The 72,089-nt window shown below is 40.9% G+C and overlaps 1 protein-coding gene and 1 pseudogene across 1 annotated transcript; one reads left to right on the forward strand and one right to left on the reverse strand.

Annotated features, from left to right (window-relative positions):
• Positions 1 to 807: 807 nt before the first annotated feature.
• Positions 808 to 20,253, reverse strand: LOC100472095 (annotated as a pseudogene).
• A 1,034-nt stretch (positions 20,254 to 21,287) lies between these two features.
• Positions 21,288 to 57,151, forward strand: PNLIPRP3 (pancreatic lipase related protein 3). Its single transcript, XM_019797842.2, has 12 exons — positions 21,288 to 21,476; positions 31,454 to 31,608; positions 36,433 to 36,552; positions 37,210 to 37,341; positions 39,374 to 39,482; positions 43,598 to 43,717; positions 43,801 to 43,923; positions 47,275 to 47,393; positions 50,375 to 50,507; positions 52,615 to 52,726; positions 55,277 to 55,444; positions 55,719 to 57,151. Exons 1-12 carry the CDS (start codon positions 21,428 to 21,430, stop codon positions 55,780 to 55,782), a joined length of 1,404 nt encoding a protein of 467 aa, XP_019653401.1. The 5' UTR covers positions 21,288 to 21,427; the 3' UTR covers positions 55,783 to 57,151.
• Positions 57,152 to 72,089: the final 14,938 nt, after the last annotated feature.

Below are 72,089 nucleotides of genomic sequence, written 5' to 3' on the forward strand. Positions count from 1 at the left end.
GAACTCTTAAATCTCAACAGTAAGAAAACAACTCATTAAAAAATGGGTCAAAGATCTTTAAAGAAGAAGAATACCTAAAAGAAGGTATACAGGTGGCAAGTACATGCATCAAAAAGATGCTTCACAACACAGAAGAGTTAGTGTTTAAAGATTTATTTATTTGAGAGAGAGAAGCGAGCAAGCGGTGGGGAAGGGCAGAGGGAGAGGGAGAGAAAGTCTTAAGCAGACTCCACACTGAACGTGGAGCCTGACACAGGGCTCTATGTGGGGCTTGATCCCATGACCCTGAGATCAGGGCCCTGAGATCACAACCTGAGCGGAAACCAAGAGTTGGATGCTCAACTGACAGCATCACGCAAGCGCCCCTAGAGGAGTTAGCGTTTAATGGGTACAGGGTCTTATTTGGGGGATATTAAGTTCTTTGGATGGATGGGGGTGATGACTGCACAACAGTGTGAATGTATTTAATGCCACTGAACTGTACTTAAAAATGTTTAAAATGGTAAATCGTATGTTACTTATACTTCACCACAATTAAGAAAAAACTTATTGAATACCAAAGACCTATATATTTTACTGAATGTTAAATATACCTCAATTTATTCATATTTTTATTATAGTTAATTTTTTTTTGTTAAGGGCTCATGCTGCAAGCATTAAACCACGTGTAGCTTCAATTCTGTGAGCCCAGATTCACGTATTTAGGAAGAGAAAAGCAAACTGTGATCCATGTATATGGATGAGAAACTAAAGGCTCACAGTCAATCACACTGTAATTTTTAATTTCTACAGCCTAAAAGCCAAAAGTCACAGTTGTTTTTGGTCTTTCTGGATGTCCCACAAGGTAACTCCTGAGCTGAGCAACCTCATTACCCTTCAGTTTCTGGTTGAGAACACTGGTTAATCCCTGGGTGTTCAGGATACACAGAAGCCTTGGGAAAATTGTGTTCTCAATGCCATGCATTCCCTTCACCATTGTTGACACTGGATGAATCCTGTATAGATTTTTCAACAAGGATTCAGTGAGATCAGCCACACTTAATCCAATAGCCCAGTTGGTATATCCTTTTAGCTTGACGACTTCATAGGCACTTTCACCCGCCATCTTAGGCACTTCCTTTCAATTTTCACTGTCATTGTTCCCATTTCTGAATTCAGTTCTGGAGAGAAACGCCTGCCACATTCACTCCACTCCACACAGCCACAGTTGAGTTGCCATGTTTTCTCAAAATCCATCCATGGCAGCTGCTGGGATGAATGCCTAGTTTTTCAGCCATAAGATAGTGAAATCTAGCAGAATCCATATTACACCCACTTCCAATCACACAAAATATACCTCAATTTTAAATATTTTTAAAGAGAGAAAAAGTGCTGAATAAACAAAATGAATAAGCAAACCAAAACTAATGCCAAGATTTTAAATCTCTTGGAATAATTCAGCTAAACTGAATATGCAAGTAAGGCTGAGAAATACTTTAATGATTTTGGTATCATTTAGTTCTTTGGGGAAAACATTTTCCAGTTGGTCATTCCAGAGCTGTTGGCCCATAAGCACACTGTACTGTGTATTTCAAAGTCGGATTCCTCAATACCCATGGCAGAAAACAACTCTGGTAACCCCACAGTTCTCTACAAAGACCCACTTGTTTAAAAAAATGACTTGTTAAGAAATGAAATGTAGGTACGACAGGTAAAGCAGCCTTTAGGATTGTGTCGTGAATTCTCAGAGTTTACTCAGAGACAGCTGAAGCCAGGTGGGGACACCATCCCCTCGTCTTCATTGGACAGGCTCTGATTTTTAATATGGGACGCGCGATACGGAGTGAGTCTTAATGGCAATATTCTTCAGTGTGATAATCTTTGTTATCTACATCATCCTTTCCACCTGACCGTTCGCTGGGGGCAACCATGAGGGCAGTTCAAATAACCCCTTTGTTCATAGACTGCCTAATACCAACCAAGACAAACTGATTCATTCACTCAGACTCTGAGTCAGAAACTAACCCTATCTAGTGATCTGTCTATAGATGCAAGTAACTATAATTGTGGCATCAAGGTCTGTTTTGTTGCTAGTGGCTTTGAGCCAAAGATAATAATTTTATTTTTTCTACCTTTGGATTGCACTCCTCTATAGGCTGTTGTGTAAATTGGGGAAGTGTGGATGATGCTGACGTATTTCTGTCAGCTGAGTTTTTTCCACCCTTGTAAATCTCCAGTGCTGGGTTCTCATACAGCCTTCCTGGTATCCTTTCTATTTGGAAAAACAAACAAACAAAACCCCCAAAATCACTGGCCACTGTCCTGTCCACTAAGGGACATATCCCTGAGCCTGGGGTTCTCTTCTGGATACCTCCTCTCTGTCAAGGCACGGACACCTGACTCCATGTGAATAAGGCTGAGATTCTCCTTGCAATTCCTGTCAGAAAGTTCAAGTCCTGTTTGTCTAACCACTCGTTTCCTACTCCCACCAGGCTTCCTCCTTGTAGCCCAGAAAACAGCTTGTAATCAATGTAAATTATATAGACATAATTGCAGACATAATTCTAGAACTTCTTGACTCTGAGATAGGATCGAGGGCTTCCTTTATTTGGAGGACATTGTCCCTTAAGCATGCACATGTACTCCCTCTGCACTGTCTGATTTCTTAATGTGAAGCCAAAAAAATTGTGGTTTGTGTTTGTTTTGTTCTGGCACAAATTCAGAACTCGGTACCTGCTTGATATTCTGGAACGCATCTCTGTGCTGGTGAATTTAATATCATGGAACATTTTTCTAGTGGGCTGTAAAATAATTCTGCAGTAATTCACATTTATTGAACAAAAATATGGTAAAAACTGAGTGCCTTGTAAGCCCTAAATATGAGTGCTTAGGTTCTTATTCGATGGATCATTGGCGGCCTCTCAAAATGCTCCTGTGGCTTTAGGTTTGAAACCTTTTTGTAGGGACTTGGTAGAGCCTACTGGGGTTGTCTCACTAGTGTGATATCCCCCCTTTTTTTTCTTTAATTGTTTTTTGTTTTTCCCCTTTAAAACAAAAGATACACATTCTAGGTTGCTTTTTTTTTAAAGATTTTATTGATTTATTTGAGAGAAAGAGAGAACGCACTAGAGGGGAGAGGGGCAAAGGGAGAAGGAGAAGCAGACTCCCCGCTGAGCAGGGAGCCTAATGCGGGGTTTGATCCCAGGACCCTCAGATCATGACCTGAGCCAAAGGCAGGTGCTTAACCAACTGAGCCAGCCAGGCACCCCCCATATTTTAGTTTTTAAGTAAATTGGTGTAATGTCAGAATCCAGATAGAATTACAAAGTTTCTTTCTATAAACTCCCAGGTTATATTTTAGGAAATTAGTAATACTGAGGCCATATTATCAGTTTACTCTACCTGGATTTTTAATGGTGTGAGTCACTTCTTTTCCAAGACATTTTTGTAAGCCGTTCCCCTGTCTGGGTTGCTGTTGCCCTTCTCTGCACTGTCTCTAACTGTATCAGAAACAGTGCTCATCAGTGCAACAGACCATGTGAGGAACTATTCACTGTTGATTGACTCCCAAGAATTCCAGTGGACATCACCAAGTCATAGCCATTTCTAAGAGCTACTGTTAATGTTTCCCTGCCCTGAAGCCTAGGCCCTAGTGTTGACTCTGAGTAAGAACCTTTTATAGTTGAGAAGACATGAATATTCACATCCAGCTATAGACTTTATTATAAATTACAAGTCTTCATTAAGGTCAGGTTAACTGGAAGTTGGGCTTCCTGTGATGTACACACTCTATCCTTGAATTTGTCAGAAAAAGCTCTAGATACTATATAGTCAAAGCCAGATTTGGCTTGTCTCCTTGCATTCCGACACATGCATGCTGATGCACGTATTTCCTGAATTCTGCTGACTCTGTGGGCAACAGCTTTCTGCCTGGGTAATATGGACAACATTAGTATCAGGTTGTGTTACTTTACTTATTGTGGTGTTTGGTTATGTGGTCTCACTGGCTGGGGATTTTAATTGGGCTGAGTTCAGTCAGAAATTAACTTGGGAAGATTTTATTGGTAATTCCACATTAGATTTTTGTCCTATGTTGTTTAAGAGATGCAAAAATTTTTAATGGTGAAATAGATATACTGGTCTTTGCCATAAGCAACATAGTTCTTGATTCTTTTTTTGAAGGGATAATCTCTGAGCAATGTCAGATGCTGTGGCTGTAATAATCAGTGTTATTACTCTAAATGAAGCAGTAATGATGGAAGGCCTTATTCAAATACATGAGCAGATTCCATAAACTGCCCAGGGACATCTGTTTCTTTTATGCAAAGGAAAACCTTCAAGGAAATCTTGGGACATATACTGATCAATGTCAAACTCATCAGTATGTCCCAAAGTGTTCGTTTTAAAAACAAAAGATCTATTTGAGTAACAGGATAGAGACCAGGAATACTGAGAATGAGTTAGTTAATTTTGTTTTTTCTTATCCTATTTCTTTTCAACAGAATCTCACCTTTGTCTCCAGAAAATAGAAGATAAGCCAATTTTTCCATGTAGCTCTTTACTTGGTGAAAAGCAATTCTCACCCTGCCTCATTCTAAAATATTATCATAAGCAACACAGGAATTCAAAAGGAACAAAAATTCTAACAATTGATTAAAGTGGTCTTTGACATGCAAAATTTTTGTTAGTATCTAATCCAGTGGTATTTCTTTCATCCCTACTATCCTGTGATCAATCATAAACCAACCCAAACTTTCAGATCTCAACAGATGAATGCAAATTTTTGAGTGGCTTCCAATTATTTTCTATATTTAAAATAAGAACAATGACTACTCTTACTCTTTTGGGGGGCTACAGTTCTAGCTAATGAGATGTTGCCTTCATTTATCTTATGGAGGTGGCTACACATTGAATCTTAACCGTTGGCCTTTCACCCGTTCATTAATTCTTTCAGCACGCTTGCTAAATTCTTCCTACTTCTCTTGTGCCATGCATGCTAGGTGCTGGGGATAAAAAGATGAGCAAAACAGGATTCTGTCCTTGAAGAACTCACAGTGTAATGGGAAAGATAAACTTGTGCACAACTTTGGTTTTTACTAATTAGGAGTTATAAGTGAGAGGTGGTGAGAACACATTATCTTTTTTTGAAAATTGGCGGGACTTGGTTTAAATTCCCTGCCTTCCTCTACTGCCCTTTTCCCCATACCACCCCCACAAGGGGGGAAAAATGAGAATAAAATCTCTTTTGAAAAAGTCCCTCAATGGCAGCTGTGGAAAATGATATTATTTGCTTGAGTAATAGAGAAGTAGAAAGAATGTTCCATTCTAGGTCCACACTTGATTTTGTAGAGTTGGATATAACCAGTGAAAGCAATTATAATTCCATTTAGTGTTAAAACAACTGGATGTTTTTATCCTGTTCTTAAATGATGGTGTCACATTTGCTTAGAATTAGTTATTTTATATTTTACTCTCATATTTCATAAACAAATATAAGTGCAAAAATGGACAAATTAACTGGATGGTATGGACTAGAAACCCAAACTTTTCATTTGTGAGAATTGATGGTTTGAAAGATAATGTGAATATTTAAAACAATTTAAAATATAACCACTTCCATGTGTCATTCTTTATTTAAAACAAAGATATATCTGTGTAGATTTTTAGTTTTGTGTAGTTATGATAGCAGAAGTTAAGGTAAGATAAGAGGGCCCCATAAGCTATGTAAAATAATATTCTTTTTCAAGAAAAAGAAAAAAGAAAGAATCTTAGCAACAGTAGCTATGCAACACATTAAAGATGATTTTGAAGTGAAGAGACCTGTTCATTATTGCATGAGAGACTAAAAAATTTTAAATACTATCATATAAGATCTATATATTGATAATACACTGCTGTTTTATTCATTTGATACTTACTTTAACTAAAAGTCTAAGTTTATCCTCCAGGTTAATGAAAGAGAAAAGGATTCCACTAGAATAAAATATTTTAAAAGATGTTTAGAAATATCCACATTTCTCTAGAGCATAACAGCCTAATGGTGTAATTTTCATGTTTTCTTGAGATTAGGCTGGCTGAGTTTTTTTATTTTTTTATACAATTAAAATGCAGATGTTGTCATTTTTCATTTTCGTGTATTAATAGTTTGCAATCAGTTGAATACAAGATTCTCAGTTAAAAAAATACAGTATGAAAGTTATCCTGGTTGTAGTTGATATTTCTTCTTAGAAAGCCTATAAAGCCTAATTTTTTTTAAGATGAGAAATTTCATTACAACGATGGCCCCTTTAAAACAAATTTGCTTTGTTAAGCAGGCAGGATAACATTCCTCATAAACATTCATCATCATAAAAAGATCTAAAACCTTTACCAATAATGTGTTAAATTTTTTTTAGGAATTTTAAAAAACTTATGTATCCCATATGCTTACTAATTCATGTGGAACTTTCAAGAAAATGGAATTGGTTCTAAAGGTGATACTTGTTTCCATTTTATGTGTGGAAAAATATCAGCTTTTACATTGCCTGAGACCAATGACCTGTTGAGGATGTCACTAATAGAACTGGGCGGTTTGGTTCCCTGACCTGTAGGGTAGATACCTCTTTTCATTTGAATACTTTGATTGGTTTCAGTATGCAGGTTTGGGGATAGTAGTTGTAAAGAGAAGACATTGGTCTGCATAATAGAAGGAGGAAAAAGTTGGGGTTCTGAGACAATTCAGGAGGGATGGTGTAAAGAGATGAGAAGAAGGGGCAAAGAAGGGGCCAGAGAACTGGGAAGAAGCGGTGACATTCATTGGGTTCCTTCAATCTTTAATAATTTCTACTAAGTTTCCAAAATGCTTAGTGTTACTGTTTTTTGTGAAAACTGAATTTTCCACAATCTTGATCTTCCTTGAGTATTCATTTACTCATATTCAATATTTAGGGATATGTTGCTGCTTGCGAGCACTGCCCCTTAGTGCTGGGGACACGATGATGAGGCTCCCTCCTTGCCCTTATGGAGGTTATGATCTACTACAGGGTTAACAATCCATAGCCTGCAGGCCAAATATGGCTCACAAGCTAAGAATGATTTTTAAGTGATTGAAAAGAACCAAAAAAAACCCACATTCATGACATGTGAAAATTATATGAAATTCACATTTCAGTGCCATTAATAAAGTTTTATTGTAACATAACCAGGCTCATTTGTTTATGGACAACTTATGGCTGATTTTGCACAAAAAGACAGTGTTAAGTTACTTGTGACAGAGTACATTTGACTCAAAATGTTTAACATATTTACTATCTTGCCCTTCACAGATAACATTTTTCAAATCTGGTACGTAAAACTGATGTTAAATAAGAGATTACGAGTAAGTATAGTATTTTATAGTGGAGAATATTTAGCATTATATGGACCATATAGCTTGCCAAACAACTCAGACATAATGAGTAATATTGCATATCTGTACTAGTCAGACGGAATCAGGTCTATTTGCTTATTACAGAACCCACCCTAAACCAGCCTCTGCCAAAAAGAAAATACACTGGTTCATGTAACTAGGAAGACCAAGGAAAATTCTGGCTTTAGAAATGGCTGGCTTCAGCAGTTCAAATGATATTATGACCAATTTATGTATCTCTTTTCTTCATGTTTTTGGCTCTGATCTCTTTCTCCATGTTAGCATCATTTGGAGGTAGACATCACGTGACATCCTCTCAATGATGGTGGACGCAGGGGATGCAGGCCCATCTGATCGACATCCCTACCAGTAGAAAGAACCTGCTGGGATAAAAAAAAATAAGAGATTCACACTATGAGCTGACATTTATAAATTTTTTGTGTGTGCATGTTTGAGTTGTTGGGGAATATATAACATTCCAATCACAGTGGTGAATATAATCTCAGGAAAGTAAAATTCTATGACAATATCTTAATACTTTATTACAGAAATTGCGTACTGATTGCCTATGGGACTGATTCAGCTTCAGACCTATTCTGTCTAGCCTACTGACCTGTAGTTTCTTTCCTTTTTTTTTTTAATTGAGCCAATCATTTGCAGCTTTTCCTTTTAAAAAAAGACAATTTTGGCAATAGTAGATCTGCATTCTTGCGTGAAGATAATTAGCTACCTTTTTTTATATGGAGCAGCAGCAACTATTCCCTTAGATGGAACATTTGATCTTTCATTAGCCACAATCACCATCACTCCCTATTGCTTCTCTAATGTTAAAAAGCTGATGTCAGTTGCCACTTGTGTTTGTTCCTTCTAGAATAAAGAATTGTTTCTCTATATGCCTCTCTCCACTAAATGTGGGGGAAAGATGCTTGATTCAGACTTAATGGAAAAGATCATCTTTCTTTGATGAAGTGAAGAATAGTCTTCCGTATATAACATGCAAATAAAAGATGTCCCTATTGAAAGAACCACAGCTTAAGAAGTTGTGAAATATGAAATAAATCATCTGAAACCATTATGAGACAAATCATAACATTTATGACTGGTATATGAAGAAGATGAAAAATGAAAAACTTAACCTGAGACTAGGATTGAAATGTCAATGATTGTTTTTGAATATGAATAAAATATCTGATGCTCTTGCAAATGAGGTTATATATTAAGTGAAAAAATTACCCAGACAGCAAAAGCTTTTATCAAGGATGGCAAGTTTGTAAAAGAGCATCATAGAGTACAGCAGAAATTATGTGTTCTGCACAGAGACAAGCATTTGTAAATTGAAGTCTTACTGGAAGTACTGTTGACCAGAATATTGAAGTTATGTCTTAGTCCTTGCAGAAAAGTTGTATAAAAAAAGTTAAATTGGTTGCAGCATTTTTTACTGCAGGTGATGAGAGCACAGATTTAAATAATGTCACATCATCAGCTACACTGAATTGGTGATATTGACAAGAATGCTTATGTGTCAGAAGATGACAGGCTGTGATTGGACTCAGCAAATGACTGATCTTTGTCTGTAAGAAAATTTGCAAAATGCAGGGCAGTTGGTCAAAATCAGTCAGTGTGATTCATCTCTTACAATGGACAGTGTTAATGTGAAAACTTAAATTTAGGAAGGGAACATTCCCCAAGACATAGAATTTAGGTCTCCTGATGACATCATTTTCTAGGAATTTCTTTGTGCCAAGGAATTTAAAATGCCGCGTACCATGAAGGTGACGTAATTAATCCTGCAAACTGGATAATGTTACATAGCATAAAATCCAGATATTCCAGGGGGGCTTTTTATAAATTAGATGGATACTATTGTAGCGTGTTGCAGTACATGAACTTACGTGGCCAAGTGCTAATATTTTTGGACGCTTTTATGTCACTTGCCACTAAATCTCTAACAATGAAAAGTGGATCAAAGTCTTGGCCTTTTGATGGCTAGAACCTATCAGTTTTGAATAGTTCTCTGCAAAGACATTCACCACATTCATCAGCTACACAAATGTATGATTCAATTTGCTCACTTGAAGTGAAATTGTCTTTAAGAAACTAATTTGGCAAGGAATAATCTGGCCCATTATCCTGCACTGAAATCACTTTCCTGAAATGAAAGTCATGGCTCAAACTACATTACCAAAGCTGTGGAGTTGAAAATGGAATTCCAAAAAGGTCCTCTGATTTTAAACTTTATGAAAATAAAGTAACTCTGAGACATTAGAAAGTTCACCTTTATATTTTGAGATTGATAATATGAAAAGAAGAGCTACAAACTGAAGCCATCGAACTGCAAAGCAGTAACTGAAAGTTAAGCACATGGTATGGGGATCCCAGAACTGAACAAACACCTCTCCAGACCCAAGCACTGTGTAATGACAGCCTATACATGTAAAGGAGCACCAATGTTTGTCAAGTCCATTTTTGCACATGAAACTGAGTAAATCAGATTATTGCACCCAATCGAAGGATTTGTGGTTTAGGTTGACATGCCCTGACAGTGATATCTTATGTTTCCATGATAAGTTCAGAAGTAACAAATTATGAAAGAGAACTTAAGTAAGGAAATAATTCTATTTTTCAATGTCTTTTATTTTAAAATCTCAAATGTCTCTAAAAATAGCATACATACCAGTTCATACTATATTCAGGAAAAATAAAGGAAATTTGATAATTTTCTGACACTTCTCTCATGTCTCATCAACCTCACTTGTTTCTGTGACTGGCTGGCCCCTGGAGGCATTTAAATGAACTCCCCCCATCCTCTGCCCCACCTTGGCCTAAGCCTCTATATGATGTTCACTCATCCTTTGATGGAAGGCTGTGTTAAAGAAAATAACCTTTATGGTATCTATAAACAGAGATCCCAAATAGCAAGAATTTGTCAGAGTGTGTCCAGCACTCTCTAGGGGAAAAATATCCCAACCAGGGGCCTCAAGGATATTGTTACTGTGGAGATAGACACACCGGTCTTTTCTAGATGGGTAACGGGAGCCATAAATATCATTCAACTACCTATCATTGATCAGATGTTGTGCCCACTAAGCAACAACATTATTGACCTGGCCTGCGGGAGATGGCGAGGCACCAAAGTTTCTTTTCTCTTCAAAAGTGAGTTTTTCTCCTACACATTAATAAATTTGCTTTCCAGTTTACATAGCAGCCTCTTGTCAGTCTGGGTAACTAAATTAGTTGCTAGAGCCTTATCACCCTTAGGCATAAGAACAGAGTATGTGTATCTTGACCTATAAACAACACACCAGATCCTGCTACTTAACTATTTATAACTCAGCGCTCTAAAAATAGTTGGACCATACCCATTACCATTCAACCGAACTTATGTACGAGTACTTAGGAACAGCAGTGAGAGTCTTCCTTACCACAATCATTTTGAAATCAAATTACTCTTTTACTAATGCTTTTTTTAAAAAAAAATTTACTTTGATCCAGATCCAGCGGCCCTACATTTTGAAAAATTTACCAGGCTAGTTGAATATGAATTTACTGTGAACAGAAGTCATGTTAAGGAAGAGAGTAGGCTGAGCCTGCAGGGCCCCTAACTGCAGCCTGTAACAGCTAGCGCTTCACTATGTAAGGCAAAGACAGAGTGGTTAATGGCCCTGATAGGCTTTTCCACAATAAATTAATTAATGTGGGTTTACATTCTTCTTAGAGGCAAATTGGCATTCTCTGACATGTACCCATTAATATAAGTTATGAGACAAAGTATTTTAATTATATATCACGCCACATAAGGCTTTATAACTTGTACCAAGTCTGTCAATATCGAAGTCAATAAAAGTTGAGTGACTGTGAAATAAGATTCTGTACAATTAATCTTAAAGCTAAAATAGTATGAAGAGTGAATGGAAATTATAAATGTATGTAAGATTATTATTTAAGCCCCATTTTTTTCTGGTTTGTATTATATAAAATAATTAAGTTTTCCTTTAAAAAAGTCCATCACGATTATATTGGAAAAAAATGTTTGTATTTGCCTTTTAGAAATAGTTTTAAATATGCTCTATTGACTTTTTCTAACTGATTGAATTCTCAGACATATTTTAAATAAATGAATTAAGAATGTTTGTTTTAAGAAATAAAGCTGGAAAAAGATACTATACAATAGAGATACATTTCTGTAAGAAAAACATCTGAGATGTGAGTGGAACAGAAAATGAGACAATCCTGTTTTTAAAAAAATCCTTACTATAGTGACAGTCTAATAAAACCACAAAGCATTTGTTGGATCTTGAAGGTCATGTAGTTTAACTTCCTACTGGATGTATAAATCTCTCTTACGTCATCCAAACAGTCATGCAGCCTCTCCTTGAATATTGCCACTGACATCGAATTTATTACTTTTCTACTCAGTTCATAAATTTTACCTTCTATCTGGTTTTAGGGTTTTTTATGTACATGTCATACGATTTCTACTAGACTATAGTCTCCTTGAGGGCAGATTCAATATTTAAATACCTAATATCCTGTTGATAACAAGTGCTTTCCCTGTAATAACTTTCTCAAATATATTATTGAAGTAATCAATTAAGGGATTCCTACTCGGGGACATTCTACTTATTAGAAAATTCCCCCTTAAATTGAGCTCTTCTGTTCTGTCAGCTGGCCGTCCTGTTTCATTCTTGGGAGACCCAGCCCAAGGGTGAGGCTTCATCCTTATTGTGGAGCTTAGAAGTATTCTGCTCCTGTTACTGCTTCCCTCATCCTCTTCCATAATGGGGGAAAAAATACTGATTTCAGTTCCTATTCTTTTAAAATAACAAAGTTGTTAATTTTCCTTATGCCCCTCCAAGGTCTCAGGTTTGACTGAACCTAAATCAATCCCTTTATTCATCAAGACATACTGAGTCTTTGGGGTTTTTTTTGGTTGAAATTCAAGTCACTCATTCTTCATTCTTAAAATTACTTAATGATATCCTGCCCCAAGAGCTCCTTTCTGGGTGGTGCCAAAAGTCACACCACCTGACGATGATAAATACTGAGTCAGCATGGATGGCAAGAAATGATCACACTTCAGGATGGTTTTATGGTCAAAGGATTACTGTGAGAGAGGAAGACAAATTTGTCAAGTTTTCTTTTTTTTTTTTCCTCACAAGACAAGCTTACTTGAGGATCTCTGAATGTGCTCCTTAAAATTCCAAGCTTAGGTTGCTTTAGAGATGCAAAAGACCTTAGATCACAAAGTTCATCTTCCTCATTTTATAAACAAGGGAATTAAACTCAGAAAGGTGTCTGTTGGTCTAGATCCTAGCTAGCTAGTGGCCATATCAGAAGTAGAGACCAGGACCCTTCACTTAATGCATATCCCTCTGTGTCCAGAGAGCCTTTTCATACAACTCTCTTCAGATGTCAAATTGAGTTGTCTTTTCTATATCGTGTAATGTCATGTAAAGCTTAAATATAAAGCTGCCAGAGGGAAATAAGTGCTTTGGTTAAAATGTGTTTTGTGATTTATCACATAAGGAGCTTAAGGATATGTATTCAATAAAACTCAAATAGCAGGATGCCATTCTGTCCATAATAGCCCAAATCCTGGGTCTCTTGTGAAAAGAGAAAACCCAATTGTCTTCAAGTTACCCCCAAGTCATCTTTTCCTCAGAAAATTTAAATTCATTAAGATAGCAACTAGACATTGTGGAAATATAGAAGCATAAATAAATAATATTGAGCAATTTAATGAAATAATCAAGATTTAACCCAATTACAGATAAATGATCATCGGCATCAAAGTTGAATTCTTGGAATTATTTGTCATGAGAATATATACATTTGTTGTATTAGGATATATCTACCTATTTTAGTGTATCAGAGAGAACAATACATATTAGTGATCCTTAGATTTCAGAGGATGGAAACCAGACCCGTAGTTGATTTTTTTTTTAAAGCCTACATGTACTAGAAAACATGAAGAATGGAATGTATAAATTCATAGAGTTGCTTCCTTTCCATAAGTTGTTGAAGGCTATAATAGAAATTTGGACCATCGACAAGAATCCTATTCTTTTGATATGTTTACCAAAATCAAGATGAGTCCATTCAATATTTAGTTAGACTACTTCTTTCCTCATTCTTTCACTCATTTATTTACTCAAGAATCTGTTTAGCAGTACTGAGTGTTCACCAAGTGGCAGGCCCCCTAGCTGGTACTGAGGAAGATGAAGATGACTATGAGGCATTGATTTCCTTAATTTCAAGGAGGGGTCAGGTGAGACAGTCCAACATGTCACGAATTATAATGTAATAGCATCAGAATTAGAGATGTGTCTAAAGTATGGGGGAGCCCAGAGTAAGTGAAAATGCCCAGTTTAAAGGTTGAGCATGATTTCACAGAGTCAGTAATACCCGAGGTGGATCTGGATGAAAGACTAGGATTTTACCCCGTAGAGGAGGGAAGGGAATAGTGATGCAAAAATAGCTTAAATGAAGGCACAGAGGCATAGCACAGAGAGCTTGTGGCAGTGCTGTAAGTGGTTCCGTAGAGTGAGGGGTGGTGGGAGAAGCCCAAGGGGGTGGTGTGAGGGAGGCCATGCATCACATGCTGATGAGTTCGGACTTTATTTCATAGACAAAGCCGAGGAATAAAATGATCAGATTTGTGTTTTAGGGAAAAAACTGTACTAATCGGGTATCATAACAAGCATACAAATATATATTCTTGGCCTTGAATGTAGTACATTACAGTGTAGCTCATTACAATTTAATACTGGGGATAAAAAAATAAATGAGATATTTTTAAGTTATAAGAGAGATAAAATAATTATTTGCATTTTTTGCAATAACCAAGATATGGAAACAACCTAAGTATGCATCAGTAGATAAATGAATAAAGAAATTGTGGTATATGCACCCATGCACACACGCCGTGGCGTATTATTTAGCCATAAAAAAGAATGAAACCTTGCCATTTGCACCAACACGGAAGGGCCTTGTGGGCATTATGCTTAAGTGAGATAAGTCAGAGAAAGACAAATACCATATGATCTCTTTAATATGGGGAATTAAGAAAAAAAGGAAAAAAATCAAGTTCATGGATACAGAGAACAGATGGGTGGTTACCAGAGTGGAGGGTGGGGGGTGGGAGAAATGGGTGAAGGGGGATCAAGGGAGAACAGACAAAAGAAAAAAATTAAAAATGGAGTAATAAAATTAAAAGCTGTAAGAAGAATAAAAATAATACAAGTTAAGTGGGTATTTAGAAACAAGAAATCTTATGTGACTGAGAGGAATCAGGAGAAATATTCAGGAAAGAGACTGTCCCACTTGAACTGGGCCTTGAAATAGGAGGAGTGTTTAGCATGTACAGAAGGGTGGGGGAGGGCCATCTAGGTGAAAGAACCAGCAGGAACCAAAACCTCAGCAAGTCGGTAAGGGCAATGGGTGTGGAGGGGTGTGGACTTGGAGGCTCAAAAGCTAAATTGAGGAGAGGACAAGGAGGTCCTTTATCCAAGTTACATAGTTTGAGCTTCATTCAACAGAGACATTTGGGGAGAATGTGATCAGAGATAAGATTCAAGATGGTTGGTCTATAAATAACGTCTAGGATACATGCCTGGGGAGAGAGGAGCAATATTTCAGGCAAGAGATCAAGTCCTAAGCAGGGATCATAACAGTGAATCTCATGGGAAGTGAACAAAGGAGACACCATAGAGGAAGAATCAATATTCTTGAGGGCCCTTGAGAGCATCAGAGATGCTGTGGGTGTTTCCAGTTCATGACTCAAAGAACAGCAGCTCCTACGATAGGAACAGGTAATGTGAGGAAGAGCTCCGCAGAGAAGGGTTTCTTAGAACTTGGATGGGATGACTTTATGATTCCTTTAAAACACCCAGCTAGAAAGGTCCAGAAGACAGTTGGTATTGCTGGAGCCAGAAGCTTCAGAAAGAGGATGCTGGGAAGTTTTCACCTAGACACAAGAGGTGAAGTCCTAGGAGGGAAGGCCCTTGCCACAGGTGGAAATATCTAAGAATCTACAGCATAAGGAAAGGAGAAGGATGTTGGGGAATAATTGTATTTGAAGAGTAAGAAAAAGAAATTGAAAAAGCCACTGGCAATGAAATCAGAGAATCCATAAAAATAGGTAGGAAAACAGGTTTTTTCAGGGACCTAGAAAATGAGATGTGTGTTTCCAGAGCCAGGAAGAAGTAAATACAGCAGAGAGGATGGGGAGGACCAACCATTCGGGAGGCTGCTGTGAGACAGTGTGGTGTTTAGGGGTTTAACTGCGTTCAAATCCTAGCTCAATTTTCATAATTATCTTGGGGTTTACTTTTTTAACCTCTGAAACTTCAACTTTCTTACCTGAATAGAAACTGAAATAAAATATCAACCTTGTAGGGTACTTGTGAGAACAAAACGAGCTCATATTACTTACCTCGTGCATCTCTGGGAAAGCGGGGTAGGCACCTATGCTGGTCTAAAAACAACCAGAGAGAGGACACTGGCTTGGGGGTTTTATGGTGCGTAGGAGGCGGGGCTGAAGCTATGGCTCCCACAGGCATGGGAGAGGGATTCCCTGTTTGGACATCCCATTCATGCCAAAAAAGGGAGGACTGGGGCTTTCTTATCAGGTTAGCAGATGTGGGGTAGAAACGAAGGAAGTTAGGGTGAGGCTTGAAAGCTGTCAGCAGTCAAGCATCAAACAGCAGAGTCAGGCACTTACAGAATGTTTCCCTAAATCTCGCTTAGGCCCCAGAAATGCCCACAGCCACTCCAGCACCACCCATGCAAGGGGAAGGTGATGGAAGGGGAGCCAGAGTAGAAAGAGATGTAGGCAGGTGGTATCTAAATACCTTAGCAGGGTGAAACAGCTGCAGCTCCCCCTGCCAGGGCCCTGAGAGCATCTGTCTCACTTGTAGGGAGCCCAGAAACTCATGGTAAGTCCTTTCATGGATGAGCATTTGCGTTTTTTAAAAATGTGTTTGGCTGGATATACGCTAATTTACTTAAGTTCCGGTTTTCCTGGTGGTGGGTGGAAGCATATGACAGAACAACCAAAGTTAGGAATGCTGTTGATCGTGGAACGAGAACATCCCAGAAACACGTTCAGTCCCTGCTGAAGGAAATCATGTCTCCTCCCCCTTCTCTCTAACCTAGAAGTCACCTTCCTGTTCCCTGTCCTTGGGCATGCTTGTTTCTCTTCCTGCCATCCACACCCAAAATCATGCCTCTCCTCACCATATCTAACTACTTCATCATGCCTCCTAATGAGCCTGTTTTCCGTGACTCTCTCTCTCTCCCTGCGGTTCATGTCTATTGGGCCCACATTTCCTTCGTAATTACACAAGCTGTCCACATACAGATTTCCCTGTTGTCACGATGCACCCACGGAAGGAAGACTTACCCGTGGATGACCCTCCCTTCAAGTCCTGCCTTTCTCCTGGGCTTGTTTGGACAAGTAGCATTCATTACGTACCACCCCACCCATAACAGGAGACTGGGTTGGCTAAGAAGATAGCAACTGTTGTCACAGCTGCCATTTACTCTGTGCCGGGTGCCTCGTGTAGGCCAAGCTCTTTATGCGCATGTGCTCGTCCCATCTTCCCAAGAATACCCTGACCTCCCTTGATTGTGGTCATCATTCCACAATGTATGTAGAGCAAATCATCACATTGTACACTTTAAACATATACAATTTTATTTGTCAGTTAATAAAGCTAGGGGGAGGGTGGGAAAGAAATGGATAGATAAAGGAGAAAAGGCAAACTTACTAAATTTCTAAATAAAATAAGTGCATGTAAGATCATGGGACTTAATTATTTAACCAATGTGCACAGAGAATCTGAGGCTTAGAGAGGTGAAGTTGCCGGCAATCACAGCTGAAGAGGTCCTGGCTGGCCATGAACCCAGATCCAGCTCTGAAGTCCAGACTCGAAATCACCAAGCTGCTGTATTCCTTCTGTGAGAGCCTGCTTCTAGAATTGAGGCCTTTTCAAACTGTGTTGAAGTCTCATACATGAACTTCTGATATAAATCCTAACCTCTCCTTCCCTTGCCTCTTTGACAGTGATTTTTTTTTCTATATGTTCCAATTTCTTTCCTGAATGTGGAAGAAATTAATTTTAATTTTTCAAGTGTAATTTTAATGCACATCGTAATATAGTACATTACTATTATGAAAAGTGTACTGCTTGGAAACTCCAAGTAGCCTTCTAGAGTAACTTGTAATTATAATGAATTGTGTTGATGCAATGTATATTTTTACTGTGTGTAATTTAACAAGTATGTGATGACTATCTAATTACAGTCTATAGTTCACAAAGTAATAGTTCACAATATTTCCTTGGTAGAGGCTATTCTTTCACATGAGATGCTTGTTTTATGTCTGCCTACAAGTGGTGTATAACTACAAAATGTGCATACAAATAAAGCCTGACTACAGAGGTAGACTCCAGAAGCATCATCTGTTTTAGAAACACAATTCTAAAAATTTGCAGAAAAATTACGTTTCTTAAACCAATCAAGCTAAACAAATTCATTAAAATATTTTTGTCCTTTCAAACTTCATAAGAACTACTTTGATGATACTTATGAGAGAAAATATGTTATTCAAATAAAGCAGGAAAAAAAAGGAGTAGATTTTTGTATCTCTGCAAAACACACTGGGGACCTTCTTATATCATTGCATCTCTCGAGATAAGTTGAAGAATAGACATGTTAAGAAAAGAAACACTACTGGCTCTACCTTCAGACTGTACCCTGAACCGATCCACTTCCCACCACCTCTCTTGGCACCCTCTTGGTCTGAACCACAATCATCTCTCACCTGGATTACTAAAATACACTCCTAGCGGGGAGGCTGGCCCCACTCCCAAAGTGCAATGTGGCCCCTCTCCTGCCCGCCACCCCCCATGCTGTGACCTGTGTGTTTGTGCAGCTGTGTGTCCCCTTGTGCCAGCCCCAGTCGTGACACCCTCCCCACACAGGCACCCTGGAGACAGGGAGCTCAGAGCAATAACCCCGCCCCCAACCCTCCTCCCCAGGAGGGCCCTCTCTCACCAGCTCCCCACAACCCCAACCAGCCACCTCCAGAGAATTTACTACAAAAATAAAAAAAACGGAAAGGAGGGGGATAAAAGTGCTTCTGCCCTCGACCTACTTCAGTCTCTAGGCAGCAGAGCAGCCAGAAAGACCCTGTTACAACCACAGTCAGACCAAGTCTCCTCTGCTCAGAGCCCTCCTCCAATGGCTTCCTTTTCCTGAGAGGACAAGCTGAAGTTGGTATAATGACCAATAAAGCCTTACCCACTCTGGCCCCCAAGTGCCTCTGTGACTTCATCCCCTACTCCTTTTCCTCTGCTCCTGCCATACTGACCTTTTCACTCTTCCTCAAAGACTGGAGGGACCACCTGTCCCTCTCTCTGGAGGGTCACTTAGATACCTCCCTCACCTCCGCCAGTAGTCTTTGCTCAAACATCACCTTCTCAGTGAGACCTCTCTGGACCATTCAAACTTAATAGCAGCCCTCTCCTCCAGTCAAATCCCAAATTTCCCCATCTGCTTTACTCTGCTTTCTTTTTCTCCCCCATAGAGCTTAAACCACCTTTCCCCATACTCTGTCATTTACTTGTTAACTGTGTTTACCGGCTGCCTTCCCCATTGTTCTGTTCAAGAGGGCAGAGTCTTCACTGTCTCTTATTCATGGCTGTATCACTAGAAACTCGAATTTGCCTGGCATGGAGTAGCCACGCAGGTATCTGGTTTGCTGAGATTACGTAGGTATTTGTCTTTGTATTTCACTGTTTCTTTGCTTCACCAAAATGGCCATGACAAAATCCTGGCCTCCGTGAAATCTTGGGTGATTTAAAATGCCATGCATTAAGAAATAGCCTAAAAAGTGATTTTTTAAATTACAGCCATATTCTTCAGGGTTCTGACATTAATATTGAAATATCTGTCATGACATCTTTAAAGGTTCTCTGCCGTACTAAATCCTAAAAATAATTTATCATGTCAGGGACAAAATTAATTAAATTATTCTCTATTCTTGAGTCAAGAATTCAACCACTTTGCTGTTTTTCCTCATTTTGGTGTGCTGGCACATATAAGTGGAGCTTTGATTTCATGATGAACTTTTAAGAGCTACTGTTAACTGCTCTGTGTGACATTTTTTCAGGAAGAATGGCCATGATTTCAGCAAGCGCTATGGAGTCCCCAGCATCTGATGATCGTTAAATATAATTGTTAAAGTATAATGAGTCTTCTACTCTAAGAATCATATTCTCTCTAGAGTAACAATTTCCTCAAATAATGTGCGATCAGTGAAAATTAATGCTACTTTTTTTTTTCTATCAACAAATATTGACCATGTGTCTGCTGTGAGAGATCTGTTGCTAGATCCTGGGGGCCCAGAGATCAACAAAAAACCAGTCCTGTCTCGGAACAGTTCAGTCTAGGGGAGGAGACGAACGGGTAAATATCTAACCATTCTATTACATGCTGAGTACTGTAGCAGATTCATTGAGAAGTGCTGTGAAAACACAGAAGAGAGCGCGGTTTGGAAAAAGTCCCTCTATTATCGTTGTAGAGCTTTGTATTTTTTTCCATTTAAAACTGTTCATTAAGCACATGCTAAATTCCAGGCATTGTGCTTGTCCCTTGGGATGCAGACATGAGCAAGAGTTGTCTTCTGAACGGTTCTACTGGTGATTCTGAGATTCATGCAGATCCTGCATGTGTGGCTGAAAACATGGATTCTTGGAAAAATGACCAGTGGCAACTTGCAAAGCTTCTAGAGCGTGCCTTTTCCATGGCGTAGCTCCTGGCCCTTCAGTGTGCCAGGCACACAGCTCCGTGCTGCTGAAGAGCCCATTCTCGAACTCCTGCATGTCTGCACGCCTGCACATGCAGGAAATATTTCAACCAAATAAAGCACCCAAGACTTGTAACTGCTCTTGGTCACAATCTCTTCTTTGTCTGACCCTTTCATAACGTAACAAGATTTGTATGAAAGGACCGAATGCTTCATAAATACTTGAAAATCTTAATGTTGTTATGGTGAGAGGAAAAACTTAAGAAAAACCAAGAAATATTTTCAGCCATCTTCTATGAACATTTAAAAATGAAGAAACTGAGGAGATCTGTGAACTCAATCGCTTTAAGTGAATGTCTTAGCCAACAAGGTGAAGACATTTTGTGTTATATTAAATGTCATTATGGAGACTGCACCATGACGTAGGTTTGTATGTAGCTATATGTGGGCAGAAATTTGTGCTCCCAACCATGAACATAGTGGAAAAATAACTAATAAAATTAACTCTTAATATAGTACTGTCTACTAGGTGCTATTCATATAATAAGTAATTCAGTCACTTAAGTGACCCTACGAGGTAGGAATCATGATTATCCCCATTTTACAAGTGAGGAAATGTGCAGCTGAGGCTTACCTGCCCGAGGTCACTGCTAATAAGTGGCAAAGCCAGAATTTGGACCCAGGTGATCGGGCTCTAGATGACAGTGCTGCGTTATATTGCCACATTATAATGGGCAGATTAGCCATTATTAACCATGTTCATTATTTAAGTCATAATATTTTAGGAGGTTCTGTTTGTAGTAGGCAAATGTTTGCAGTCAGAAATGTGTTAGGGAAAGAATACTCAAAGTGCCTAATCCTGATTTGGAAAAATTGTGCCTTTTAAATATTTGTTATCTACCGTCTCAAAGCCTTAAAATAACTTTCAAGAGTGACTCAGTTTGTGCTTAATCAAAATATTGCTAATGATGAAACAGCAAAACCTCAGAAGTTTTAATTACCAATCACCTAATGGAAGGCACACCCTGCTAATTAAATCTCTTAACGTGGAGCTAGGAGTGTAGACTATGGCACATTACTTTGCAGGGCATAGGGATTAAAGGTGGTGTGAGCTCCATGCTCTTCTGGACCTAGAATTTAAATGTTGAATGGTATCTCTTCGAAGAAAATTGCTTAATACTTTCTAGTGAGGTGACTTTATCAGTATAAACCTTCAAGAAGAGTTGATGTGATTTTTAAAATCAACTTAGATGCTCGCGCTTTGGATTGCTTCGCTCTTACTCTTCAGCACAGCAACAGGTAAGACTCGTGATTTATCAGTTCCTTAAAAATCGGGGGTATAGTCACATCCAAAGTGTGAATGACATGGGCTTTGAAATACTGTCACTGTTTGTACTTTGATTTACTTGTCATAAAAGTATCTAAGGGAGGGGCGCCTGGGTGGCACAGCGGTTAAGCGTCTGCCTTTGGCTCAGGGCGTGATCCCGGCCTTATGGGATAGAGCCCCACATCAGGCTACTCTGCTATGAGCCTGCCTCTTCCTCTCCCACTCCCCCTGCTTGTGTTCCCTCTCTCGCTGGCTGTCTCTCTCTCTCTGTCAAATAAATAAATAAAATCTTAAAAAAAAAAAGTAAGGGAAATGCATCAACTTAATAATACTAAATCCGATGAGTATATAAGCATCTATTTCCAATAATATAAAAGTTGCTGGATGGTCTTGTACTGGGCTCCCAGCTCTGTACTTCTTAGCCTTATGGACTTGGTCAAGTAACTTATCTGTTACAGTCTTAATTTCTTCATTTCTCAGATAGGTATGTGGCAGTAAATGAAAAAATACATTCATATTTCTGATTTCAGTACCTGATTCACTGTAGATGCTGAATGAATGAATGAATGAATGTATACTTCATGCTGATTGGAACTTCCAAGTTGATTTTTTCTATTTGGATCATGATTTTGGAAAGGGATTTTGGTCTGTGAGCATTTCTTACACACTAACTCAATACTCATTGAATTGTGCTCTTTACACCCTTACACACCTCCACAGTAGTAGCTGGTTTCCTCTGTTTTTACCTCCTTTTCTTTTGTTTTAGTTTTTTGTTTTGTTTTTACCTCCTAAAGCCCAACAAAAGTTAGTTGATATGTTTTAACCAAAACAGAATCAAAAAATTTCAGTGTTTTTAGTCCCTGCCCTCCAGCTTTTTAACTATGGGATAAAAGTGGATGGAGCTATTGTTTGTTGTAGTATATTCCAGGACAGGGCGCAAAACAAGCCTGATATGAATGCTGGAAGCGGTTAGACTGATGAGCTCCAAAGCAGAATTGAGTGAAAGAAATCTACCCTGGTCTCTTTTCCTTTATCTGCCACCTTCTTTTCTCAGATGGTTTCTCCTCCACCCAGAGTTCGGTGCCTCTTTGCCATTTCTATGCACAGCCCACCCCTCAAAATTCTCTCCAAAAAAGGATGCTAATCTGTTTTATTTCTTTTTTTTTAAAGATTTTATTTATTTACTTATTTGACAGAGATAGAGACAGCCAGCGAGAGAGGGAACACAAGCAAGGGGAGTCAGAGAGGGAGAAGCAGGCTCATAGCAGAGGAGCCTGACGTGGGGCTCGATCCCATAACGCCGGGATCATGCCCTGAGCCGAAGGCAGACGCCCAACTGCTGTGCCACCCAGGCACCCCATAATCTGTTTTATTTCCATCAACAAATACAGTCACCTACTATGTGCCGGACATTAGGTTAAGCGCCCAAGACACAGCTGTGATTGACCAGGCTTCCCTATGGCCATCAGAAACGTTTGCTTTTCGGTAGGGAGTGATTTCTGTTTGGAGGCTTATCAAATTAAACAGAAATTGTAAAATGGCAGCTACAAGAGAACTGAACCCAAATGGACCTTGTTACAAATTTAATAGATGGCAATATAGGTAATAATACAGATATGATGGAGACTCAAATTTTTAATTATGGCAGCTCTGTAATGAATGTATGTGTGCCATAGAAATATAGATATACGTATATATGTTATATATAAATAATCTAAATTTCATATTGTTACCTATTTTTTTTAATTTATTTGGCAGCTAACTCTCTTCTCAGTTCCCTCCTTACGTAGTTTAAATCCCATGGTCCATCATAATCACTCCTTAACTTACAAATTGGACTTCTCTCTGCCTCCTCTTACTTCACTTGGCTTAACCACAACCCTGGTTAAATCCAACACTTCATCTCCTTTATGCAGCTGAATGGGCAGTGAATGTGCCTGGAGAAAACCACATACCATGCTGATTGTCCCACTGTGAATTCACAGTTACCAAGCTGAAGCAGACCCCAAAGGTGTCAAGCCCTCTTACTCCTCTTCCCTCATCCATTCCTGGGTTGTTTCATTCTTCTCCCCTGCACTCAAACCTCCAACCCCTCCCTGCTCATGCCTACTTGGCTGATGGCCTGGATTCCTATTTCAGTAAGAAAACGGAGACAAAGAGAAGAGGCCTTCCCGGAGCTCCCAGTACCACATCTGTCCAGCTATGTTCATGCACCTGCCCATACTTTCTGTCTTCTCTCTCTCTCTCTCACAAGAGATAAGCTGTTCTTGCCCCAACAAAGGCCAGCCCTTCCCCCATGTATGTATATGACACTCTATCTCCTCTCACCTGCTCAAGGATTCGACTCAACAATGCTCTCTTCTATTTCTCCTGCCTCACTAGTTTTCTTCCTCTCTTCTGGGACATTCCCAGCAGCACACAAATGTGTTATTTCACCCATCTTTAAAACTCCCACTTCTGAGTTGTGTACATAGGGTTTCTTATTTCTCCTCCCCTTCTTTCTTGAACTCACTCCAATCAGGCTTTCACCCCAGAAACTACACTTGTTACGGTCACCAGTCACTCCCATGGTGACAAGCCCAAGGTCAATTCTACATCCTCATCCGTTTAGACTTAGCAGTATTTGGTACTTTTGATTGCCCCCTCGCCTGGCAGCAGGTCCTTTTAAGTTGGCTTCTAGGATGCCGTGCTCTTCTGAATTTCTTCCTACTTCTTCGATGACTTCTTGGCAGTCTTATTTGCTTGTCCCCACTCATCTTCCTGATGTTTTAATGATGGACTGTCCTAGGACTCCATCCTTAGGTCATCCCTCTTCTTTCCCTGTCATCACTCCCTTGGTGATCTTATCCATATTCATGACGTCAAACACCAACTTTACTTTTAAGATTTCTGAGTTCCTATCTCCAGCTGAACTTCTCCCTGGAAGTCCAATCTCATTATCGTACTGTTTCTGTGGCATCTCCACCATGTGTCTTATTCGTATAAAAGTTACATATCCAGAGCTGAGCTCTTGATTCTAGTCCCAAATCTGTGCCTTCTAGAGTTTCTCCAGCCCAATCAATGGCAACTCCAGTCTTCCAGGAACTTCGTCTAAAAACCTCAGCGTCGTCTTTGACTTTTCTATCACACCTCCCTGCCAGTTAATCAATAACTTCTTTTGAATCCTTCGCAATTTATCCAGAACTTGACCACTTCTCACCGCACACCCTGCTATCATTTTAACCTTTTGGACACCGTTGTCTCTTGTCCAGTTGACTACAGTAGCCTCGCAGCTGGTCTCTCTGTCTCTTCCCTTCTCCTGTTTCAATCTATTCTCAAAACAAAAGCCAACCTAAGTCAGTCTGCATCACTCTTCTGTTCAAGGCCCTCCAGTGGCTCTCTCCCTCACCTCAGAGGAAACGCCAAAGTCCTTCCAATGATCTGCCAAGCGCTGCAAGCTTTAGTCCTCTGTAACCTCTCTAAACACCATCCCATGCTAGTTGTCTACCATCCCTTATTCAACCCCCTGGGGCCACATATATTCCAGAATTCCAATTTTATTTTATTTTATTTTATTTTAGAAAGGGACTATGGTAAGTACACTGCAAAATACAAAACCCCAAGAGGAATTCTGGTTCAGCACCCTGTAAACAACGACACGGATATTTTGTAATAAAATCTATGAATACTCCTATTAAGTGGGATAACGATGTGTGTGTGTGTGTGTGTGTGTGTGTGTGTGTATAGCCTTACATCAGTTTTTGCTGCCAAATGAGTCTGCTGCAAATTGAAAAACAAATGAATGAAAAAGTCGACACCCCACTTCCTTTCCCCAAAGATTTTTAGAATTTGGAAACTGCAGAATCAGTTGTCATGGACCTGTCTCTCCCCACTGTTCCCTCAACTCTGGTCAGGGTGGCCTCCTCGTAATTCCTCTGTCACACTAAGCACGCTCCTTCCCCCAGAGTCTGGTACATTCCCTTCCCTTTGTCTAGAATGCTGCCCTCCACCAGAAATCCCCATGGTTTGCCCCTCACCCCCTTCAGCTGTGGATTCGAATGCCTCTTATTTTAGGGGCACCTGTGTGGCTCAGTTGTTAAGTGTCTGACTCTTGATCTCAGCTCAGGTCTTGATCTCAAGGTCATGAGTTCAAGCCCCATGCTGAGCTCCATACTGGGCATGGAGCCTACTTAAGAAACAAAAAAAATGCCATCTACTCCAGTGAGATTTTCCCCGGCCACCCTATTTGAATAGTAAACCCCTCCTTGCCTAAACACACATGCACCTTCATTTTATTTACTTATTCGTTGTCCCTGCAACCCCACTAGACCACTCCCTGAGGGCCAGGATTAGTTCTCTCACTGTTGAATCCCCTGTGCTGAGAACAATATCTGGCGCCTAATAGGCACTCAAATAAATATTTCTTGAATAAATTAATGAATCTATTTTCAAGATTTTTTTTTGTCTTTGGAAAAGGCTGCTCACAGTAAGATAGAGAAATGACTCATTAAGAAAGTGGAAATTAAGAAAATATGAACTGATAATGTCAACTTTATATGATTTCTTAACCAATTAAACCTAGCTTCATGTAATACGCTATATTTCAAATCCTCTTTTAAAGAACTTCTAGGTCAAAGAGGAAATAAAACACTTCAATTGCAGAATATATCAAAATATAATGACTCAAGAACTGAAGAAATTAGAAAAAGAACAAGTAACATTGAAGGAAGAATTTCATTAATAAAAATAAACGTAGAGGTTAATGCATTAGAAAAACAGGAGAAAGGCAATATAATTGATAAATACGTGTGGTGGTTGCTTAATAAAACTTAAAAAATAGAAAACCATGCTGACAGATTTAAATAAACAAGGGGAAATAACCAAAGGTGTGGAAGAAATTAAAATGATTATACTTTGTATAAATTCAGGCCAAGAGAATTGAAATTCTAGATGAAAATCTTACTCTTCACTCCAAAATAAATCTCAGATAGATGAACATTTAAGAGTGAAACAAGAAAAGTGTAAAAGAAACAGAGTGAAATTGTTAATTATCTTGAAGTAAGGAAGGTTTTTCTAAATAAGATGAAATTCCAAAACCATAAAGGAAAAGATTGATCATTTTATTGAATAAAATGTTAAACTTCTATAAAACAAAAATATAAACAGCAAACTAGAATATCTCTTCTCAGTATTTGATTGGAAAGGGGCAAATCTCTCCACTATTCGAAGAGTTTTTACAAAGAAAAAAGAAAAAAGCAAACTTTAGAGAAATGTGCATAGGGCACAAAGATCTCACCCACAGACGTGCAAAGGGCCAGAAATGCACAAGATATTCAAGTTTGGGTAATTCAAGAAATGCAAATTTTTTTTAAAGATTTTATTTATTTATTTGACAGAGACAGCCAGCGAGAGAGGGAACACAAGCAGGGGGAGTGGGAGAGGAAGAAGCAGGCTCACAGCGGAGGAGCCTGATGTGGGGCCCGATCCCATAACAGCAGAATCACGCCCTGAGCCGAAGGCAGACGCTTAACCGCTGTGCCACCCAGGCACCCCAAGAAATGGAAATTTAAATGACAAAAGGTTTTCCTTCTGGTGGCACCTATAAAAATGTCAACCCTTCCATGGCAGACTTTATTATCATCCCCCACTATTTACTTCTGGTCCCTGGAAGAGGACTCTACAGCCCTACCTTTGGCCACAGGAAGTGCAGAGAGCAGTCCAAGCCTGAATGCCTGCATGAAGAGCCTTTGCAGGGTTCAGCCATCACCCCCTTTCCCTCTGCCCCAAGAGCACCATGATCTGAACAAGGGTCTCTTTTAGATTAGATCCTGGAATGAAGAGGACTGGATAATCAGAGCCACGGCCAACCTAAAACTATTGTAGCCAAAATATAACATGAATGAGAAGTAAACCTTAATTTTGGTAAGCCAAGGAGATTTGGAGGCTCTTGTTTACCACAGCATAACCTAGCAAAAGCTAATTAGTTAATGTACCTCCAATTCTACTTAGTGATAGAATGAGCTGCCTGATGGTTCATTTTTTTCCCCCCACTACCGCTTGATAGTAATGACACATTGGGCAAGAGTGATCGCTTTTTTTAAGTCTCCACGTCCTCACATATGTGACATTTAGGGCTCAGTCTGTTTTTGCTGTTTTAATTATTATTACTTAGACAAAGAAGCCACACTGGACGTGATTTGGAGAGGAAGTACTCTTTTTTTCTCTGGTGTAAATTTTTTTATTTTAAAAGTAATCATTATTTGTTGTTGAAAATTTAAGACCATAGATAAGGGGAAAGAAAATAAAAACCATGCATTGTCACCATTGTTAATATTTTGATGCGCTTCCTTAAACTTTTATTTTTCCCCATGCATTTTGAATAAAACCATACATAGTTCTGCTACCTGCCTTTTCCCCTAACACTGTTATCATTCTCATTTCCATTACAAATTGCATTACGAATCTCTGTAAACATTTTCAATGGCTGCATATTATCTTCAAGGCTACCATTTTAAAACTATATTCTTTGTTATATTGGTCATTTAAGTTATTGGCCCAATATCAACTTAGCGATTTTATAGCAAACATGTTATTTTCAGAGAACTATTAATCTTTCAATTTTTTTCTAAATGGCTTTATTACCTTATGATGTTGATCAGCCTCCTTCAACACATGTAGTTTCTTTTAACTTTGTGCTCTTTCAATGGATATTTCCTTATGAAAAAGGGCATGGTGACCAATAACCCTGGTAACTTACAAACATAGAGAATAGACACTATTTACAACAATCTTCATTTCAAAATCCAAACTCACTTCCATAGACTGAATGATGTAGTTAAGAATTTGTGTGTGGGGGGGAGGAAGGGTGGGGTAAGCCATGCAGTGCAGCTGGACATTCTAGAAAAAAACAGAAGGTTGTATTAGAAAGGCACGATCCGGGGGCATCTGGGTGGCTCAGTCAGTTAAGCATCCAACTCTTGATTTCAGCTCAGGTCGTGATCTCAGGGTTGTGAGATGGAGCCCCAAATGGAGCCCCACATGGAGCCCTGTGTCAGGCTCATGCTCAGCGCGGAGTCTTCTTGAGATTCTCTCTATCCGTCTCTCTCTACCTCTCCCCACCCTGTCCTTTCTCTGTCTCAAATAAATACATCTCAAAAAAAAAGCATGATCCAAATGTAAACTCATTGGTTTGAATCAGAACTGGATATATGTGTGCTTCATCAGAAAAAACAGAATAGATTCCACGCAGGAGAAATATTGATTGAGGAGCTGCTCTATACTAGAGATATATTGAAGAGGGCACATGTTTACTCTTGCAACAAGAGAAAACAAAGGCAACCAGAGAATCCAGGAAAATGAAAACGGCACAAGAAAAGGGTAATCCAAATATGGAAGAAACAAAAATGACACTGATCTTGAGCAATTCATGTCTATGAAAAGATAATTCATTTGAATATTCTCCTTTGAAGGGATTGGGTAACCGAATAATGACGTGCGCATAAGGAAATTTAATTATAGCATGGTAGCTGGCTCTGAAAGGAACAATATTCATCTAGTCACAATAATATGTTTCTGTTTATTGACATTCAATTTTTCGGAGCCAGCCTACAGACAAAACATGAAAGACTTAATTAGGATTATGGAACAAAGTCTGAATGTTATTAACTTTGACGGTATGAAAGTCAAAGTGCGGCTGGCAGGCCTTGGAAGATGGAAGGGAAGAAGACGGGCAACATGGCTTAAAACTTGTCTTGCAGAGGTAGGGAGTCAAGTTATGAGGAGTAGGAGGTATGGATCAAAAAATAAAAGATTACTGGGGCGCCTGGGGTGACACTCAGTTAAGCATCCCACTCTTGATTTCAGCTCAGGTCATGATCTCAGGGTCATGAGATCCAGCCCCGTGTTGGGCTTCCTGCTGGGCATTGGAGCCTGCTTAAGATTCTCTCCCTCCCTCTCCCTCTGCCCTTCTCGCTCCATGCTCTCCCTCTCTTTCTCTCAAAAAAAAAAAAAATTGAAGATTATTATTTAAGTTTACAATGGAAGCCGATAAAGGAGCTAAAAACAGTGTTATTGACTGTAGAGGAAGAGGACGTGAGAAAATCTGGAAAGCGGGACCTGTAGGAACTGTTGTCCCCCAGCTTCAGGTTAGCCCGTGCCTGGCCAGTGCTGGAACGCTCAACCATGGTTCACCCTGTTCAGCCACTCCCAGAGAAGCACTGTCAGTAGGGACACTAGAGGGACATTGAGGCTCCATGAGGGAGATGGGAGTGGCTCCTGGTTCTTGTCAGTGTTTTTCCAGCAACGGCTTTTCACCCCTGCATGAACAATCATCCAGTAGCAGCAGGTGGCTCCGGCTTGCAGTTGTTCTAAAACCCCCAGGACCAGGCTCATGGTGCCCACTCAAAGACGCCAGCACTAGCCAGCTAACACCCCTCTTCAGGGACCGAACCCCAGCTCTGGAGACAGCACCCCTCCCTGGGTCTAGCAGCCCTTCCTCCACGTTTCCTTATTTGAATAACTGAACCTCTTCTGCCTTCCACCAGCCCCCTGCTAGCAGCTGCTCCCGCATTTGTCACCTGGGAGCGACTACATGGTCCCCTTCTTGCCTTCAGTTCTTCAACATCTGACTGATGACAATTTGTTGTATTAAACGCTCACGGTTAAAATAATCGGTGTGATTTGTTTCTTGCCCTGATCCTGGCTGATCCCAAGAATAGGTGGGCTAAATCCTCATTTATTATTGCAGCAAGTTAATAGATCATGTGTGACTAAAGTTAATAAATCCAAACTTGGCTGTGTAAGCTCGTTGTAGATAGATATGGGGGTAACCACCAGAAAACCTGTCGCCTCTGGGGAGAGGGCTGGGTTTGGGGGTGAGCAGGGGATGTTGCTCATCGGCACAGTTTCTTTTTAATGTACAAACGTTTCTTTGATTAAAAAATTAATTCCCTATCCTCTTATTTTACATTTATAGTGGAACTTCAATTTTAGGGAATGGAGAAAATGCAAAATCTAAAATTTTGAAGTAAAATCTGGTGGACTTGAAAGTCAAAGACTTATTCAACATTTTTTGATAAGTGATAAAGGAAAACCCTCAAATTCACATCTTCAAACAGCTCTAGCCAATACTAATGAATAATCCCAAAATGAGTAAATGAAAACCAATTTAAGAAATACTAATAAATTGAATACATAATTCAATAAAATTGAATAAATAATAATAATTATAATTGAATAAATTAAATTATTCCTCCATAAAACAGCAAGAATTGTTTTCAACTATTAAATGAAAAAGAAAGGCCATGTTGAAAAGATAAATTAGAGTGGATGTCAGAAACATTAAGACTCGGTTTCCCCAAAGCTTCTCATTGTAGAGATGGTGAGGTGAGTTCCAGAAAGACAAGACTTGGTTACAACTGAATGAAATTTTGCTGTCATCTATACTTTCAGGAGACCTATGTTGGACTCCTACTGCATGTCAGGCATAATGCTAGGTGCTAGGGACTCCAAGGTCCCTTTCATTAAAAACTTAAAGTCTCATAAGGAAAGGCAGGAATTCAGGGAACACACGGTGTCCTTCTTATGTCCAGGCCCATTCACAAGGGCTTTCCTGTGTAATAGTTCATTTAGTCTTCCTATCAAGGCTGTAAGGTAAGTGGGATTAACTCCACTTGGCAAAGGAGGAAACAGAGACTCATAAAAGGTAAAAGAATTGCCCAAAGCCTGGTATGTCTGGTTCCAAAGCCCCTGTGCTCTCCTCTGCAACACTATGATCGACAAAATCATGGTCACAAATAATATGAGAAGGGTGGTGGAGAAAGGGGAGAGGAGAGCATTTTTTAAAGAGAGTTCTCCCTGAGCCAGACATGCTCAACTTAAAGACCTATTTCAGTGAATCCTCATGGTGGGAAACACAACTTCTCTCTGGTCCTGGTTCCTACAATACTGACACTCCATCTTTTTGCTGCAGGAAAAGAAGTTTGCTATGAAAGGGTGGGGTGCTTTAAAGACGGTTTACCATGGACCGGGACTTTGTCAAGACAGTTGGCAGGTTTGCCCTGGTCTCCAGAGGAGATAAACACTCGCTTTCTGCTCTACACGCGACATAATCCCACAGCCTATCAGGTAAGCTAACTTGCTGCCTTCACACATAGGTGATTCAGAAATAGAAGATGTAGCTATAGGTACAGAAGACCTAAGTTCTGTAACTTATCCTGGCATAAACTACTGACTTAAAGGCCAATATTTCTTTTTAGTATTGTGAGCCAGATTTTCTTGTCTTATTATTTGTCCTAGTACTTAAATATAAAGATTGCTCTGAATCTGTTTTTTCATATGAGGTTAATTTGATACTTCATTTGATTAATATATTAATTGAGAGCCTTCCACATGTAAGACTGTGAACAAGCAACAGTACCTATTATGTATTAAATTGAATAAACAAGACAGTATCCTTAGTTTATTATATTAGGGAAAATGGAGTATGTAAACAATTAACCTGTGTTGCAGCACAAATTAGATCTGTTACGTAAGATACAAACCAAAGAATGGGGGAGCGTGGTAAGAAAGGGCTTACCTTCCCCATGGGGGTGGGACGGGAGCCAGGAAAGGCTTTGAGGAAGACACCTGTTTGAGGTGTGTCCCGCAGGGTGGGCAGGGTTTGCGTAAGCAGAGACACACAGGGAAGTGACAAGAGAAGCGGCGTGGACAAATACATACAGGAGAGAGCCTGCACAGTACTGATGATTACAACATGTGAGTTAGACTGGGACAGAGAGGAAGTACTCAAATGCAGAGTCAACTGAAGGACAAATTCTATAACTCCTTCCTGGGGACTTTGGACTTGATCCTGTGAGCCGTGAGGCCCCGTGGGAGTTTTTAAAGAGGCTTTAAGATATTTACCTTGGATGCGGTGAACCTTCTTGCCCGGAGCCTGGAGGGCCGGCAGGTGATTGCCAGACCGTTTAGTACGAGGCTGCCCAACACGCTAACCATGAGCTACATGGCTATTAAAACTAAATAAAACTTAAAATTCAGTGTTTGAACTGCGCCAACCCCATATCAAGTGCTCAGTAGCCCCATGTGGCTAGTGGCTACCATTTTGAACTGTGCAAATATAGGATTTTCCACCGTCACAGAAAGTTCTATTTGAGAGTGCTAGCAAACCATAGTGCAGTTGGGATCAGACTCCAGGAACTAGCCTGAGCATAAGCATGAGTGTGATAAGAGAAAATTGACATGGTAAACATCATAAACTGCCCTGAGATCTTATACGCGAGTCACAGGAAGAATAATGACCCTCTCGTCAAGAAAACTTGATGGGGGATGCTGGAGAATGAGTTGCATTTTGGACCAGTGAAGTTCGGGCAGGCTGTCGGAGATTTGCATCTTGTAGCTCACTGGGCAGTCTAGAGCTAGAGGAAGAGATTCTAAAGTCTTTTACCCCGAGGTTAGAGTTGAAATGCAAAGAGTGATGTGATCCCAGGGACAGAGAAAAAAAGCATGATACTAGACCTAAGTGGAACAAGGGCCAGAGAAAAAGCAACCCCCCAGTGCAAGATCATTTCTGGTCTCTACCTGCAATGCTATAACCCGGAGCCTCACTTTCTGTCAGACCCAGCCAAGACAGCCTCTGCTCTGCCCTCACACCACACAAACAGAATCTGATTTGTAGCTGTCTACTTACCAGACACACACACACACACACACACACACACACACACGTATGGGCACACGGCTCTTCGCTGAAATAAGCCATTTGCTCCATGGATGACAGCTCTAGCTAAAACAAAGAAGAAAAACCCTTATTTGGGGTACAGAGAAACTTACAAAGCAAGTGTACTCAAAAGTGTGATTTCCATCATTATCAAAAAGCAAAGAGAGGAATATTGCTCAGCTTTAAAAAGAAATGACATTGTAGTAGATGCCACAACGTGGATGAACCTTGAAAACATTTTGCGAAGTTAAATAAGCTAGACACGAAAGGACAAGCATTGTATAATTCCTGTTATATGAAACACCTAGAATAGTCACATTCATAGAGATGAAAAAGTAGAATAATAGTTACCTGGGGCTGGGGGAGGGGACAATGAAGAGTTACGATTTAAGGGTACAGGATTTCAGTTTGGGATGACAAAAATCCCTCGAGAACGATTGTGCTGATGGTTGCACAACAATGCCAGTGACGTAATGTTACTAAATTGTATACTTAAAAATGGTTAAGATGGTAATTTTTATGTTATATGTATTTTGCCACAATTTTTTTCACGTAAAGAGAATTTGTTGAACACAAATGTTTCAGAGCACCTTCACTCTCTGATTAGGACTTTTAGGGTACGTGTGTGTGCATTCAGGACTAACTGCATCCCCTGGTCTTGACCCTCCGTCCTCATAGGACTCGTTGGTCCTTTATCCTTCTGCATAGTGGCCATGCACTTGAACTTTCATAGAGCACAGGTACTAAAACAGGTGATGACTGTCAGTCTTTAGGAGAGTCTGGACCGTAAAGGCAATGAAGAGAGTGTCAGACACCGAGCACTCTCCTAAGAGAGGGACCAGAAAGGCAATATTCCTCATGTCTTTTCCACTCCCTTCCATTTGGAAAAAACCATGTGACAAACCAGATCTGTACTTGAGTTTTGCAATGGATGGAAGCCAGAGTGTTAAATGTTTTATACCAGCAGTGAGGATACAGAATGAGTCAAGGTACAGTATTAAAAATCTTGATTGCCCCAGGCTTGACCCATGTGCTACACTGTGCAAATCAGACTTTGTGTATGAGAAAGCAGAAGTTAACTATGCAATGGTTTAACGTGCTCTTTTCTCAGAGGGACGAATTGTTAAAGCAAAACATGGCGCAATAAACTTGACTCTTCTGAGAGTCACAGGTCTTCACAGCTACATTTCTGCAAGAATAAATCCAACCTGCCATCCCCTAGAGAGGCTCACCCGGTTAGTCACTAGTGGTGATGCACATTTTGCATAATTATGGTAGTTTCTGGGCCTGCAGCTTTTCTCAAGGCTGGAATATGCCTAACTGCTGACTACTTTTCACTTACCACAAATGAGATCACCGCGAGAGTAGTCATGTTTTGTGGAAAGCGTTGATCTCATACCAGCTAGGTTCTATGATTCCTCAAAGATAAGAAAGCTGAAAGTAAAGGCCTGAGCGCCCTAAACATTGAGACTTCACCTGGGCCTTCCTTGGGATAACCTGTTCTATCCTGACCCCCTTGTATGGCCTTGTCCTTTGGGCAGCAGAAGCTGAGGTGTCTTCTTTGAGTTGATTCCATGATGTTTTTTCGAGTTTCCTGTTTTCTAGGTTAGTATGCCATTTCACAGGGGTGTACCAGATTGACTATGAAGTGAACGGAAGTTTTGTTTTTTTGGGGTTTTTTTGTTTGTTTGTTTGTTTTAACCTTTCCTACGTCATTAAATTCTTCAAGCCTTTCGTGACAATGCAGGACGCTCGGATCCCACAGTACTTGTCACATTGACACTTGGAAGCTTTCACAAGGCCCCACATTCAGCTCCTCACGACGGGGAAAGATTAAACAAACTTTTTCTACGAAATCCCTTTTCCCAGACAGGTTCGCTTTTCTTTTCTTTTCTTTCTTTCTTTCTTTTTTTTTTTTTGACATAGAAATAGAAATATAGTTGGGGTTTAAGGGGCTCCAGCTGGAGTTGGAATTAACATCTGGATTCTTTTAAATATATAGATGGACAAATGGTTTTGCACTTAGATTCCATTATTCAGCAGAGCAGCTCTTCCAGGAAAGCCCAGATACATTTGATTATATTATCTGCCTCAACAAATCCCACATCTGCTCTGGGCCCTATCAGTAAAGAACAGTATGATCAGATTCCAACTTGAGAGCTCAGGGGTGGAGCACATGTCTTCAGAGAAAGACCCTGTGGGTTTCAGCCCCGCACTCCAGGACTCGTTAGCTGGAGTGCTTTATGGACAAGTGAGTTGACTTCTCATTGTGCCCTTTCCCAATCTGTAAAGTTAGTACCTACCTCGCAGTGTCGTGGAGGGTAAATGAGCTACACTATAAAGTGCCTGGCATACAGGCAGTTATGAGTGTAGCTATATTATAATTACTGTGTAAGCCAACTTCGGATTCTCATGATTGTTTGCTGACCATCTTGGAGATACTTTAGCCAGCAAGTTGTATGATTAATTTGCATGTGACTATTAAACACAGGTAGCTACTAAGAGGGTCTTTGTTTGAAGGCTCTTTGTTACAGGATTCACCATTGTCAGACTTGCAATTTGCTGATTAGAGTGTTCATTTTTTTTTCTCAAAATAGAATTTTGAGCATTTCTTATATTCTGCCTTTTCATTTTTTCTCTTCATAACGAAATCACTTAAATTCATAGTGTCACTTAAATTGAGTTTCGTTGGTTATAAAAACAATCCAACAAAACACTAGAAATACAAAAGAACATTTAAGGTAAATTACATAAAATGATCTTTAATATGCTATTGTGCTGCATGTGGTGAGATCCTAACCTTTATTCCTCCCTCATAAAGTGGGGTGAACGATCTGTTTTGCCACCTTTGCAGCATGCTTCTAAGTCCCAAATCGCACACTGCTCGTGAATTCCATTGGCACCAGAGAAGTAAGTGCTTTACGAAAGTACAGCTGACAGAAGTCCTGATTGAAACTGACCCAGCATCATCTTACAAACCTTGCCTTAAAACCAAACACTTTTCTTTCCTTTCCTTGTGATTACATTTATATATTGTATTTGATAATGCATGAATAATTTCTTGGTACTTTGCGGTGTGTAGCAGTAATTATTTCTTTGGTAAAAATATATTAAAAAAGCTTGTTAAAAATCAAATGTAGTGGAAGACTTTTGAGCAGACTTAGAATAATTTTAGTAAATGCCAAATAATTTTGAATTATTATTTTACCTTCATCTCTTTTCACTTGAAACAGGAGATCAGTGCAGTTAATTATCTAACTATCCAAAGCTCACACTTTGGAACAGACAAGATGACCCGTATCAACATACCTGGATGGAAATCAGATGGAAAATGGCAGCAAGACATGTGCAATGTATGATGTGAACAAACTCTTCTTTATACTAGTATAAAAGCTATATGTTTAATGGGAATGTACTTTGCATATATTAATGCATATTCATGAAAATTCCTCCACCCAGTTACTCACATTGTCCCTGCCCCAGGGCCCCAAATGAATTATCCATTTCCGATTTATACTCACTTATTATGAATTGCATAGATTATAATGGGATCATATTTCTTTGTAATTATTCTTTGATAAATTCTCACTTTTGACAAAAGATTGAATGATATGATAAATTTCTCACTTAAGGGAAAAAATTCTCCAGGTTCACTCCAAGAAATTAATTTTCCTCTCTTATACTCAAGATTAATAGACTGCTAACATAGTAAGCAATTAATTATTTATGAGGCCATATGGTATAGTAGAGTCAGGCTGCCTGAATTCATACCATGGTTCTATGTACTATGATTGTGGGCAAGTTTAATTAACCTGTCTGTGCTTTGGATTCCTTATCTGTAAAGGGGATTAAATAAAATAATATATGTAAAAGGATTAGGACAGGACCTAGCGTGTAGTAGGTTCTCAATACCCAGTAGTGTTATTTCTTATTATGGAATCCATTACTCTGTCACTTTGGCTTTCCTTAATTCTTTTTTCTAACATCCTTATAATAAATCTTTGTACCAGGTGTTACTAAAAGTGGAAGACGTGAACTGTATTAACATAGACTGGATTAATGGTTCGCTGGAGTACATCCATGCCGTAAACAATCTCCGCGTTGTTGGGGCTGAGGTGGCGTATTTTATTGATGTTCTCACGGTAAGAAAAGCTGATTTTTCAAAAATTGTGTTTAATTGGCTTTGCATCATAACACCAAGAATTTGCATTGATTTTCGGCTCTTTCATTAGTTTACACGAGTTCTGAACATGTGAGATGCTGAGCGTTCCTTTCTGTATGGGGACCAGGAAAGGGCAGTTACTTCCTGGGAAAGAAGTGCCTGTGGTTCTACAAATCGCCACTTGGTGGCAGTGTCCCTTCACAGGCTCCTCACCAAACGCTTCCCCACCCCTAACCCCACCCCCAAGGTTGCTTCTGGGGTCAGCTTGTAGGACCCTCTCCTGCCAGTTAGTTTTCGTCCCATTGTAAACCTATCCTTAATGATTATAAACTGTTCCCATCTTATGAATGCTATTTGTTTAGAAGGTGAAATACATTTTCCCACAGTAATTGGGTTCTGTGGCAGTGAATTAGTTAGGTCTATAGTCCAGTCCAGGCACAATAACCTATACATTTTCTAAAAGAAAATAGACTTTGCTATTTATGAGGGTTATACCCTGAGACATTTATAAATCTCCAAATGCCTTACCATTATAGAAAGTAATTTCCCACCATAAAATGCAGTGAAGTAAAATCTAAAGATTTATGACCCTTTCAGACTCTTAAGGAGGGTTCACTCATTCATTCAACAAATATTTTTCTCTGCACTGGCTGTGGGCTAGGCGCTGTTCTAGTCCCTGAAGATACAGGGCGAGTGAGACAGTGTTTCAGCTCTGACAAAGTGTGGGGACGGTACTATGAAGAAGTCCAAGGCAGTGGGATGGAGAGGGACTGGAGCAGCAGCTAACCTACATGGGCAGCCCAGGGAGGTGATACTTGAACCCTGAGGACAATGAGGAGGCAGCTGGAGAAGACTCAGGGAACCAAGTCCTCACCTCTGCCCCCCGCCCCCACTGCTTGTCTGCTCTTCCTGCTGTCTAGGGAGATCAGGGCACAAGGAGGTAATTAGAATGGGTCCTTGATCCAAAGGGTGAAATCTGATTCATCACCTCTTCAGAGAAGAACCTGTCCTAAGCTTTTGTGAATTTCTTTGTGGATCCTGGGGCCTGCACTGTGGGTTCTTCTGGCTCCAGGAAATGAATAGTAGTGGCTTGTAGGAGAGGAAATGTTTGCTGAGCTGAAGGGGAAAGCATTCACTGAGGTACATGTTCAGTGAATTGATGGGGACAGAGGAGGGGAGGGCTGAGGGGGAAGAGGGCTGATCTCAGATACCAGGCTGTGGAGGAAGACAGAAAACAGAGATTTGAATGGGGGCAATGGTGGAGGAAGGAACCCCCCAAGGACAGGAGACATCCTGGGAATGGCCATTCACATGTAAATGAGAGAGAAAATACTCTTTATAAAGCAGCATATAATACTGTCATTACTGGTGGGAAAAAAAAAGTGGATCATTTGATCAATGATAAATTTATCCACATGAAGGTGATTGCTTGATTTTCACCGTTACCATGAAGAGAACTGGAAGCTTAGATGAAACTAAAAATGCTTGCCCCTTTGTTCCCTGTTGAGTGTGAGTGTGTGTGTGAACTCTTAGGCACATAGTCATTTTGTGAATATTCTTAAAAACTCCTCTTGAAGACCAAACTCAGCCCAGACATTTGCTAGAGTTGCCTTCAATTGGAGGAGACAGACACAGGTAGGGTGGGTGACAGCCCGGATATGGCTGCATTGACCTGTGTTGGGAGTGTGCTGGAAGGGTTGGGTCTCAGGAAGAGTGGGCATGGGCTGGAAGCCATAGTTGTGGTTGCTGGGCTGTTCTTTTCCTGACAACCACAAGGCCCCTTAGCACAGGCAGAAGAACCTGACAGAAGGCATTCCTCCAGGCCTGCCCAGTGCTTTCTCCTTTAGCCAGACAAGGAGGTAGGTGGACGTGGGAGTCACTTTGTCTATTGACTAGTCCCCATCCTGTGAATGAGAGGCACAGATATATCAAGCATATGTCAAGCACATTTAAGCCATTCCACCTGGTCTTTTAAAAATATTTGTTCTGTTTTCCTTTAAAAATCCTATCAGAAAAAATTTGGATATTCTCCTTCTAAAGTTCACTTGATTGGCCATAGCGTGGGAGCACATCTGGCTGGGGAAGCTGGGTCAAGGGTACCTGGCCTTGGAAGAATAACAGGTAAGCCTGCCGTGGCGTTGCGCCTGGAATTTGCTTACATGTTTGTTCACAAATAAAATCAAGTATTTGAAACACCAACTAAGTAGAGGAAGCAAATGTAAGATGGAGAAAATGGGACTCAACTCCCCATAAAAGTGTTTTCCAAGCATGAGGGAGTAGATCCACGTTCGAGAATGTTCACTGTAGCGTTATCTGTGGTGGCAAAGTAATGGGAACTGACCACCCAGCCGTAGAGGATGGCTGATGAGCATGACACATGGTGTGCAAGTCCACACCACTAACACAGAGGATGAGTTAGAGCCCCACTGACGGTTCTGGAAGGGTGTCCGCGACACATCGGGATCGCAGCTCACAGTGCACGCTGGCTGTGTGGAACCGGTTTAAGGCCTGTGCCCATGCTGTTCCAGTTCTAGAGTGTTGAATATTACCTCTGAATATACTGTCAAGTCTAAAAATAAGTTGCAGAGTCAGGTATATATACTATGAATCAACGTGAATTAGTATATACTGTGAACTAGATTTTTGAGGATGATAATTAATCATCTCCCTTCCCTGCATTCCAACTTCCAAACCAATTGAGTCAGATGGATGGAGATCGAAATATCAGCTCCAGTATCAACAAGTTGGCCTGGCCTCTCTCTTCTCTATACCCCAAACAGCATTCAGTCAGCAGGTGCCAGGTTTCCTCCTCTGCTTTGCACCTGTCTGTGTCCTGGCCACTGTCCCAGCTCAGGCCCTCTTCATCGTTCACCTGGATTTGGCCACCTGTGGCTGGTCCCATACCCCAGTCCCCCACGAGTGCTGCCAAGTCATCGTGTTTCCAAATACAGCCTGCATCACTCACTGTTGGAACTTTCCATTGCCCAAAGCCTCTTAGCTTATCACATAAATAGTTTCATGTTCCTCATGGCTTTTCATATTTCTGTGCCTTGGCACATGCTATTGCCCCTTGCCCTAAATGGCCACTGTTCATCTTTCAAGATTCATTTCAAATGCACCTTCCTCAGGCAGAGTTAATTCTCTCTACTTCCCACATTTTTTGAAATATGCCTCTATTATACCCGAAAATGCAACTCTTGTATGGTTATATATAATTATTCATTCACCTGTTTATTTTGTTAGACTCTGAACTACTAAGAAAGTCTCGCTTACCCCCACCCCTCCCCAGGCCTGGCACGTAGTATGTGTTCCTTTCCTGTTGGTTAAGATAATACACTGTTGTTCTGTGTGTATATATATACAAACACATACTTATGCTTTAAATTCAAATTTGAACTTTACATATCCTTTTCTAAAAATAGTTACGAACTCCAAATTACATGTACAGTGTTTTGTCTGTGCAGCCTGTCAGTACAGCAGACTTTTCCTGCTGCAAACTTCCTCTTTCTTCCAGCTCCCAAATCCCAATCCCAACGCCAGCCCACGGCCGCCTTTCTTACTTGGAATAATAAAATTGTATTTTTTTTAAAGATTTTATTTATTTGACAGAGAGAGAGTCAGCGAGAGAGGAAACACAAGCAGGGGGAGTGGGAGAGGAAGAAGCAGGCTCCCAGCAGGGAGCCTGATGTGGGGCTCGATCCCAGGACCCTGGGATCACGCCCTGAGCCGAAGGCAGATGCCCAACAACTGAGCCACCCAGGCGCCCCTAAAATTGTGTTTTTATTCTGAAGTCGTTGGGTAGCAAAAATCCCCCTTTGCTCTAAGTTTTCAGGCCCAGGGGAATGAAGAGATGGCCGTTTGTGAAGATGGACCGTCATGGGGCCTGCACAGCCTGTGGGCGTTTCAGCCATAAACGAGAGGGAGGAACATTGCTGTTCACATATTACAAATCACACTGGGTTACCATAAATTTGTGAAGACTTTGTTTTTCTCCATTTTGATTTCAAAAATCAGATACTATGTAACTCCCAAATTTTCCTGCCAAGTGAATTATCCGTTGAGTACATAGAAAACAATACTTTTCTTAAAGGCTCTCTGAAAATCCAAAGATTGCTGTAATTTGAACGCTGCCATCTATATTCCTTGCAAGTGGTTAGTTTTTGAACAATCATGTTCCTTGAGTAACAAAAGAACCAAAACTTCAAGAAAGATACTAGCTTTATCATAAAACCAGTTCAAAGCAAAATTAAATGATAGATTTTAAGACCTGCATAAGTGGAACCTTCTGCTTTTCCTCCTGAGACCTCAGGAGCCACGAACGCGGGGGCCCCGCTCCCCTCTGTCTGCCTCTTCTCTGATCACTGGAGTCAGAGGCGGGTCTCCTATATGCGGATGCATCTCCGCAGAGCTCTTGACTTCATCAGAAGTTTGCAGCGAATCGGTGACTGCACACTACACAATCGAACAAACTTCCTAGAGTTGAAGAGCGCCCCTGAGACTGTTGTGTCTTGTAAGCGTGGGGCACAAACGTTCACTTCTCACTCCTGCCGCATCTCCAAAGGGGTCGGCTTCTCCTCCGCTCCAAGTCCTCTCCACTCTGGGATCCAGTCTCCACTTTACAGCAAAGAGATATTTGCTAAAATGTAAATCTCCCCTTTTGGAAACTTTTTTTTTTTTAAAGATTTTATTTATTTGACAGAGATAGAGACAGCCAGCGAGAGAGGGAACACAAGCAGGGGGAGCGGGAGAGGAAGAAGCAGACTCACAGCAGAGGAGCCTGATGTGGGGCTCGATCCCACAACGCTGGGATCACGCCCTGAGCCGAAGGCAGACGCTTAACCGCTGTGCCACCCAGGCGCCCCCCCTTTTGGAAACTTTTAAGAGCTTCCCATTGCCAACCAGATGATGTCCAAACCCTTTTGCGTGGTTCAGATTACATCCGGCTCCTGCTTACAATGCTAGCTTTGTCTTTCACCCAGTTTTAAAACTCTGTACACCAGCCCTCAAAAACCGGTTACAGTTCCCCAAATGTGCTTAACTGTTTCACCTGCAGGCCATGAAGAGTCTCTTTCTTACCCTGGGGTGCTGCTGACCCCTCTTGACTCTGGCCAACTCTTCAGGTTCCCCAGACCTCTGCTCATATTTCCCATCTCCAGCAGAAGCATGTCCCAATTTCCCAAGACTGGTTTATGTGTGGCTTCCCTGTGCTTGCAAATCCCTAGGCTCACCTCTGTCTCTGCACTGAGTGCGCTGGATCAAGATGCCTTTCCCATCAAACACAAAGCTCTTTGAGGACAAAGCTAGGCCTTATTCCTTGTATCCAAGCACATAGTACGTGCTTGATAAATAAATGTCAAATGTATACGTGAGTGGACATGTGAGTGGTCATAACATCTTAGAGACCTCTAGATCTCTTACCTTTATCTTTATTAGATATTTGAACAGGAGACAGTGGGCTGAGGGTCTAGACACTTGGGCTCCTAGTCCATTTTGCCTCCAATATATGGTGGCCTTGTCAAATCAGTTCACTTCACGGGATGTCAGGCTCTTCATTTGTAATATGATGAGTGGAACTAAATGAGCCACAGCTGAAAACTAAGCTTAAGTGTGTTGCTTCGTAGATTCATGTTTACATTTTGAAGAGCTCTTAACTTTTATTTTATTTTTTTTAAAGATTTTATTTATTTATTTAACAGAGAGAGGGACAGCCAGTGAGAGAGAGAACACAGGCAGGGGAGTGGGAGAGGAAGAAGCAGGCTTCCAGCAGAGGAGCCTGATGTGGGGCTTGATCCCAGGACTCTGGGATCACGCCCTGAGCCGAAGGCAGACGCTTAATGACTGAGCCACCCAAGCGCCCCTTATCTTTTATTTTTATCTATATTTTTGCATACAGATGTTGCTTTTGAAATCGTCTGCAATCCATAACCTTAATTATGTATATGGTAATCCCTGTACGTACCCTGGAATTTGATTCTTCTGACTTTGTTAGTTATTTTGCATTGTCTGGACACAGCCTTACTTCTGTATAGGAATCTGACATTATAATGTATAGAGACCTGCATGTATCCACTCAATTTATGTATCTACACTTTGTCTTGGGTGGTGTTTGACCTGTATAAATCATAAAGGAAAGAATACCTTGCCCTCACCATCTATCCTTCCAAAATAACAACACTAAGAATGTACTCTTGGATAGAACATGTCTTGGTTTAATGGATGTTCATGCTTTTTCCCAGGGTTGGACCCAGCCGGGCCATATTTCCACAATACTCCAAATGAAGTTAGGTTGGACCCCTCGGATGCTGACTTTGTCGATGTCATTCATACAAATGCAGTTCGCTTGCTCTTTGAGTTTGGTAAGTTTTCAATACAAACAGAAACTACACTGAAGCACGGAAAAGAATTCTAGAAGCATTTATCCTGCTTTTATCTATTTCAGGTGCTGGAACTATTAACGCTTGTGGTCACCTTGACTTTTACCCAAATGGAGGGAAGCACATGCCAGGATGTGAAGACTTAATAACACCTTTATTTAACTTTGATTCCAATGCTTACAAAGAAGGTAAATACTTTCTAAAATATGATGCTGGCTATTATACATTCACTCAGCTCCCTCCTTGGATAGGATCCATACCATTTTGCACATAATATAATATAAAAATATACTTTAGCCCAAAACACAATCACATGTATAAAGCTCCCACCAGTTGTGAGAGCTGCGAGATTAGCGTCCATGTCTTAGTTATGTTCGTATCCCCCGGGGCTTATCAGAATAGCTAGCATATTGTAGTCACTCAGTGTAAACAGGGAGGATATGCTTATTCATTCAGCAAGATGTATTGAGTGCCTACTATATGCCAGGCATTATTCTAGGGACAGCAGATGTAGGGATGAATACAAAAGACAAAAACCCCTCCATGATGGAGCTAATATTCTAGTTTGCTAGAAAAACAATAGAGTAAGGAAACAAAATAAAGCATGGAATGAAATATAAGGTGTTGGTGATAGTGGGGGTCGAGTGGGGAAAGGAGATTTTTGATAGGGTGGCCAGGGAGTCCTTACTGAAAAGATGACCTAAAGGAGTTAGCCATGAGGATACCTGGGAGAAAGGCATTCCAGGCCAATGGGTGGGGGACGACCAGTGTAAAGGGCCTGGGGCAGGAGCCTGCCTGGGAAGTTCATGGCAGTGAGGATCCTACTGTGGCTGGAGTGAATTGAAAGAGGAGAGTAATAGACATGAGGTTAGAGGGCAGAGGGGGATGATACAGGGCTTTATGGACCATTGTAAAGATTTCAGCTTTACTCAAGTGAGATGGGAGACATGGGAGGATTTGGAGCAAAAAAGAGATACGGTTTGATTTACTTTTTAACAGAATCACTATGGATCATACATTAAATTAATCACAAATTAAACAAATAGTATTTAACCCTTTATAATAGTTTCCAGTAACAACAGTGTCTATTACAGAGTGCCTGGTAATAAGGCACCAAAAGTTATTATTTGGGAATTTGTTATTCCCTGGATATACATATCATCATCATGTAAATAATGAAACGTGTCATACATAATATATAAAATACATAATAATATAATGTATGATGATATGATAATTAATGGATGACTCTAAATATCTCACCATCTGATTCCACATGGTCAGAGTCTCTCGATGATGTAATTATTTGATCTTCCAATTGGCTGGTATAGTGGGAAGGTACACAGATCATGACATTGAGAGTAGTTGGAATGTCCTCTTCTCTAGAGACAAATTGCAAAGTTTTAATATCTGTTCTGAAGAGTAAATGTGATTAGAAGTATCTGTTTGCCATGCCCACTGAAGAAAAGAAACAATAACTGGTGAATTACAGACACTCAAAATGAGAAAGCCAATTCCAGCTAGAAGAGATAAGCAAAATTCATTCCAATAAGGCCTATTATAAAAATTATTTCTCTTCTTATTTTCCGTATTATGACTTAAAATCCTACTAGTATAAAATATAGATCATAATATTTCTTTTTTAACTTATATACATACACAGAACATTTGAAATTCTGTAAAGAATTAATTCAAGTAAAATACATTTATCACAAGCTATCATTTTAAGACGTTATAAAATTTCCTACAACTTTATTTAAAGTATGTATATCATTCATATTATGATTTAGATGAGTTTGAAGACATTAAGATATTCGATTTTACATTATATTTATTACTAAGAAATCACTTTTAAAATTTGTATTTCCCAGATGCTAACGAACCATCTTGTCTACATCACAATTAATTGTGAATATAAATCTGAATATAAAAAGACCTAATGTAAGAGATGGCCTTGTTTAAAAAAAGATGATGCCAGTTATTGATCTCTGCTTTCTGAAGTTACCCTGTCTCAGTTATCTACTGCATGACAAGCCAGAATGGCTTAAAAGAACAATGGTTTTATTGCCCATTGTTCTGAGGGTCAAGATTCAGGCAGAGTTCTGCAGAGACTTTGCTCTGCAATGTGAGTCGTGTGATTGCATCCGGTTGGGGGCTACACTGGGTTAAGCTAGGTGGGAAGATTCAACATGGTCTTCCACGTCTGGGTTCTTGGTACTGGTTCTTCTCTTTAAGTGGTCTGTTCTCCTTCAGGACCTTTTTTCCCAGACACTTAACCGGGATTTCTTTTTTTTTTCTTTTTTTTTTAAAGATTTTATTTATTTATTTGACAGAGATAGAGACAGGCAGCGAGAGAGGGAACACAAGCAGGGGAAGTGGGAGAGGAAGAAGCAGGCTTCCAGCAGATGAGCCTGATGTCGGGCTTGATCCCAGAACGCCGGGATCACACCTGAGCCGAAGGCAGACGCTTAACGACTGAGCCACCCAGGCGCCCCAACCGGGATTCCTTAACAGAAAAGCTGGGTGCTAAGAAAGCAAGAGTGGATGCTAGAAGGTCTTTTAAGACTGAGGACCTGAAATTGCACGGGGTCAATTTTTCCATGTACTGTTGGTCAAAGCAAGTCACAGGACTAGCCTGCAATGTGGGGTGGGGTGGGGGGAATGAAAAAAAACATAGGCTCCTTGCTCTTGAAGGGAGGAATGGTAATCTGTTCTGTTATTGCAAAGGTGTGAGGACCTAAAAAAGAGTGACTCACTGGAGGCCACTATGACAGTATAATGATCTACCACATATACTAAAACAAAATCTCGTTTCTCTAAGATCAGCCAAGTTGTAGGTCATTGGAAGAATAGTCCATGGCAGACAGTAGAGACGTTGCTATAGAAGATAAAGAGCATAAATGACTAGAATGCTATGATAACTTCAGAATGCACAAGTGTATTTAGATCTATCTTATTTATTATTGTAAAAATCCAAACTATTAGTGCCCATAATGTCATGCCTGACAATGACAAAACTAACTTGTCTGTAGCATTCTTAATAATACTTCGCACTTGTCACACCTCGAAGCTCATTGGGTGAGCTTCGAGGGTGTTGCTGGCTGTGTTGTGATTGAATAGGAGGCAGTTCGGCCTTCCTGCAGAAACAGGGAGACAATGAACGAATGGGTCTACGGAGAAGATGCTGTGCGCACAAGAATACGGAAAGCTCTAAGTGCTTTCAAGCTCTAAGTCAGAGTCCCGGGAAGTGCTGAAGATGATAGTAGCAGAACACAGAGTTATTTACATTTGCATTTGTTTTTTTATCCTGCTTGAATGTCGCTTGAGAGTCATACAAAGAATTCTTTGGTACAAAGAAAATGATACGTGCTATTGATAAATGTTGTGCAGTATCCAAGCCTACACACAAAGTCTGTCTGTCTAGACCTCCCAAGTCAAGAATCTGTTGTTTTAAGTTACTTTTCTAAGACATGGTTCGTACGGTTAGTTATCAGTTGGTCCGTTTATTGCTCTCAATTAACTGGAAACTGTCTTCACAGAAGTGACTTCCTTCTTTGAATGCAACCATGCCCGAAGTCATCGCTTCTATACTGAAAGCGTTCTCAATCCTGATGCATTTATTGCTTATCCTTGTAGATCCTACAAATCTTTCAAAGCCGTAAGTAAAGTGTTTTGCAGTGGAATTCCATTAGCAAGTCATTTTTTGAACCATGATCAGCCAACGAAAAATTAGTGCTTTGAGTATGTGGCAAAAAAAAATCCATCTGCCATTTTGGGAAATAATAGATTCTTTCTCTATGCCGAGTACTGAACAGTAGCTGGATTGCTGAAGGGCTTAAATAACTAAACCAACTATTTGTATTCTGGTTGTTTCAGCTCTTTTGAAGATTATATCCAATGTTGCGTTTGGGGCCATTTGTTATGCAGTAATTAGATGCTACTGTGTAACAGGCATAAATCCAGGGCAGAATTTTTCAGTGTATATATTTTAAATGTCATCTTCAAAGATGCCCCGAAAAGGCTGAACCAATCAATAGCTACAACCAAACATATTACTATTTACTTGGAACGTGAAAATTATTTTATTAAAATTTAATTATTTATACAGAGCCGAACTAAGGCATAGATAGCTAACAGGAGTTCCACACAGATCAATAAGGGACAAAATACCAAATCTGATTTTGCTTGAGTCATAAAATGCACGGTGCCAGATCTGAGGTAAATGTATTTTTCATTTGGTTATCACTATGAAAAGGAGAGAGAAAACCTATTTTATGGTGGGAAGTGGAAAGATTGCTTCTTATGCTTCAGAGACCTAATTCCCTGTTTCATCAGGGTAGAGAATGTGAGGTTTCCAGCTGGAGTTTATTGTTAAGTAACAGCACTTGGTGCGTAAGTGCAGTGTTGGGACAGGAATAAGCCACTTCCTTCCTCTTAAACAGAGCAAGGTGACTGGATGCCCTCTGGCCACCTTCTCTGTCTCCCGAGCCAGTTGTTCTTACTCATGGCACGCCCTGGTGAACTGCTGTGCTCGGGAAGCTTGCCAGCCAAACCCTGGCTTTTCCCCAATAACCAATGCTGCCTCCTCCTTCTTCCAGCTGCAGATGCTGCTCTGAGTGGCTAAAGGGATCTTGGCACTGACTATACTGAAGGCAGGTGGAAGAGGCCCTCAGAGTCGCAGTATAGTCAGAGATAATGGGCTACAGTCTGCGAGATGGGCGAAGCGAGGCTCCTGTGCCACATGGATGCTAATTATGGCTACAAACTAGAGAACATCGCATCAATTTCCTTGACATGTTTTATTGTGTTTCTCCCCAAACAGTCATAAAAAGGAAGTGAAATGAAATAAATAGAACAGAACAGAATGGAATGGAATAAAACAAAATAAAATAAAATAAAACAAAATAAAATAAAATAAAGTAAAATAAAATAATAAAATAATAAAATAAAATAAAATAAAATGAAGGAGGAATTGTAGTACCAGGCTGTCTGGTTCACATCCTTGCTCCCTCACTTACCCAACACGCATCATTGGACAAATTCTTTAACTGCTCTGCCCTTTGGTTTCCTCATCTGTTAGCTAGGGAGGCTAAAAGCACTGTAATAATAAAGAGGCTTGTGAGGATTAATTAGTTAAATGCAGATAAAGTGCTTAAAAAGTGCCTGGCATGCGGTAAGCCCTTAATAAATATGAGCCCTTTTATTATTGTTACAAGTTTGCTTCATTAAAAATAGTTTTCCATGGGATGTTTTACTATAATCCTAGCCTAAATGTCCGTGGTTTATAAATCTGAAAGCTCAAAACCTAAAATAGCAAATATTCAAATGCTGCTAGCCAGGTTTTTTTAAGTTAACATTTTGTTAGTTTTGCTTTAGATTTTAAAATGTAAAAGATATGGGGCAGCTGGGTGGTTCAGTCGGTTAGGTGGCTGCCTTCGGCTCAGGTCATGACCTGGGATCGAGCCCCACTTTAGGCTGCCTGCTCAGTGGAGAGCCTGCTTCTCCCTCTCCTTCTGCCTGCTGCTCTGCCTACTTGTGCTCTCTCTCTAGCTCTCTGTCAAATAAATAAATAAAATCTTTAAAAAATAAAAATTAAAAAAATAATAAAATGTACGGATAAAATTTGATTCTCTTTTATTCCCTTAACACCCTCCCCTGAGGCAGGGCTTATAGTGAATCCCGTATGTATCAGATAAATAGTATTACACTGTATCTTTCTGGATTTGCTTTTTTTCTTGTTAAATTTTATAAATTTGAGATCGACATTGATATATGTAGATCTAATGTATTTATTTTATAGGAATCCATCACAATTTATTTCTTCATTCCCTTACTAACAGGCATTTTGGTTGTTTCCAGCATTTGTTATTAAAAGCAGTTCTGCGGTAAACACTCCTGTGTGTCTGCTAGTGTGCTTGTGGGGAAGCTTCATTATAGGGCATAGTACAAGTGAAATTGTCAAAGCCTAAGTGCATTTCTGTCTTTTTTTAAAAGATTATTTCTTTATTTGACAGAGAGAGTGGAGGCAGGGGGAGGAGCAGAGGGAGAAGGACAAGCAGAGCCCCATGTGGGGCTTGATCCCAACCCGAGATCATGACCTGAGCTGAAATCAGGAGTCAGACGCTTAACCGACTGAGCCACCCAGGGCCCCGCATTTCTGTCTCTATTAGACGTTACCAGATTGCTGTCTGCAACATCCATCAACTTACATTCCCATCAGGAGCAAATGAGAATCCCACACTTGTCTTCACCACTACTTGATGTTGCAGCTTGTTTTAATTTTTGCAAATCTGCTGAGTATGAAATTGTGTGTTTTCATTGGCACATTCCTGACACCTAGTAAGATTGAGCAGCTTTTTACATAGTTATCAACTATCTGATTTTCCTCTTCCGGGGATTATCTATTCATAGCATTTACTCATTTTTCTAATGGACCCTTCCCCCCCCCTCGGTTGTTTTTGTTTTATTTTGTGTTGTTTTTGAAGACAGGGTAGCCTATTAGGCAACTAGCCATTTTTAAATGCATGCACTTTATTTAAATTTCAAAGATTTATTATAGTTTAATAATGTATCAAGAGTTTATTGAAGGTCAACATTTCTAATTACATTTCTAACCTACCTCTTATTTTCTGTCACCAGGGAAATTGCTTCCGTTGTCCCAAAGAAGGTTGCCCAACAATGGGTCATTTTGCTGATAGATTTCACCTCAAAAATATGCAGCCTAATAGATCATATTATTTTTTAAACACAGGGTCTCTTTCCCCATTTGCCCGTAAGTATTGTAGCTCAGTTTTATTGTAATGCTTTAAGTTATTTGTCTTTAAAAATTCAACAGTTTTTACTGGGTGTCTACTAAATAACTGGGCACTGGGCCAGACTCTGAGGATATAGTGAGGAACAATACAGGGAGTTTAGACTAGTGGGGAGTTTCAGTCCTGGGTAATAAACGTTCTGCTAAGAGACGTGCAAAGGAAAGTCTTCTAGAACCAAGTCAATGGAGCTTCCTGAGGGAAGGTGATTTCTGAGCAGACTCCTGGAGGATGAGTCAGAGGGAGAAGGAAATGGGAACATTCCAAGTAGAAGGAACAGCGTGGGTCGGTGCCTGGAGGTGAGAGAGATCGAGAGAAAGAAGAACCCCCTATTGGGACTGTGGAGACCAGGAGGAGAGAAATACGAGATGAGTTAGGAGAAGTAAATTAAGGCAAATAATGAAATCGTGAGCCACGTGGGGAGTTCGGACTTTATGAGCTCCTGGAAAGCCACCAAAGGTGTTAAGATTATCAGACTGGTTTCTTAAAAAGTTCTTGTTGCTGCATGGATTAGAGGGAGACAGGATGGAGGCAGAATGACCTGTTAGGACAAGTGTTGCCTCACCACAGGGAAGGCGAGGGATGTTAATTAACCTTATAGTGCTAATTATTTCACAATATATCGTTATATGTATGTCACGGTGTACACGTCCACAGTGTTTATGTCTCAGTAAAGCTGGACAGAAAGGTGGGAGAAGGGGAGAGAGTACGGAGATGGGTGGGAGGTAGAAACAAAGTGGTACCTGGTGAATGGATGTGAGGGATGCCGGAAGTGGAGAAGTCAAGGGTGACTGTGGCTCACTGGACGTTGTTCCATTCACTGACCTTGGTGACACAGGAAGAAAGGCTGGCTTGGAAGAGATTGATGGGTTCAATTTCCAACTTACCAGGTTTTTCGAAGACTTGGGATGTGGGGGGGGGGGTGTTCACAAGGCTGTCAGAGATACGGGCGACCGATGTGATGTACAGTTAACGCTTTGAGAGATAAACCTGCATGTAGACAGCCATCAGGGCTGTGGAAGCAGATGATGGAATTAGCCAAGAAAAGTGTCAGATGAGAAGAAAGAGAGCGGAGAAAGAGAACCTGCAAAGGAGACTGAGGAAGGTCTCAGTCTCTTTCAGAGAGAGAAGGTAAACTGGCGTGGAGAGCGGTAAAAGGAGCCAGGGAAAGACAGTGAGGAAGAGAGGACGGAGCCACTGCACCAAATATGCTGACAGGTCAGATGAGACGGTCCCCAGGGCTCAGGGGATAGAGCGCCGGTGCCGTCACTGGGAACCCCGGGGAGAGGGGCTTCCGTGCAGGGGTGGCAGTGGGTGGGCTGAGGAGGGAGGAACTCTGGCAACAATTAACTCAGGAATTGGAAATTCTCTCTGGAGATTTTTTTCCCTTTTCAGATGTTTTTCAAACAATTTTAGGAAGAATTGCATTTTTTTCAATGTGTTATTAAACATAAAAGCAATTTCAGAATTCACAATGAAAGATCTGTTTCGTTCCAGATTTTTTAAAAGTGACACTTGGCCACTTGCAAGGGATTTGCCCTGTTGGGAGGCTCTGTGCTGCCCCAAACCTGGGATAACTGGGCTCTCTGAGTGCAGAGCCCCGTGGGAGAGGAAGGGACAACTCAGTTCACCTCCCATTCTAAAAGACACAGACCCTCTTGCCTGCTAGGTTTTCTAGATTTATTCTGGGTTAGTTGCCAAACCATGGCCAATAAAAACCTGGCCGTGCAAAGTATACATGCTGCAGAATACAAATGTAATAGTCGGAATAAAACACACACTTCCATTTTGAAAAGTCATAAAAATGCCTGGAAAATTAAAGAATTTTCTTTAAAGAATATCATGACACTATTTACTTTCAGAAAATGAACTCATGTACATATATATGTATTTTTAAATGTAGTTTTTCACCAGATTCACTTAAGCTATATTAAGTTGTGCTCTTTCGTGAACACAAGCAGCCTCGTTCAAGGCTGAAAGTTGCGTTCATGTCAAGTGCCCAGGAGGTCATGCTTTTCTCATGTTTTCACCTCTTCGTTTTCGCTCTTTTTTTTTTTTTTTAATTTCCAGGTTGGAGTCACAAATTATCTGTCAAACTTGATGGAAACAATGTCACTCAAGGGACCCTGTTTCTCCGTGTAGGTGGAACAACTGGGAACACGGAGGAATTTGTGATGGCCAGGTAGGCAATGGCCAAGGACGAGGAAGCGGCAGGTGGCACAGTGCTGGGCACTTACTCAGACTGGCTCAGTCAGCAGCTCGGTCTTTTCCGACAGCGGACTGCTACAGGCTGTCATGACATATTTGACGTTTCTTTTCACTTCCGGCTTTCCAGATATAAAATAGAAATCATAGGATCTATTGTCTCTGCAGTTCCACCTACAAACAGGAAAGGTCAGAAAGTGCTAGCATAAAATTATAGCTGTAGATCATAAAGCAAGTGGACAATAAACAAGAGTTATTGTTAATCTGGCCCATTAACATTATACAAATTCACATATGTTTTGGTTTGTATAGATTCAAATTACTCATGGAATAAGACATATACGTAAATGGCCAGATTTCTAATAAGCTATCTGAGTAGCACGCACAGATACAGGACACGTGTTGAAATAGTCAAAGGTGGGAATAATTCAACAGAGACATTCACTGTGTACCTTTGGCTAAGGTCCCTTTTATCTTGAGTTTTCTTTAACCTTTTCTTTGGTCAGCCTTAGCATTTTCGTATTAGAGATTTCACTTACGTTGTTTAATTCTGTAATCCATTTCCGAATTAAGGTTATGCACACTAATTGGATGCTACCATTTTGCAAACCAATGAATGGATTAGATTTTTGCCTCTTTGCTTTCCATCATCTTCAAAGAGTGGGCAGAGGCATGAAAAACAAGAGATTTCTGTGGTTATTTTGTCAGTGGAAGAATGCATCAGATTAGTCATTCTGGCCATGTGTGCGCATCATCCTGCAGCTATGGGTTTGGTCCGTGATCCTCTGGACTCCGGTGAATGCACAGGCCCCAGCCCACCTTTCCAGCCCCATCTCCCACCATCTGGTGTGTTCATCTTTAGCACAGCCAGATTACCATGATTACACTACCCTGCATTGACTAGATCCCACCTTTTCCTCTCTTCCCAACTTCACTCATGCTGTTCCTCTGTTCCAAATACCCTTCCTGGTCTTAACATACCTCATTTGCACGTGTTCTTTGTGTCTCCATTAAGCTCGTTCTCTGGGAGCAGTTCCCTACGATCGATTGTGTGCCCGAGGCTCTGAGGCTCACTATTGCCTGAGGCTGGGCAGTTTGAGCCCTGCAGGAAGGCCTCTGACCTGGGACAGGTGGGAACAAATAAAAATTCCTAAGAATATTTCGGGACGCCTGGGTGGCTCAGTTGGTTGAGCGTCTGGCTTTTGGTTTTGGCTCAGGTCATGATATCAGGGTTTTGAGATGGAGCCCCACGTGGGGCTCTGTGCTCAGCGGGGAGTCTGCTTGGGACTCTTTTCCCTCTGCCCCTTGCCCTCACTCACCCTAGAACCCACGTGTGTGCACACTCTCTCTCAAATAAATAAATAAGATCTTTTAAAAATGGTAAGAATATTTTGACATGTCTGCATTTCTTTTCCAATTATTTAAGGAAGCCATTTGTCATCTTGTCGCATAGCCACCAATCCTGTTAAGAATGATTCAGGATTTCTAGTTCACAGCAGATGTCCCATCTTGAAATGAAGTCAGATAAATGCGTCTGCACGCTCTCTATTCCTGTTTTTCAGTCAAGCATCAAGAGTCTGGCCCCTCCCTGTAGTTTATATCTCAGTCACGTGGGCTTCTAATGACACTGTTATGAAGGTCTACACAGTAGATTTACTGAGTGAAGGCAGATCAGGGAGCAGCAGGGAGAGTCTCCCTAAGAAGCTGGAAGAAAAGTTGCCTTCTGGTAATGAAAGCAGTTAATTCTATATGGAATAGAGAAAAACAGGCCCTAGGAATAGCAACATTCATTCATTCACTCAGCAGACAGGTAAATGCCCACGGTGTGCCAGGGATTGCTCTGATTGCTAAGAATCCAGCCACCGGTCCTGTCCTTGTGGAGCTTTTCTTCCAGGGAGAGGAGACAGACAATACATGAACGATGGAAGAAGGAAACAGCAGGAAGAGGGAAATCACATCTGGTCTAATTTGGCCTTGGAAAGGGTGTGCCTTGTGCCCCAAGATAATCTACTTCTCTCTGCTCTGGTGGCATGCTCACCAAAACATCTTTTGATGACTAGTTTGGTCACGTGGTTCTTTTCATGTAGATAAAGAAGTGACCAGGGAGAGAGTTGGAGGACATTTTGGTTAATAAAAAGAAAGCATTTCCCCCTTGGGAACAGAGAGATCAGTTTTCTGTGAATTTAGCTCCTCATTGAAAGTTTGATCATTTCCTGGTGTCATAAAATCTGGTTTCTGAGACTAGGAAGCCGAGACCAGACCTTCCGTTATGGAAATCTGGTCAAGATAACGCCTCTCTAGGCATTCCCCAACATCGACTAATCAAGCTTCCCATTTACCTCACCCTTCCTCTCAAGCTTCAGAACGCAGCTATTCCAAGATGCTGATTGACGGGAACGAAAAGAATACATCTCCTGTAAGCAAATGTCGGCGGATGCGACTCTCTTTCATGGTACCCACACGTGGCTTCAGTGCAGCATCGAGAAGACCCAGTGTGAGCTTATGAGTCTTATTTTTCTGTTTACAGTGGAACACTTAAGCCAGGAATGACTTACACAAAATTAATTGATGCAGACATTAATGTTGGAAATGTAACAAATATGGAGTTCATGTGGAAGGAACATTTGTTTGGGCCTTCTCAGAATAAGTTGGGAGCAGAAGTGGTGACAGATATATCTGGAAAATATGGGTACAAGTAAGTATTACTTTTCCCCTTGTATTTTCAAACAGAGTTTCAATGTTTAATGGTATTTGAAACCTACATGTAACTTGAAATTTGCAACTTGTATAAAAATTTGTACGTCTTGAAATTTTATTATTAAAGAAAAGGAAACTTATTTAAGAAATGAACATTGTATTTGCAAAAGTGTTTACAAAATAATAATTACTCATTAAATTAGATCTACCATGTCTCTTTTTCCCCCTAAAATCATTTTAATATCCTTTTTTTCCCCCTCAAAATTTTTCAGATCTACCTTCTGTAGCCAGGACATTATGGGACCCAGTATTGCCCAGATCCTGAAACCGTGCTAATTTCAGATACAGTCTTGATGGATTTATTTATTGGGAGCAGTGAAAGAAAGAATCTCCTTCTGGTTGGTATCTGAACCAAACCTGGCCTTCGTGAGTGAGATAGAAAAGTACCGTTGTTGCAATTTTCTATATAGAATGTTTTTCTCCTTGATAAACTTTGTAGGTGCCTTAAAAACAGACGGAGTCCAGGACAGAGAATAGTACGGTAATCTGTAGGAATCTGGGTATCACTGCCAGAATAAAGCTGTGTTGGAATTCCCCTGAATGAGAGGAAGTGATACTGAAGTGTTGTGGTATAAATTCACTACGCAAAAGTGAGACTCTGTCTGGTTGAATATTCGAAGTACATTTTGAGTATTTCCAGGTAGAATATGCATTGTTCTAGAATGATTTAAAGAATATTTATTACATTGTTAAATCTTGGTAAGACAAATTATGGCTATAGTTCATGATATGTAGATGATAATCCCGTGGGTTGGTATGTCTATGTATTAATAATGGAAACCGATGAGAGTACATTAGTATTTCCAAGGTGTTCCATGGTCTTCAGGTGTGTGTGAAGTGAAAGATTCAGGGGTTTGTCTGTGATATGCCCAACAGTTGAGGATCAGCCCCTTCTCCAGAGGCCCCTTGCCCGGAGAGAATTACTCCTCTCTGGGCCTTGAAAGCCCCATTGCAAATTTGCAATTAGCCTAAAGGGAGCATTTCATTTGTAAAGCACTTGACTACCCTTTGTGTTTGCAATAATGATCCTGTAATATTTAAGTATGTCAATTTTTAAAAACTTTGCTTCAATTTTTTGTAATTTAGTTGTCCTTACCCAGCGCAAATCAAAGATGACTGTTTTTATCTGCTCTGTTTTCTAATGGGTTTAGTGTTTAGCCCACAGCACTGGACTGTAAATGTTGTTGAAAAAAAATGATGACAGCTCCTCTGCAGAAGTTTTCTGGATTCTCCTTGGTGCCTTGCTGCCAAGTGAACCTCAGGAAGAGGCCCCTGGATGGACTTACACTTGTGCTGGGGCAGATAGCAGAGAACCAAGTAGCGTGTCTCTTTCCCATTGTGCAAGTGGGAGCTAGAAGACTGACTGGAGCACGAGACTCAATAGAAGGAGGAAAGGAGATGAGGACACATTTGGCACGATCTGGCTGATTGTCTACTCTCTGGTGGGCATGTCAACCCAAGGCTTAGGCCAACCCGGAACAGGGTGGCCATGAGCAGCAACTTGGGACGGTCTGAGCCTCTGAGTCCTACTAACAGTGTGGCAGCCCAACACACTGCTCGGCAGCCTGGCAGTGGAGTCGGCCCCATGCCTCTGAGGGCACGACACCTTCCCTTGCCAGCCCTGTACGACCCTGCACTGTTCTCTGCTTAGCCTTTCTTTCTTTCTTTTTCTTTCTTTCTTTCTTTCTTTCTTTCTTTCTTTCTTTCTTTCTTTCTTTCTTTCTTTCTTTTCTTTCTTTCTTTCTTTCTAAGGGCTTGGCCATCAGCAGGAAGGGTTATGGATCAAATAACAGCGTTAGGCTCTGTGAGTATGGCCTGCCTCTTTGCCCAAGAGGCCTCTTGGCTGGCTCTTTCTAAGCTTGAAAAGACAAATGGGAGTCAATTAACTTCTGGCAACCTATTTTAATAAAACACCGACTTTCTGTTTCATAGATCTTACTATTGTCCTTTTTTTTTTTGCATTATGAGAATGTTGTGAGGATGAAAGTGTGCATGGTCTATCTAGCAAAATGACTCTGAAAGTTTAGAATGACATTGTTTTCCATGTGTATGACATTGTTTTCCGAGTCTATTGTTTCCTCAGAAAGCGCTAAAAAATGACACCCTTTCTCTCTGAGTGCCCTGCATTATGGTTATTTAGTATTTTGAACCAGCAGATATTGGGGTAAAGACTGATAGGAAGTTCTGCTCCTTGATTGGACTGCCATTAATGCTGCAGAGTGACTGCCAGTCTAGTGAGCCATCCCTCACTGCCATTGATTCACCCATACCTTGTCATCATATCACCCCAAATGCTCACCTCCAAACCTGTTTGGTTTTACTGTATTTCTTCCCATTTACACTTCAAATTGTTGAACATAACTACAGTATCCATTTTATAAAGATTAACAATAATCTTTTTTTTTTAAGTAGGCTTCATGCCTAGCATGGAGCCCAATGCAGGGCCTGAACTCACGTCCCTGAGATTAAGACCTGAGCTGAGATCAACACTCAGACGCTTAACTGAGCCACCAAGTCACCCCAACAATAATCATTTTTAAATAAACTTCAGGTTAACTGAAAAAATTAATAGGAATTCCTCAATATCATCTTACATTGAGGTGGTTTTAAAATTTCCAAGATTGCCTGAAAAATGTCTTTTGGCAGTGAGTTTGTTTAAACTGGGAGCCGAGCAGAATGCATACGTCACCTCTGATTGACTTGTCCCTCAGTCTCTGTTCACCTGTAACAGCTCCTCCTTCCCCTTCTTGCACACCAGTTATTAAATAGACCAGGTCATGCATCCTGGAAATTTTCTCTCCTTCAACTACTGGAACCCACGTGGTATCCTTTCACACATTTGTCCGTCCCGTGCATTTCCTGTTAACCAGTTCTGAGGTTGGGAGATGTGACGAGGCTCAGGTTCCTCTGTGCCGGGTAGCGGGGAATGAGCCCCTGGCAGCTCTCTCGTGCTTGCTCGTGCTTTCTCTCTTTCTTTTGAATAACAGTGTATAGTATTAGCACCTTCTGAAGTGGAAAGGGCTATACCAATGAGAGTTGTGGGTAGAAGAGAGGAACAATGGATGGCTTGGACTCTGGCTACTAACACACCAGGCTAAGAGGAGAAAGTGCCCGAAGAGGAGTTTGCTGGCAAGAGTTTGTGCTCTGGGAAGAGTGAGGAGGGGCAAATGGCTGTGTGAAGATTCGGTTATGGGAGAGGCATTGAACTCTGTGCTCCGTCTGGAACTGGAGGAGGTAGAAAATAAAGGGTCCTACCAAACTAAGGAAGATTAGCTACCGGGCTGAGTTGTGTGACTCTCTCCCCAGGCTCCTCCGGTCTGAGCGATCAGAGTGGATAATAGGAATTACCCTGCTTACTAGAGCCCTCGGGGTTTGTTGACTCTGCAAATGTCCAGAACAAGCCCGGGGGCCTCAGGAACAGAACCGTATGCCAAGTTCCTGTTTCCCAGCCTCTTAAAGCCTCAGCTTATGTTAGATAAACATAAAAATCTCATGTCCCTCCTGGGGTCTTTACTCCTCCACTTGGGAAAAATCAATCTTTTTTCATATACTTTCTGACTAAAAAGATTTTGTAAACCTTTGCTTTCTGTAGATCGTGTAATAAAAATGATAGGTGTGCTTTGTTTGTGTTATGCTTTTTCCCCCCAAATACATACTTATAACACCAGATGGGCTTCTTTATTTTACACGTACGTCTCTAAAAGTTCTGCTGTAAATGATTTAAGTGTTAGGAGAATGGAGTTTCTACGAGATTTCATTCCAGTAGGAGAGCCTGAATGTCTGTGTCGACTGAGCCAAAGATTTGGGGCCAACGTTTTCTTCCTTGCGCAGCCTATTTTCTACATTTGCGTCTTGCAAACATTTCCCTTGCCCTAGTCACGTATTTTTCCTTTCTTTTCACAGGCTTTTCTTTCCTTCATTCTTTGAACAAACATTTTCTGGGTTATCCTCCTCTTTTCCTCCTGTGCCAGGCATTGTGTGAAGTAATGAGGTTTTATGTAAAACACGAGATAGCCCCTGCTCCCGCGCTCTGCCCAGCACCCAGGAGGACATGGGAAAGGAGATCCTTGCTTAGAACCCACCATGGCAAGCACTGGGATCGGAGCAGGCACAGAGAGAGAGACGCGAATACTTCCTTTCTCATCTTCTTCACCCTCTGCTCATTGATCTCGTGTGGAAGTGATAACAGTAGACAGAAATCAGTCAGCTTTCATTTCTGAAATCTGTGGTCACCACATACATTGTTACAAGTAATTCCATTCTGGAATTCGGTGTAATTTATGTTCGCACTAGCTAAGATCCCGGAGAAATAGAACTGGAATTTCACCCATCCACACACACACACACACACACACACACATCTATCCATCAAGGATCTGTCGAGTGAGCGCTGTGGCCAGAGGGGCAATCATTTCCTTGAAGGTCCCAGGCAGAGGGAGCAGAGGCCATGCCCAGTAGAGTTAGGATGACACCACCCAGCGGGTGACTAACACACTCACATCAGGCTCATCTCTGACTCACGTTCGTGGCCTGGAGTCAATGACAGATCGATTTCCGTTGATCGTGAAAACAGATGGAATTACCAAGCTTCAGTCCATCATTTCTCAACAACCACAGGAAACCTCACACTTAAAAGAGTTTAAGATTCGAGATGTGTGCGTGTGTGGCGGAAGAGAATGCCACTTGTCCACTTGTCGCTCAAAGCAGTACGCTCAGCTTCTGCACAGGGTTCGTTGAGGTCAGACTCTCAAGCTCTTTGTTTAAGCAAGAGCTCCATCCAAATCAGTATTGCACGTGCAAGTATAAGAAAAGGGAAGTTTAGGGACTCCCTTCTGGCTTAAAAATGAAAAGTCATGCTTATTTATAGCTTCTGGAGAACAGAAACGAATTTCAATTTTACGAAGTCTGCCAACGAGAATTGGACCCTTTCCAGGACGAGGGTTGCTCTCCCAGGATACAGCACCATTACCTAATTCCAGGTGTTTTACTAACGGCGTTGTTATTACGCGCAGTGCCACTTGCTTTTTCTCGGAAGCTGAAGGGAAGATGCAGCACTACCATATGACAGACGTTACTCACACCAGCACCGACAAAGGCCCATGGATTTCCAAGACCAGAAACTGGTCATCCCAGAGAGAAGGAGACCAGCCCAAGGAGTCCAAAACACACAGCATGGAAAAAGCAAAATGCAGAAGACAAATGGAATATGGGACACACTATTTCATACCAACAGTGCAAGATGATGTTTTCTGAAATCTCAGAAATAGAATTTTATTCCTTTTTGAACTTTCACCATATTTTTAAATTTAACATAGATAAGAGAGCATGGAATTGTGAATTTGAGGATCTCAGGTCTCATCCTGGTTACAGAATCAATTAAGGACATGGACTAGGGCAAGTCATTTCCCCTCTTCAGGCCTCAGTGTGTCCACCTGTAAAACAAAGACAACATTTATGATTTCTGAGATTGCTTTCTCGTTATGATACCCTTTTGTCTACTAGGTGATGGTTTGTATACATAAATGAGTGAATAGATGGGTGAATCAATAAAAAATAAATAAAATGTGGATTTTCTTGTGTGGTCATAACTCTCCCCAACCATATAAACCCCTAATTAGGTATTTATACGTTTTTATGATGTACACTGATTGTACACAATAAATTCATGTGTTCCTGAAGTTTGATTTGCCTTTTTATTGTGGAAAGCCTTGCTTGCTTGGTCTAATATGTTTATTAGAGTGCCCTCTAGTGGAAGAGCGAGCATATTGTGTCATCCAGAGCCGGCTTAAGGACCAACAAACCACAGCACCATGTGCATTTTTAGGGACTCCGACCTTTGCCTGTGTGCAGTGAAACTTTCAGCTCTCAAAATCTTAATATCTTACTCTGGCTAAAATTTTGGTTTGGAGCCAATCTTGAAATTTAAGAATAACAGCATGTGAAAAGGTAGAATAGTATTAAAAACGAAACAAACAAAAACCCGATTGTCGTTCTTGGAGTACTAACAGTGTGTATCGCACTCTACAAACACGGAGCCCATTTCACCGTCTTCACCAGATGCATGACTTGCAATCAGGAAAGACAGAGAAGCTTGAGGACCCGTAATCTGCCGGAGTACTGGGAATCGTCCCTAACACATGTTCTGGGTGGGACAGGGACTATACCTGTGGAACGGGGCACGTGAGCACTAAGTGTGATGGAGACACTTGGACTTCACAGAATGTCTAGGGCGTGGGAGCAGAAAGGGCACACGTGGGTGTTCTTCAGCGTCTGTCATAAGGTTACAGAAGAACTTAAAGGTCTTACCCACTAGCCTGTGTTTCGATGTAATGGCTGTTGGTGTAGTAATCAATAAAGATATTTCTCTCCAGAGACTGAACTTTCCCCTTGATTGAACAGCAGCCATCCGAGTGTGAGGAGAGCATTTAAGCTTTGTCGACAAACCAATTTAACACAATTAACTGGTAGGTTTTGTTTTTTTAAAAAATGACAAGAGTGTTTTAGTCAAGCAACCCAGTTGATTTTTTTAATTTTTTTAAAAGATTTTATTTATTTATTCGACAGAGATAGAGACAGCCAGCGAGAGAGGGAACACAAGCAGGGGGAGTGGGAGAGGAAGAAGCAGGCTCATAGCAGAGGAGCCTGATGTGGGGCTCGATCCCATAACGCCGGGATCACGCCCTGAGCTGAAGGCAGACGCCTAACCGCTGTGACACCCAGGCGCCCCAACCCAGTTGATTTTTTAACAGAATTTCACCAGCTATTGATTTCAATTTAATCCTGTATCGATACACCAATTTATCCGAAATATCACACTGCTCCTGTGTATAAATGGTGTTATGGCGTAAACAAAAAGCCAGAAAAAGGTACGGCAACTTGAATGTCATGGGGTTAAATAAATTAGTATTTTATCATTCAACATAAGTTTCTATAACTATTCTTCATATTAAATTTAGGTCACCCCTCATAGCAAAAAGACCATCAGTGGCTCCGTGGCAGCTGATGTAAAGTTAGGTGCATTTCCATTTTCATGTGACGACGGAAAAATTCTATGACTAATGGATCTTCAGGGTGCTGATGCTTATGCCTTGAATGGGGCAAAACCCTGCCATTTCTTTGTAGCTCTTGTCATCTGAGTAACACCTGTTTGCAGAGCTATATCCTTAATTCTGACACATGCCCTCTTCTTCGGTTGTTCATTCTATGGACAACAGGCTGGGCTCCCCCACTGTGCGGAGGTTTAGAAGGAGGATAAATGGGGCCAGTGGGTGAATTCCAGGTTGGTAAAGAGGGCAAATGCTAGAAATCGATGTTAAATGTGCAGGATATAACCCAGGGGCCAGATAGAAAGGTAACTTCTAGAACATGGCTGCCACATTTTGCTTTCATTTAAACTTTTTATTGAAGTATAACAGTGTATCCAAGAAAGCCCATAAACCATAAAAGTACAGCTCAATGTATTTTTTCAAAGTAAACACCCACATAAATTCTTTCAAAAACAATGCTAATGGCATCATAGAAGTCTCCTTTCTACCTCTCCCAATCATGACTCACCCAAAGTAACCACTATTCTGAAGTCTATTACCATAGGTTGGTTTTGTTTGTTGTTTAAATTGGACACAAATACAGTATTTATTCATTCTTGGCTTGTCCAACATTGTGTCTATAGAACTGTTGTGAATAATACTAGTTTGATCTTTTTCAGTGCTGTATAGAACACTTGTGGGACTATTTATTTAACTATTTTATAGTTGATAGACAAGTTGTTTCTTGTGTGAGGCTCTTACGAATAATGCTTCTATGAATATTTTTGTATGTACAAATATTTTTGAGCATATATTTTGCATGCATTTATTTTGAGTATAAACCTAGGATTGGAATTGCAGATTGATAGAGTAAGCACAACTTTACTGGATGCTGATTTCCAAGGTACTGAATTCATTTCCTTTGGGTGTCTATCCAGAAGAGGGGTTGCTCGATTATATGGTCATTCTATTTTTAGATTTTTGAGGACCCTCCATACTATTTTCCAGAGTGGCTGTCCCAGTTTACATCCCCACTAACAGTGCACGTGGCTTTTCTTTCCTCCACATTCTCACTAGCACTTGGTATCTTTTCTCTCTTTGATAATAACGATGCTGACAGGTGTGAGGGATCTCATTATGGTTTTGTTTTTGTATTTCCATGAAGATTCATGATTTGAGCACCATTGTCATATACCTATTGGCTATTTGTTAGGGATCTTTGGAAAATGTCTATTCGGGTCCTTTGCCCATCTTTTAATCACACTGTTTGAGGTTTTTTTTGGGGGGGAGCAGGTGGTTTTGGTTTGGTTTGGTTTTGCTATTGGGTTGTATGCATTCCTTACATATTTTGTCTATTAACCCCTAATCAAAAATATTATTTGCAAATATCTTCTTCCAATCCGTAGGTTGCCTTTTCATTTTGTTGATGGCTTCCTTTGCCATGCAAAAGCTCTTTAGTTTGATGTAGTCCCATTTGTTCATTTCTGCTTTTCTTGCCTGAGCTTTTTGTGTCATATCCAAAAACTCATCACCAAGACCAAAGCCAAGGAACTTACTGCCTATGCTTTCTTGTAGGAGTTTTACAGTTTCAGGTCTTTAAGTCTTTAGTCTATTTTGAGTTCATTTTTGCATGTAGTATAAGAGTCCAATTTCATTCTTTTGCATGTTGATACCAAGTTTTCCCAGCACCATTTATTGAAAAGACTGTCCTCGCTCCATGCTATATTCTTGGCACCCTTGTCAAAATTAGTTGATCATTTATGCGTGGGCTTATTTCTGGGCTCTTTCTTCTGTTCCATTGGTCTGTATGTCTGTTTTTATGCCAGTGCCACGTTGTTTTGATTACTATGTTTTATAATATAATTTGAGATCAGGAAGTGTGATGTCTCTAACTCTGTTCTTTTTCTTAACATTGCTTTGGCTATTTAGGGTCTTTTATGGTTTTATCAGTTTCGAAAGAGTCTCAGCCCATACCTTTTCTAACATTGCTTTTACCTCATTCTTTCTTTCCTCTCCTCTAGGAAATCACACACACACATGAATTAGATTTTGTCTTTGTGTGCTATGTTGTTTATGGCCTTTTCTATATTTACCAGGTTTTTTTCTCTATGTTTTAATCTGGATACTTCTTACTGCCCTTTCTTCCACTATACTAATTTTCTCTTCTATTGTTTCTGGTATGCTAGCAAACCCATCCATTGGACTCAATTTTAGTTATTTCATTTTTTGTTCTACATGTTTCTGCTTGGTTCCTCATAAATTCCAGTTGTCTGGTGAAACTGGGGCATCTGGGTGGCTCAGCCAGTTAAGCATCTGACTTGGTTTTGGCTCAAGTCATGATCTCAGGGTCATGAGATCAAGCCCCGTGTCAGGCTCCAGACTGGATATGGAGCTTGCTTGAGATTCTCTCTCTCCCTCTGCCTAAGCCCCCCCCAGCTTGTTCTAAAAAAAGAAAGAAAGAAAAAAGACAAAAAATAAAAATCTAGTGTCTCATCTTTCCTACATGTCGTCATTGCTGAAAGGGATAATTGCAAGACTCATTTCCCAGGTGGCCTGTACAAAGTGACTGGAGATTGGAGCCATGAGCATGCTGTGTGGATGACTCTCCATCATGGGGCTGTGTGCACTTGCTTCCAAATGGCAATATTTTCTGAAAAAAAGCTTGTTCATTATATACATATTTTGCCTAAAGAAATGCCTCTTATATTTCAGTTGAGGGGTTAATGTTTCTAAAACATTATTAATAAGAAAGGAGGGATATATATATACATCTACTTGACTGCCTTTAAAAAATAGGATTGATTTTTAAAAAATTAAATGATTATCAGTGGCAAGAAGGGAAGTAGGGTGAAGAAGACAGAGACAAAACTTGACTTTACTCAATGAACTGTGTTTTGTATATTTGACTTTGTAATCACGTAAGTGTTTTACATGATTACATAACAAAATAAACTAAAGAAAACAATCCCTAAATATTGAAAGCAAAATCAAATAAATGAACTTTATGTGTATCCAGTTGATTTTCATAATCACACAAAGAAAAACTACCCCAAGTCATTTTATAACAGTTATTTGATTCATATCCCAGTGGGATAACCCTAAGGACAGAAAGAACTTTAAAAAAAACACCATGTAGGGGCACCTGGGTGGCTCAGCTGGTTAAGCATCTGCCTTTGGCTCAGGTCATGATCCCAGAGTCCTGGGACCAAGTCCCATGTTGGGCTTCCTGCTCAGCGGGGAGTCTGCTTGAGTTTCTCTCTCCCTTCTCCCTCTGCCTTTTCCCTCCCCACTCTCTCTTTCTCTACCTCTCAATAAAAAATAAGTAAATCTTTTTTAAAAACGTGTAAACTATTTTTGGTGTTTTTCTGTCATGGATAATGGTGATGTTGTCATTTTGAGGCAGGTGTGCAAGTACTGTGGGATAAAAGGAAGGAAAAATTAGGTTGGGGTCATCGAGAACCAGGAGTTTGGGCATGGGAAAAAAATATATATATATGTATATATATACACACACAGATGTAAGATTAATGAGATTGAGTAAAATCCTAAAACACTGAATTCAAATTGAAAGTTCCAAGGTGAGCTTATAATCTATTTTATCTTTTAAAAAAAGATTTTTTTCAAGTCAGTTTTCAGAAGATCAAGAAACAATGACCAAACCAGTAGTGATGAGAACCCCTACTCCCAGACTGTGGCCTCATGATGGCATTTGCGACCAAAAACAAACAAGGCTCCTTTGCAATGGTTGAGTCTAGGTAAAATACGAAGCTAGAACCTCTTGCCGGACCTAAAAGCAAGGAAACTGCCAAGGTTACTAGAATCATGTCAAAAAGATTAAGGAGCCATCGACTTAAAGATGTTCCCCCTGGTTGCAGAGCATCAGTAAACAGTAGTTATATGCCAATGCACTGACATACTTTACATATGGTTTTAGCCATGAGCCCAGAATGATACTAAAAAACAAGGCAAAAATTTCATTGATCACCTTTGAAGGATGCTAAACTCATTACTTTGAAAACTGACACATACATGGAAAAATCAATCATTTATCTTGCCTTTCCTATAAGAACTGTAACTCGGGGTAATTACATAGTTACTAAAGAGGCAAGTAATAGAAACAAAGAATTAAAGATCTCTTTACAGAAATAGCCGAGCTGAAATATGAAAAGGAATGATGTAATTAGAATACCATTATTTTCAAACCCTAATGAATTAAAGGATCTATGCAGTGATTTTCTTTTTTTTTTTTACTTTTTTTTAATGATTTTTTATTATATTATGTTAGTCACCATACAGTACATCCCCAGCTTCCGATGTAAAGCTCAATGATTCATTAGTTGCGTATAACACCCAGTGCACCATGCAATATGTGCCCTCCTTACTACCCATCACCAGTCTATCCCATTCCCCCACCCCCCTCCCCTCTGAGGCCCCCAGTTTGTTTCTCATAGTCCATAGTCTCTCATGTTTCATTTCCCCCTTCTGATTACCCCCCCTTTCTTTATCCCTTTCTTCTGCTACCGATCATCCTAGTTCTTATGTTCCATAGATGAGAGATAATGCTAAGTGAAATAAGTCCAGCAGAGAAAGACAACTATCATATGATTTCTCTCATCTATGCAGTGATTTTCAATGCCTGCCAACATTCCCAAAAGAGAGACAACTGGATATCTAGACATCAGAGTTTAGAAACATACTACCTTGCCTCGCATTGCTGTGTAAAAACCTTGAGCAGCAGCTTTGACAAACAGCTTCCTAGGCATCCTGCTGGGAAGGAGTCAGATTTCAGTTCCCCCCAGCAGATTCTTTTCACTGTTTCCCAAACTTCCATACATCTGAGTCATCAGAGGATATTTTTTTAAAATACTGAACCCTGAGAGTATGATCTCATAGTTCCCAGTTGAGGAATTGATTCCTGTAAAGTTTCATGGGTATTTCAGCTGTTCAGACAAGTATGAGAACCATCATTGATTTGTGTCACTGTCCCCAAAACCTCACCTACTATCCTGCATGGAGCAGGCTGTAGGCAGGTGAAACCTTGGGATTTTTGGAGAATCAAAATACTAACATCCTCCATCCCTTCTTTAGCTCATTGCTGGCACCTTAAATTCTACCATCAGCACCTAAAGCGTTTAGTTTTCCACTGTCAAAATAATGAAGTAAAGATGGGAATGGAAATATATGGCCGATGTGGTGTCATTTTTCACTCCCAGCCCACTACCGCACGACTCATTGATCACCAGCCCCTTTCCCACTGAAATCAGATGTGACCTCAAATCCTTCTCACCCCAGTGCTCCAGGCAGTCACTACCAGTTAATTATTGTTGACACACAAATCAAGAACAGTTTGACATCTCGGTTCCAGGCGCACTGTTAGCCCTCCAGCACTTTAAGTAGATGGAAAAACAGAATTCGTCGGCATCTACTCCTTAACATGCGTGAGGGTCTAAGAGTAGAGAGGATGAAGTGGGAGTTGTGAACACTAACTGTGGCTGGGGTGGGGAATGGTGGATGCCCTCACTTCGTCAGTGAGTATCTCCAGAACTGACTGTGCCCAGGTCCCAGGCTGGCCAGCAGGCTTCGAAACGGGGAAATCCGGGCATGGTCCTCTCTGCATGGAGCTTCCTGTCCCACATTTCTCAGAGGGCGTTCTGGCAAGGCTGGGCATATAGTTTGTCAGTTGCAGAGGAATAGAGTTGAAATGGTTTTGCTCACATAATCTGACAAATAGGCAATGGAACGTTGGCTGTGTGCTGTGAGGATAGAAGCTGTCCCTCCCTGGGCCTCAGCAAGCATAGCGCTTGCAAGAACACTCTTCAACCGAACTTATTGATTTGCATGATGTATTGTTCCTTCTCTATTTCTTATGACACCAATTTCACTAAAAAGGATCAATGGCTCAAAAGTTGTTCATTCAGATGGAAAATCAGAGACGACAACAGTAGCAAATACCATAGGACAGAATAATACAATAAACTGAAAACCAGCTCCGGGTCAAATGACTCTGAAAGGAGCAAATGGAACAAATTGAAGAGCAAAACTTTTTCCATTTTTCTTCAGGTGCCTCAAATACAAATATTTCTGCACAAGTGGCATAGACTTTTGACATTCTCGTGACTTTTGTTTAGCAAAATATAGTGACTTCTTTCTTAAGAGTATTCTTAAAACAAGCAGAAAATACTACTTTCCAGAATGGGGTTTGTTTATAGGGGTTAAGCTCAAGAGCGCAAAGGCGGCATTCGATGCTGCGTTCCTTGGAGCAAACACAGGAGCAAATTACAGCTTCACAGAGGAGCTTACAGAACCAGTCTCGAAGACGATGACAAATATTTTTGAGAAAACACAGAATAAGCTATTGGTGAAATTCCTTTATCGGATGGAATTGTTGTAAGTGCGTGTAGTACTGTAAAGGAGAAAAAATATCCTTGACCCTTCCCCTTTAAGTTCTCAACAGGGACCCTTGTAAGGAAAGCCAGACTAACAAGAGAAATGTGTACAGATTTATTTAATTTAGGTTTCTGTGATGCCAGTCTTTGTAAGGAAACGAAGACCTGAAGAAACAGTTAAACCCGAGTGTCTTGTGCGAGGCTGGATGAAGAGCTGGAAGGTGCGGAAAGGTACGTAAGGGCAGAGTGGGAACTAACTAGTAAACTGGGGAAATTTAGCAAGGCTGTCCATTCGGATTCCCCTCTGTGTCCCTTTGTCTTCAGGGATAAAGATGCCCCTTCCTTCCAGAACTCTCACGTGACGTTCTTCTTACCTCTTTTGGGGACGATCAGAAAGTCCTTCCTGCACCTGCCAGTTTCCAAATGCCTCGAGCTTAAAATGTTCAGTATGCCATGAATCGCCACATTTTGGAGGTAGTGTGTCCTGAGCTCCACCCATGGAATTTGCTGTCACTCGTGCTTGCTGCAGGCTGCCAGCCGTGCAAAACCATCGCTATGGAAGCGAGTGATGACCTCCCATCCTGCGTGGCTGAAGGCCTGCACTGCAGGAGGCACGGCTTCCATCCAGCTGGACGACTGGGTCGCGAGCCGTCAGCTAAACTGGAAAAGGTGCACGGGGACCACGACAGACAGCACCAGCTGTGTTCGCAACGGAGAGGCTGGCACGGCACACCTGACCACCGTGGCCCCGGGATGCCAGCTAATGCCTGGCTGGCTTTGCAAAGAACAGTTGGTCAGCTTTCAAGTGCCGTCTGCTCCTGACACGGTGCTGGAAAAGTGGTGGCATTTTGACTGTGACAGCCTCAAGGCCGTGGGATGTCCACTGAGCACACAGTGTGAACTGAGCTTGAGTTCTGAGGGGAAGTGTGTTCACGTGAAGGGAGCAGAAGCCTCTTCAATACCCCTGATGTCATCTAGTTCATGGCTTCAAGGGCGGTACCTTAGCAATATAGTCATTTTCCGCAAGAGCCTGAAACTCTCACTTCCTGGATAAAATACAAATTTTAATGCTGACAATAAAATTTTAGAATTTTTGAGAAGAGCCAACTGTTCTTCTCAACTGAAAAACTGCTTGCTCTCCAAGATTTTATTCTTTCCCGTCACTTGCCAATCCCTCCTCCCCCTTCCCCCCACCCCGTACCCCTACTCCTGCCATCAAACAGACACATTTGTAAGAATAAAGAAGAAACTTCTTTAACAGCCTCTACTCAACAATATTAAGACTTGCTGGGGGGCGCCTGGGTGGCACAGCGGTTAAGCGTCTGCCTTCAGCTCAGGGCGTGGTCCCGGCGTTCTGGGATCGAGTCCCACGTCAGGCTTCTCTGCTGTGAGCCTGCTTCTTCCTCTCCCACTCCCCCTGCTTGTGTTCCCTCTCTCGCTGGCTGTCTCTATCTCTGTCAAATAAATAAATAAAATCTTAAAAAAAAAAAAAAAAAAAAAAAAGACTTGCTGGATTCCCAGATAGTCTTCATTCTCTCTGTAAAACATACCAAGGGATGTCCACTGCAGAGTGACCCAATCTGTCCCTGTGGTGACGTGTGATCCCAAAGGTATCTGCCGATTGTATTTGTTAAATAGAGGTAAGCGATTTAATGAAACCTCATGCCAAAATCATTATAACCTATCATTTTAACTGCTGACATAAACGTGCACACCAGTATCTCAGTGGGGAGCTTTAAAAATCCCAACATCCAGGCCAACCTCCAGCCGAATTATACTGGCGTCACTGGGGTGGGTTCCAGACATCAGTACTTTCTTTAAGGATCCCCAGGTGATTCCAATGTGCACCCAAGGTTGGGGAACAAAGATTGATCACAAAGCTATCTTAGGGAGAGAACAAAAGAAATAGTTGGGCACAAATGATTACCTAGTTTAGATTTCTTTTTCCTCTTTTTCCTCCTCCTCCTCCTTCTTCTTCCTCCTTCTTCTTGGCTCCCAACAACCCAGTTACCGTCGCTGGACCTGAGGAACTTCACCTCTTTCCTTTGTCATCCTTTTTACTACCTACTGGCATTTGGAAAGCCTTGTGATCCCCATTTTCGGGTGCTAGGATGTACCCAGTTTCTTCTAACTGCAGCTGATGTTTGAGATCTGCCTGCCCCCCACCCCAGCTCTAGGGAGTCCTCAGTGTGCCGGGCTATTAGACACCTCAAGAGCCAGCTAAATAGTCAGAAGATCCTTGAAGACAGCCTGAGCGGAAAAATAGCATGGGTGGGGGTGGGGTGAGGGTGCTGAGGAGGCACATCCAATGTAAGATTTTGTGCCCAGAATAATTACTGTACAGAAACCTGTTGACTGCCGATGTCACCTTGTGAGGCACTGGCACCAGTGGCTTCCGGGTGCTGCCAGGCCAACAGGAGCTGGGACGGGATGCTTCTGCTGGAACAACATGGAGGTGACCAGAGAGCTGAGAGGTAGCCAGCCCCGTGTGTCAGCAGGGCCTTGGGAGAATTCCACTGCTCCTCTGAGCACATTGTGGGAACGTCCTCACCCCCCTCCCTGCTGGCCAGAGGGGAAGACATGGGACCCATTGTTGGTTTTTCTGCAAGACCTTGTTTGTCAGACTTTTAAACTCATGCTCATTTATTCATTCAACAAATATTTGCTTGAGGCAGGGCCCTTCATGACCTGTTTGAAGGACAGCAAACGGTCCGGTGTGATCAGAGCCAGAGCGGAAGCAGAAAGTGAGAGGAAACGTCAGGGAGCAAAGAGACCTGCCTATAAGACACAGTAAGGACCTGGGAATTCATTCCAAGGACGTTGAGAAACCAGTGGAAGATTCTGAGCATCTCCTATAAGTTCGTCTCCTGACAGAATAACTTTACCCTTCCCATTTGCAGAGCTGTTGGCTAAAGATATCCCAGTTTTTGTGACTAGGCTTGCCATTAACTGATGAGAGCTTTGTGATCTTGTGTGGGTTTTTTTTTCCCTTTAAATTCCTGTTGGGTGTTTTATTTATTCTTCTGAAGAATGACTTCGTGTAACTTCTCTCCTTTCCTAAATGCTCTGTTTTGGAGTCATTCTTTCCCTCGCAACCCACAGGCCTTAGCAGGATCCTTGTGCTCAGAAAGAGGGAACTGCCTTCTCCCTGTCAGCAGCTGTAACTGGCAGG

Source organism: Ailuropoda melanoleuca, chromosome 6 (genome assembly GCF_002007445.2).
Source record: "Ailuropoda melanoleuca isolate Jingjing chromosome 6, ASM200744v2, whole genome shotgun sequence".
Lineage (NCBI taxonomy): Eukaryota > Metazoa > Chordata > Mammalia > Carnivora > Ursidae > Ailuropoda > Ailuropoda melanoleuca.

Coding starts and splice junctions, on each gene's coding strand:
- PNLIPRP3 (XM_019797842.2), top strand. CDS start 21,428: ATGCTCGCGCTTTGGATTGCTTCGCTCTTACTCTTCAGCACAGCAACA. Junction 36,553..37,209: donor GGCAGCAAGACATGTGCAAT/GTATGATGTGAA, acceptor TCTTTGTACCAG/GTGTTACTAAAAGTGGAAGA. Junction 50,508..52,614: donor GTCTCTTTCCCCATTTGCCC/GTAAGTATTGTA, acceptor TTTAATTTCCAG/GTTGGAGTCACAAATTATCT.